The 72,089-nt window shown below is 38.5% G+C and overlaps 3 protein-coding genes and 3 pseudogenes across 3 annotated transcripts in view; all 6 read right to left on the bottom strand.

Moving 5' to 3' along the window:
- Positions 1-1,255, bottom strand: part of LOC122482619 (olfactory receptor 52E4-like) — a 10,349-nt gene extending 9,094 nt beyond the window's left edge. The window contains exon 1 of the mRNA XM_043578932.1: positions 307-1,255. Coding sequence (XP_043434867.1) covers positions 307-1,215 — 909 coding nt within the window. The 5' untranslated portion in view covers positions 1,216-1,255. The remainder of the gene's footprint in view (positions 1-306) is intronic.
- A 7,174-nt stretch (positions 1,256-8,429) lies between these two features.
- On the bottom strand, positions 8,430-9,303 carry LOC122484284 (annotated as a pseudogene).
- A 22,770-nt stretch (positions 9,304-32,073) lies between these two features.
- LOC122482618 (olfactory receptor 52N2) lies at positions 32,074-33,039 on the bottom strand. The gene has a single exon (XM_043578931.1). The coding sequence runs from the start codon at positions 33,037-33,039 to the stop codon at positions 32,074-32,076; it is 966 nt and encodes a 321-aa protein (XP_043434866.1).
- Positions 33,040-39,408: 6,369 nt separating this feature from the next.
- LOC122484282 lies at positions 39,409-40,392 on the bottom strand (annotated as a pseudogene).
- Positions 40,393-55,288: 14,896 nt separating this feature from the next.
- On the bottom strand, positions 55,289-56,251 carry LOC122482617 (olfactory receptor 52N2-like). The gene has a single exon (XM_043578930.1). The coding sequence runs from the start codon at positions 56,249-56,251 to the stop codon at positions 55,289-55,291; it is 963 nt and encodes a 320-aa protein (XP_043434865.1).
- A 6,369-nt stretch (positions 56,252-62,620) lies between these two features.
- Positions 62,621-63,604, bottom strand: LOC122484281 (annotated as a pseudogene).
- Between the last annotated feature and the right edge of the window lie 8,485 nt (positions 63,605-72,089).

Below are 72,089 nucleotides of genomic sequence, written 5' to 3'. Positions count from 1 at the left end.
CCACATAGTCGTGTCCATAAGACCTGCTCTGTAGAGGTTATACAGGAAAGTAATAAAATTTTGTAACTAAGTTGTCCAAAGCTTTAGGTATTCCATAAATTTTCACAGTGATTGTTTGGACATTAATCCCATTATATGCTCTAGATGGGATATTTAGGGATATTATTAATGAAATAATACTAAGTTTAGAGTCTTTTTTTTCTGTTGCAAGATTCTGTAGTTGAGAAACACAATCTCTTTTACCTATATTAAAATGAATATCTGAGACAGTTTATGTCAGCCTCTTTTCAAAAAGATGCTTGAAACCCTTTCTCGAATTTGCTTGGTCCTCACTCCGTAGATGACAGGATTGAGGGCAGGTGGAACAACCACATATAGATTGGCAAGGAGAATATGAATGTATACGGGAACGTTCCTGCCAAACCGGTGAGTCATGAAGGAGAAAAAAGCTGGAGTGAAGAAGGCTAGGATAACACAGATATGGGAGCCACATGTATTAAGTGCTTTGAGTCTGGCATCCTGGGAAGGAAGGCAGAAGACAGCTCGGAGTATTCTCACATAGGAGATGACGATCAGAACCACGTCAACAAACACCAGTGATATAAGAATTAATCCAAATATCATGTTGACCTTTATATTGGCACAGGCTAGGCGAGCAATTCCCATGTGCTCACAGTATGTGTGGGGGATTACATGGTGTCCACAAAAGGGAAGTCTCAAGATGAGAAACACCAGAGGGATAACCAAAATGAAATTGACACCAAACACAACAACAAGGATGAGACCAATCGTTCTGTTAGTGAGAATCAGGCTGTATCGCAGAGGGTTGCAGACAGCAACATGGCGATCAAAGGCCATGGCCACCAACACGACAGTCTCCATGGCAGTGAATATATGAATAAAGAACATCTGGGCAACACAGCCCTCAAAGCTAATCTCCTTTAAATTAAACCAGAATATGCCTAACATTTTGGGGATAGTGGATGTGGACAGGCCCAGATCAATGGAGGCTAACATAGCCAAGAAGTAAAACATAGGCTGATGAAGGCTGCGTTCAGTCTTGATCACAAACAGGATAGTGATGTTCCCCACAAGGGCAATCAAATACACAGAACAAAAAGGAAACCCAATCCAGATGTGCATCTGTTCAAGACCTGGAACTCCCAGCAGGAGGAAATAGGAGGGGTGGAGCTTGGTATCATTTGAGGGGGACATCTTCTCTCTGTTCTTTTGGAATCACAGAGAAAACAAATTATCAAACATTTAAAAAGTCATACTATATCCCATAAAAGAATACAATAAATTTGGAGTGGTGATCAGCGGGAAATTGTGAAAGAGATTTCATGCTAGCCTTGAAAGTATAGATTCATTCAGACATTAAAAAATACTAACAATTCTGCTAAGTGTAGCAAACAAATCAAAGAAAATCTGATTTTATAATATTATTATTCTGGGAATGAGACAGACAGTGTTCAAATAAGCAAAAAATAAGTGTGTGTGGGTATACATAATATGTATAGTTGTCATATATGTATATATTCACATATATATCAGGTAGATATTAAGAGATATAAGTGACTTAAAGAAAAACAAAACATGATGGTTGGATAATAATAAAGCTGGTGTCACTTTAAATTTATCATGAAGGAAGTTCGCTTTAAGCAGATAAATGAATGCAATATGGGGATAATTTAGTGTAAAGTTAATAATGATCATTGAATAGTTTTTGTTTTTTGAGTATAGTTGACAAACAATGTTACATTAAAGTGCACAACTTCTATATTCACAAGTGTAGCTACCATCTGCCCCCATTTCACCCCTACTACAATATCATTAGCCAAATTCCTTTTGTTGTGTCTTTTATTCCTGTGACTTATTTATTCCATAATTGGAAGCCTGTATCTCCCACTCTCCTTCACCCATTTTGTCCATCCTCCTCCCACACTCCTCCCTTAAATATGTTTAAGATATGGAATGACCCTTGGATTTGAATTCTGGAAAGGATACTCTTTTGGGCTTGTGGTACATGAACTGGAAGGAATAATAATTGCTTTTCTTTGATAAGGCTGTATATGTAATAAGGCCTCTAGGAAAGCTGGTGACTCTCTCTAGGGGATCAGGTAGCAAGTTTGTGAAGAGTAAAGAAGGAAATTGAACTCTTCCTTCTTATTTTCTTCTTTTTCTCTGGTATTTAGTTGGTGTGGTAAGCTGGAGTGAGGTACTGCTGCTTGGAAGGTTTCCCCAAGCCCCTCAGCTCAGTGAAACTCAGGTAAGATAGATCAAGGAAGTATTTATTTCCAAGAGCTTTCTCAAGTTTTCTATTGCAATTTCTATAGAAATTTACTCTAAAAATTCTGGATAGCAGAAACAAAAACAAAAACAAAATACACTTAAAAAATACCTTGGTTGATCTATACTTAAAAAAAAACTGAAATTAAGAAGAACCACGTGGGGCGCCTGGGTGGCGCAGTCGGTTAAGCGTCTGACTTCAGCCAGGTCACGATCTCGTGGTCCGTGAGTTCGAGCCCCGCGTCGGGCTCTGGGCTGATGGCTCAGAGCCTGGAGCCTGTTTCTGATTCTGTGTCTCCCTCTCTCTCTGACCCTCCCCCATTCATGCTCTGTCTCTCTCTGTCCCAAAAATAAATAAACGTTGAAAAAAAAATTAAAAAAAAAAAAAAAAAAAAAGAAGAACCACGTAAGAGACTTTACTCCTACCAAAAATATTTAAACAATACTTACCTTATGCTCTTATGTTCCTCAGCCCTAACCCTATTTTAGGGGTTTCTTGTTTGCAACTAGTTCTCAGACTGCTATCCCTTATTTACAGTGTCTGGATCCCAGAACACAGCCTTGAGCAGCACCACCTGTCTTAGCCATGACCATGGTTCTTTTAGGATCAGCCTACAGCAATATCTCCCTTTCTGACTTCATTGCATTTGTCATGCCTACAAAAGAACGTTTATACTTGCGCTGCAACAGACTTCCAAACCCCAGCCCATCTCCCACAGAGCCCTTAATCCCTAGGGTCTGGAAGGTTCCTCTTCCTGAAAAAAAGATAGTAATCCCCCAGTGGCTCTATTTCTGAACTATGGGATCTATGGTTGTTACCTTCCATTATTAGTCTCTACTCTGACCATTGCCACAGACTCTATCCCCCAGTTTCACCTGTGGCCTAATAGCATTAAACTTTTAAAAGGTGTTGACTTTGACTTACAATAACAGAATAAGGGTAATATAATTGGAAATGTATCACACAGCCTGGAGAAACAATGAATATAAAAATAATGCTAATGTCATGGCGTCAAAGTTGTAATGAATAGCAGTGAGGAGGAGGAGGCCCCAAGGCCTTCTGAGTTATTCCTACTCTGGTTTAAATTAAGGAAGGTGGCTAGACAATGTTTATGCCAAATCTTTTAGAATTGTGTAATCCAATGACAGAAATTGGAGCAGTAGTGGGTTTTTAGGTCCTCTGTTACATATTGTATTTTGGATTCATACACAGAGATCCAGTATCCCTCCCATGGGATCCAACATCACTGTGATGTGAAAGAAACAGCCCTATTTTGCCAAGTCAGAATTCAGAGTTAAGACATTCCTTCTCATGCTGTCTAAGCTTTATGTCCTTTTTGTTCAAATCTAACCACTTATTCCAAGGAGTGGCTTCTATTTGTCCTATCCAATTCCATCAGAAACCCAGGCCATTTAAATCCATAATACTGAGAGTCTCCTCACTGACACATTGAAGATGACACTGGTGGATGGTGACAAATATACTCATGAACACCACCAAGGTTCAGTTTATAAGGAATGAGTTTATTCAATGTATTTATGTCATGATGAATAACATTCATTTAATTCTTCAGGGGAAGCAGGCACTAGGCAAATACAATTTGTCTTTGTATCAGCCTTTCCAGTGGTCTCTTGCTCCCAGACCTGTTGAAGATATAAAGCATGGTATAAAAATTAGATAAGGTTTTGATATTCTAATGCTAGTGAATTATCTTTGCAGTGCTTAAACTAGTATGCAGTAGAGTCTATAGTTGGAAGTCAGTGTCTCTGATTTGTCATTCAAATCATCAGGTAACTCCAGGGTCCCAGGAGGAAATTTGGCATGTGATTCTCCCAGGGTCACATCTGTGGAATAACTGTTTGACAATTCTAATCTCTTTGGGGTGAAGTACAATTTTGTAATTCTTATTACCCTTATCTTCCAGATGCTGTGAGTTTAGTGATCACTGAGTACATGAGCTTTGACAATCATGAAGAGACCCCTTAAAACCCAGTGATTTTGCCATAAAACAGAGTTGCGAATATAATAAATCTCAATTGCCACTTTAATCAGGGAAAGTCACCTGTTAGCTCAATGAACTCACTTGGTTTCGCCTTGCAAATTATCAAGTACACAATGAGGGGAAGAAGAAGGGAAATCATAGTACCATACATGTACCATACACAGTAAACCTCTCTTCTTGTTCCCATTTAATGAGGACAAATAGCAGCCCAGCTATGGTGTGCTATCTGAGTGATGCTCTCAGTCTCAGGATGAGACTCAGGGAATTCACTTGTCTCTTTCACTTTGTTATGACCTATAGATTCAAGTGAATTTCATCACCAGTCTCTTCTACATTTGGATTTCTAAATTGTATTTTCTTCTGCACACTGGAGTTCATCTCCTTCCTCCACATCTAGACGCTAGCTTACTTTGTCCTTCAATAAATCTATGACATCTTGGTTAAGGCCCTTCTGAGCCATTAAAAAAAACAACTTTAGAATATTGTTTCTGTTTATGAGATATTCACCACTGCAAAATTGCACATATGGGAAAACCAGTCACCATAAATATTTGATGACCTTCCTCCCCATTCCGTTCCTTAACTTTGTTACTGTCACTTTGACTGTTCCTACCTCTAAAGTGGCTCTTTGATTTATTCTGGAGTAGTATGCAGATACTTTGTGGGGCCAGATGTCAGACTCTAGGAAAAGAACACTGACCCTTGGGCTGTGGGTTCTTAAATTATATTAAATTATCAATCCCTTGCCTGGGATAAGCAGATACCAGGATCCAAGATAATAAGATGGGCTAGAAAATTGGTTTCTACGTTTATTCTACCAGCTCACATTCATTAAATGGGGGAATAATAACTAGAGTGATTAGGGAGCTTGCAGGGGGTGGAGGTGGGGATGGGTCCAAATAATGCTGATTAAACAGTATGTCACTTGGGAGACTTGACCACTCACCACTTTCTGCCACTCAGTATCAGGGGAGGAGAATCAAACCCTTCAGGATCACCCAACGGCTTGCAGCCAAGCCTTGTGGTAACTGATTATAACATGGCTGACAAGTGCCCTGATCTGCACCTTAGGATACTACCAATATTAACAAGCTTGAACAGTGACTGTTTTCCATGGGACGTTTTAGGAGCCAACTATATTTCTGGAGGGCATCCATGGAGAGAATCCTTCAATTAAACCTAACTTGTAACTCCATTTGATTGTAGATCTCAAACGTCCTTAGTATCCCACTCTATCCGTATTATCTATGATACAAATTCTTCTAGAACTTCTTTCAATATCTATTTGACTTTCCAGCTGGTCAAAGAACTCCCATTTTATAGACTAGCAGTTGTCCATCCAACTCTCCATTGTTCCAACCAATATTTATTTAGCACTTGATATGTTCCAAGAATTGTTCTGGTGAACAAAATCATGTTATTATCATGATTTCCTTTCTCTTTAGTTATTTCTATACTTTCTTGTACTGTGCTAAAGTGTCTGTGCTCAAAAGATTTTTATTTTTCTGTGTTTTTTTTGATAAGAAGCTAACCTCTTGAACATTAATGTATTCATATTTTTAATTTTTACTGTAAAGATTAGAAACAATATAGATGATTACCAACAAAGAACTATTTACATTTAATTACTGTACATCAATATAATGTGATGCTATGTAGCTTTCAAAAGAAATGAGGAGACATGCATAAATTGGCTCTGGAAGGAATCACAAGAAACTGGTATCAGATATTTTTTCTGGGAAGAGATCTGGAGAATGGAAATCAGTGATAGGAAGTTACTTTATAAACTCCTCTGTGAGGATTTCTTTTTAATTAGTTTATGTTTCCTTGGTTTAGTGGGATATTAAAGTCCCCTGAAATTACCACATTCTTCTCAATAAGGTTGCTTATGTTTGTGATGAATTGTTTTATGTATTTGGGGGCTCCCGTATTCAGCACATAGACATTTATATTGTTAGTTCTTCTTGATGGAGAGACCCTGTAAGTATTATATAATGCCCTTCTTTATCTCTTGTTACAGCCTTTAATTTAAATTCTAGTTTGTCTGATATAAGTATGGCTACTCCCGCTTTCTTTTGACTTCCAGTGGCATGATAAATAGTTCTCCATCCACTCACTTTCAATCTGAAAGTGTCCTCAGGTCTAAAATGAGTCTCTTGTAGACAGAAAATAGATGGGTCTTGTTTTTTTATCCATTCTGGTATCCTATGTCTTTTGGTTTGCTCATTTAGTCCATTTACATTCAGTGCTATTATAGAAAGACATGGGTTTAGAGTCATTGTGATGTCTGTAGGTTTCATGCTTGTAGCGATGTCTCTGGTACTTTGTCTCACAGGATCCCCTTTAGGATCTCTTGTAGGGCTGGTTTAGTGGTGACAAATTCCTTCAGTTTTTGTTTGTTTGGGAAGACCTTTATTTCTCCTTCTATTCTAAATGACAGATTTGGTGGATAGAGGATTCTCGGCTGCATATTTTTTTTGTTCATCACATTGAAGATTTCCTGCCATTCCTTTCTGGCCTGCCAAGTTTCACTAGAGAGATTGGTCACGAGACTTATAGGTCTCCCTTTATATGTTAGAGCATGTTTATTCCTAGCTGCTTTCAGAATTTTCTCTTTATCCTTTTATTTTGCCAGTTTCACTATGATATGTCATGCAGAAGATCGATTCAAATTACGTGTGAAGGGAGTTCTCCATGCCTCTTGGTATTCAATGCCTTTTTCCTTCCCCAGATCAGGGAAGTTCTCAGCTATGATTTCTTCAAGTACCCCTTCAGCACCTTTCCCTCTCTCTTCCTCCTCTGGAATACCAATTATGCATAGATTATTTCTCTTTAGTGCATCACTTAGTCTCTAATTTTCCCCTCATACTCCTGGATTTTTTAATCTTTTTCTCAGCTTCTTCTTTTTCCATAATTTTATCTTCTAGTTCACCTATTCTCTCCTCTGCCTCTTCACTCTGAGCTGTGGTCATCTCCATTTTATTTTGCAGCTCATTAATAGCGTTTTTTAGCTCCTCGTGACTGTTCCTTAGTCCCTTGATCTCTGTAGCAATAGATTCTCTGCTGTCCTTTATACTGTTTTCAAGCCTAGTGATTAATTTTATGACTATTATTCTAAATTCACTTTCTGTTATATTGTTTAAATCGTTTTTGATCAGTTTGTTAGCTGTCATTATTTCCTGGAGGTTTTTTTGAGGGGAGTTCTTCCGTTTCGTCATTTTGGATAGTTCCTGGAGTGGTGTGGGACTGCGGGGCACTTCCCCTGTGCTGTCTTGAATACCTTGCATTGGTGGGCGGGGCCGCAGTCAGACCTGATGTCTGCCCCCAGCCCACCGCTGGGGCCACAGTCAGACTAGTGTGTATCTTCTCTTCCCCTCTCCTAGGGGCAGGATTCACTGTGGGGTGGCGTGGCCCATCTGGGCTACTTGCACACTTCCAGGCTTGTGGTGCTGGGGATCTGGCGTATTAGCTGGGGTGGATCGGCAAGGTGAACAGGGTGGGAGGGGCAGGTTCAGCTCACTTTTCTTTCGGAGATCTACTTCAGGTGGGGCCCTGCAGCACCTGGAGGGAGTCAGACCCACTGGAGGGGTGGATCTGCAGAAGCACAGCGTTTGGTGTTTGCACAGTGCACGTAAACTCCCTGACAGGAACTGGTTCCCTTTGTGGTTTCGGCTGGGGGATGGGCGAGGGACATGGCACTGGCAAGCGCCTTTGTTCCCTGCCAAGCTGAGCTCTGTCATCTGGGGCTCAAAAACTCTCCCTCCCGTTGTCCTCCAGCCCTCCCGCTCTCTGAGCAGATCTGTTGACTTATAACCTTCCAGGTGTTAAGTCCTGCTTGCTGTCAGAACACACTCCGTCTGGCCCCTCTATTTTTACAAGCCAGACTCGGGGGCTCCGCTTTGCCAGCGGGCTGCCCCTCCACCCCAGCTCTCTCCTGCCAGTCCATGTAGCGTGCACTGCCTCTCCACCCTTCCTACCCTTTTCTGTGGACCTCTTGTCTACTCTTGGCTCCAGAGAATCCGTTCTGCTAGTCTTCTGGTGGTTTTCTGGGTTATTTAGGCAGGTGTGGGTGGTATCTAAGTGACCCGCAGGACGCAGTGAGCCCAGCGTCCTCCTACGCCACCATCTTCCAGCTTCTTGTATTTTTTTAGTCTTTATCCCCTAGACAATAGGATTCAGTGTGGGCAGCAGGAGCAGGCATGAGTTAGCCTATAAATGTGAACGCTGTGGGGGATTGTATAACTGCAAGAACAGTGGGTGAAAAAGGTGAAGAAGGGTCAGACATAGGTGATGTCCTATGTGGACAGATGTGGACAGTTCAGGTGCTGAAGGCCTTCAGACTTTGCTAAGAAGAAACTGACCACTGCCTGGAGGATCATTGTCTAGGAGACTGTGATGCACAGGATGTTGAAGCCCCCAATCAGAAGGGCAACCATCAGACCATAGATTGCATTGACCTTGATATTGCCACAGGACAACTTGACCATAGTCATGTGGTCAAAGTAGGTGTAGGAAATTATACTGCCCTTACAATATAATAGGCATTTGGTGAGTAACATAAAGGGAATGATGAGTATCACACCTCAAAAAAAATGTGGGAAACCCAGCCTTGGCAATCATAGAATTGGTGATGATAGTGGCATAGCACAGAGGATAATAGATGATCACATAGTGGTTCAGGGCCATGAATATGAGCACCCCAGAGTCCATCCCTGTGAAGGTATGGAGAAAGCACATCTGGGTCAGGTGAGCATTGAAGCTAATATCTTTGAGATCAAACCAGAAGATACATAGCATTTTGGGTACAGAACTAGTACACTGAACAATGTCAATGAAGAAGAATAAGGCCAAGAAATACATGGGCCAGTGTAGGGACTCCTCCAGATGAATGAGATAGAGGAGCCCATAATTCCCCAGTGCAGTAACAAGGCACATGCACACTTTATAGGCCAGGCAATCCATTCAATCGGAATGATGCTAGTGTCAGTGTAGTACAGTTGTAATCATCCATGGCGACCAGTTAAAGGGTATGTTACATTCTTCAACTTTGACGTTAACTTTGATGTCTCTCTGAAAAGGAACAGTTTAGGCAAATGTGTATTGATTGCTTACAATGAATTAATTAGTATTATAAAATTTTTTGCATAAATCATCTCAATTATCTTAATTACCTCATGAGAGATATTTATTATATTAAATAAGGGTAATTATTATGGTATTATAGATGAATAACTGATATTAGTGTAGTATCATTGACTATAAATCTTGAATCCAGGATTCTTGGCTCTTTACCATGAAGATAATCTATCTACTGATAGGTAGATAGGTAAATAGATGATTGATTGATTGATAGATAAATAGATGGATAATAGATAAAATTTTTTTCTATACTAAATCTCTTAAGCTCTCGTACTCTGTTCCTAATTAAGCATTATTACATTCTTAGACCAATGAGAATGTATCAAATAGTGAACATTAGGATGGTTGGAAGTCTTTTTATTAGTGAACTTCCAAGTGAGTTATAAGGATTTTTCTATTTCTGTGTATGGATATGGGTAAGGAAATCTGTTTATCATCATGGGTACTAACTATTCTTCAGGTTATGAAATAGGAGATATCAAAGCACAGTAATATTCTTTTATTATTATTATTTTAGAGAGAGAGAGAGTGCAAGCAGGGAAGAGGGGCAGAGGGTGAGAGAGAGAAAGAGAGAGAGGGAGAGAATCTCAAGCAGGTTCCATGCTCAGCACAGAGCCTGACACAGGGCTCAATTCCATGGCCTTGGGATCATGACCTGAGCCAAAATCAAGAGTCGGATGCCCAACTGACTAGGTCACCCAGGCACCATATATTCTTGGTTATTCTCCCTATAATGTAGATAATTTTATCAGTAGTGAATAATGAAACTGAACTCATTAATTAAGGAGACTTATTAATGTTTTTACATGGCTAATACATGGAACTAACCCATCAGAACAAATTTACTGACACCACATCAGGTGCTCTCAAATCACTACATCCACATTGCTCCTTCAGGATGTTATTTGTTTCCTTACCTTTCTCTTCAGCTTCATGTTGGGCTCTCAGTCTTGTTAAAAAACCTAAATGTGGGGCGCCTGGGTGGCTCAGTCGGTTAAGCGTCTGACTTCAGCTCAGGTCACGATCTCGCGGTCTGCAGGTTCAAGCCCCGCGTCGGGTTCTGGGCTGATGGCTCAGAGCCTGGAGCCTGCTTCCGGTTCTGTGTCTCCCTCTCTCTCTGCCCCTCTCCCGTTCATGCTGTGTCTCTCTCTGTCTCAAAAATAAATACATGTTAAAAAAATTCAAAATAAAAAAAACCCTAAATGTGATTGAGCGCTTTAGATCTGCCTAAGACTTATTACTGAGTGTAGCAACATGTTGCTCACTATACCTTTGAATGAATTGAAAATTTTAACACTCCTTCTGTTTTCAGTCCCCAGTCCTTCTCTGTCTGCATCTATATTTCTTTCTTTCTTTCTTTCTTTCTTTCTTTCTTTCTTTCTTTCTTTCTTTCTTTCTTTCTTTTGGATGGTGTAACAATGTATGACATTGAAGAAAGCATCTCCAACTGGAAAATTTGTTTCATAGATATCATATATTTATTTGTGCACCACTAGTGTAAAGAAAGAATACTGGCCTAGGAATCCAGTGACACTGATGAATATGCCTTCCAAAAATTGCTCATCAGTTTTCTCCTTCCTCTGTCTTCCTCATGCCACCTCAATTAGTCACACTGATTTTTGTGTCTCAGGCTACACTGCCTCCTAGAATCTTTAGTAAAGTACCAAGGATACTGGCCATATATTTTTCTGTTATAACCTCAGAAGTGTTCTATTTCTCCCATCAGCTACAAACAGTATAAAACTCAAGGTAGAAATAGAGTAGGGGATTTTATCTTAGAATGATTCATGGAGGAACTAATCAAATAGCCACCTGTTTCCTTTTTTTAAGGCCCTGCTATGTTTCCAACAGTTTTCTCCCTTGTTTTCTCAGTCTACCCAGGAAATTACTTACCAGTTCCCAGCTTCTTTCTCCAAAAAGAACTCTAATTCCCCAACCCATGTATGATGGCCACATGCATCTGTTTTTATCCTCCACAGGGCCAATGCCTCTATTCTTGTTCTTCAAAGGAAAATCCTTAGGGCCAATAGCATTTCTGTATTTCAGACTCTGAGTTTTAACTCTAAGGACCTCAACTCCCCCTGATTACACCATTTCCACACAGGAATCCAGGTTATAGGACTCTATGGAATTCCTGGAGATTGTGTAATCTTCAATTCAGTGAAAGTCAATGAGTTCTAGGTTTCAGAACACTGACTTTGTGTAAAAGCCATAATGCATGAATGCTAGCATCACTGGGTAAAGATAGCTTGATATGTATAGAGGTGGCTGATTAGTCTGAGGTGTAACAAAAAAGTTACTTATTTTTAAAATTCATATCTCTGCACAGGGGAAATGAGTTATAATAGGGAACTAAAATCCTAAATCTTGTCACAGCAAAATCACACTTTGTGACCCTGAAGAACATGAATATACATGACAAAGTTTGGGAAATGTATGTACTTCAATCATGGTATGGCAGAATTAACATCCTCACCCATACTTAGGTATGGGTGATACCTATCACTGTGTTAGGTAGGAGTGACAAGGCATAGCACTTTTTTTAAATTTTTTTTTAACGTTTATTTATTTTTGAGACAGAGAGAGACAGAGCACGGACGGGGGAGGGTCAGAGAGAGGGAGACACAGAATCTGAAACAGACTCCAGGCTCTGAGCTGTCAGCACAGAGCCCGACGCGGGGCTCAAACTCACAGACCGCGAGATCATGACCTGAGCCAAAGTCGGCCGCTTAACACTGAGCCAACCAGGCGCCCCGGCATAGCACTTTTTATATATGGTTATAATTATTCTACTATGAACAATATGTATTCTTAATATTTCAATTGAGAGATATAAAATGCTGCCATAATCAGTAATTTCCCCTCCCACATATATTTTCTCTTCCATTATAGAACCCCAAACTCCTCACTACCTTCCTCCACCTACAAGTAGAAATGAGATGAGGAACAGACGGACTTTAAAAACAGCTGTACCTAAAAAAAGTTTTGCAATATATGTAGAGTGCAGGGATTTGCTGATTTTTGAGAATATGAAAACTTTTTATGAAAATGGGGCAAGGAGTTAAGTATAAAGAAATATAACATCTGACCTTCATTTGGAAATGATTGATCTCTCTAGGGCAGGAAAAATTTTCCCTTAACCCCTCTTTGTTCTTTGATTGGTCTAATAATTAAATTAACATGGAACAGATTAAGAGGAGAAAAATAAATTTAATTTCCTAAGTATGGGGGGTTCCAAATATATGAGACCCACTGATAAGCAATTGAGGCTTACATGCAGTCCCGAGGTAAGGAGAAGCAGGTATGGGTTTGGGACTTCAAAGGAGATGAAGACAATTCACAGGAGATGATAAGTCAATGTTTGGTAAACAAAATTTTGCCATGCCATGCAAAATCTTCCCTGTGTAAAAAAAAGTTGTCTTTGGCAATAGCTCTCTTTCTGGTGCTGGTCCCCTATCTAAACTCTTTTAGGCAGTTAAGGGGAGGCCAAAAGCTCTTCTTAAGTCTATTAGGTCTTGATTGTCTTCAGGACCATAACAGGCATGTGAAAGAGGCACTCCTGGGGTCCCCTGTCCAGAACCCATCATCTCCAATATAATAAAATGCAAAAGGCAAATGTCAAGATGAAAGTCTGATAGGATTCTATAAGTGCCTTCTAAGAGATGAATGTGCTCAATTAAAATTGTATGCTGAAGAATTAATATCAGTATTTGAGAGTTCTTATCTTCATGAAAAGGAATTTTTTAAAGTTTTAATTTAAATTCCAATTAGTTAACATACAGTGTAGTATTAGTTTCAGATATACAATTTAGTGATTCAATACTTACATAATCATTAATCTCCATCATGTGTTTAACCCATCTTCCTACCAACCTTCCTTCTGGTAACCATCAATTTGTTCTCCATAGTTAAGAATCTGTTTCTTGGTTTTCCCCCTCTCTTTTTTTCACCCTATGATTATTTTATAGATCAGTATTAACATATGAACATCTGCAATCAATTCTGATGGTAGGGAACAGTAACTTTGAATCCCACTTATACTTAAGTGAAATGTTATCACAGACAAAAAAGGATTCTCTTCTTACTAGTAGACCTGTGTGACCAACAAAAGGTACTAAATAATTATTATTATGTTTTTAATTTTTGTCAATAAAAATATAGAAATTTGTTTTCTTTTTTGTATAATTATATAATATCCTTAGTTTTGCCTCTTGGCTTGCAAAATTTAAAACATTTATTATTTTGGCATTGAGCAACACCCAATTTGGAGAACTATGTGGAAAAAAAGTTTCCTTCTAATTTCGGAAGCTTTATTCTTCATTTTCTCTCTCCAGATGTCAATCTAGTATCAGCTTTAATTTTGTCCTTTCAAAAATAATCTATACTTATTTCTTTATTTTTTTACTGCTTTATACTTTTGAACTTTATTTATGTGTGAAATCTTTTTTTTTTTCAACGTTTATTTATTTTTGGGACAGAGAGAGACAGAGCATGAACGGGGGAGGGGCAGAGAGAGAGGGAGACACAGAATCGGAAACAGGCTCCAGGCTCTGAGCCATCAGCCCAGAGCCCTATGGGGGGCTCGAACTCACGGACCGCGAGATCGTGACCTGGCTGAAGTCGGACGCTTAACCGACTGCGCCACCCAGGTGCCCCTATGTGTGAAATCTTTTTAAATAGTCTTCAGTTAATAGTTATCTATGTTATGTCCAGTCTTTACTAATACAAAACTCAGGCAATGAGTAGAGTAAAAATTTATCCAAATTCAAGAAGGAAAGGTCTTGGCTATTAGAGAGAAAAATGAAAAGTCCCTGAGCTCAAAGCCTTACCATAAGAAAGAATAGTAAGCCTGCAGTAAACAGTGTACATGAGGAAGACTGTTTTATTCAGTAATATATCTTGCTTCCTGTAACAGTATCTGGCATCCAGCAGGTACTCAACATGTATTTGTGGGGTGGATGAACAAATGAATGAATGAATAAATGAATGGGTGAATAAATTCAAGTTCACAAAATATGTATAGACTTAATCAATCATAAAGTAAGAGAAGCGTGAAAATAATAAGAAGATAAAGAGTTAGAATGTGGGGCACCTGGGTGGCTCAGTCAGTTAAATGACTGACTCTTGGTTTCAGCTCAGGTCATGATCTCACGGTTTTGTGAGTTCGAGCCCCACATCCGGCTCCACACTAGTAGTGCAGAGCCTGCTTGGGATTGTCTCTCTCTCTCTCTCTCTTTCTCTGTCCCCCTCCCCGCCTTGTGTTGTCTCTGTCTCCCTCAAAACATATTAATAAACTTAAAAAAAAACAAGAAAAAAAGTTAGAATGCATCATTGCATAATTGGTGAGGGAGATAAAATGGGCACTTAGGAAATCTTGAGAAATATATTCATACTTATTTGGTACTCTATTAGAAGACCTTAGTAGCTCTCTTACTCTTATTGTTTCTTCAGTCATAAAATTTTAGTATGAGTTTAGTATGAGTTTGACTTATAATCTAATACATCCTCCATTTTCAGTATAGCAAGACTGCTATGTACACATTTCTATGAAACTCTGTCTTTGTGATAAGTATTCAAACCCAATGTCTTTTAAGAGGTTAATTCTAGTGAGGTGTAATTTAAGCTAACAGTAAGTATCTGTGGAGAAAAAAGGGAGGAAAGTAGTAATGAATAATGGTAGTTCTTTGGTTCAGACAGGCCGTGGTGGGTGCAGATGGATTGAACATCTATGCTTTCAGCGTTAGGGACTTTCTAGATTCTAGGATTCTAGGCTTCATGTGATCATTACCTTCTGTTAACCTGAAAATAAAGAGCCATAATGAGAGGCAAATGAGCGATTACTTGGGATCAAAGATTTGCAATTCGGGGAGAATAGATTCAGGTAGAAACCCAAATAGCGTCTCACTAATAGGGCAAAAGCAAGGAATTTTTATAAGGAAAAGAAAGGGGCAATTACGTGAGGTAAAGAAAAAGGAAACAAGTTGCCATGAGTGTTTTAACAGGGTAAACTACTCTGGGCTATACAGTGACAGACTGCTGGTTTTACCTTCAGAAAGTCCACAACTGTTACTGTTGTGATCAGGATGTCTGTTCTCTCGCTGACTTCTCAAGCACTTGCTTAAAACAATTGCCATTTTGCCCAGTCCAGAGGTTTTGGCCCAATGCAAACCAAGGCAGGTAAGGTACTTTCTGTGCAGTACCTGCTCTGGCTTTTTTTTTTTTTTTTAAGTTTATTTATTTATTCTGAGATAAAGAGAGAGAGAGAGAAAGGGAGGGAGAGCAAGCATGAATGGGGTAGGGGCAGAGAGGGGGGAGAGAGAATCCCAAGTATGCTCTGCACTGTCAGAGCAGAACCTGATGCAGGGCTCAAACTCATGAACTGTGAAATCATGACCTGGGCTGAAACCAAGAGTCGGATGCTTAACTGACTGAAACCAAGGTGCCCCTTGGGTTTTATTTTAAAATGACTCTGGTCGTGCCATTTTCTCCTAGAAGGCAGTTTGAAGGGAAGTTGCAGCACAGGTATAAATGACCTATGGAGATTTCAAACAGACAGACTCAAAAGGAGAGAGTCTGGCAGCAGTGTGTTCCTGAGAGATGCCATGGGCCATGGCTAAGGCAGGTGCTATTGTTCATGGAAGTCCCTAAACTCAGGTAGCCAAGAGCTAAATCTCTAACCTTCAAACTCTCATTGGAATAAGTTGAAGCTTTTGAGGCAAAAATGGAAGAATTCTGCCTCTGTAGCAAAAGTACAATGAGAGGTGTCATTTAAATTTCCTCCATGAAAGGCATAATTTTTAGAAGCTACTCTAGTTACATATGCAGTTGCCCTCCATCCTGTCCCCCACCAATAACTAGGAACTAAACTCATAATGAAACTTCTACTTTGTTAAATGAGATAACAACATTTTTGAAAGTTTATTTATTTATTTTGAGAGAGACAAAGACAGTGCGAGCAGGAGAGGGGCAGAGAGAGAGAATCCCCAGCAGACTCCATGCTGCCTACACAGAGCCAGATGCAGGGCTCGAACTCACAAAACTGTGAGATCATGACCTGAGCCAAAACCAAGAGTCAGGTGCTCAACTGACTGAGCTATCCAGGTGCCCCACTACTCCGTTTGTTTAAAAGGCCATCTTCCCCAATGTTTAAAGCGGAACCACTGCTAAGCAAGATGTTTTCTAATTCTTTCCCACTGCCACCCTATCTGTAGGGTCTCATTTTACTTGTAAGGCCCAGAGCAGCTTCAAAATACACGAAATGCTCTAGCCTCACGTTATTACACCATAAACTTGGGCAGCAGGACAAATTACCAGGAAGAGAAAGAGATCAAAATGATCTTGTCCACTATACCTCCCACTAAAGGCTACTTTTTTCCCAGTCTGATGTCTGAATTCTGCCTCCAATTTTTCTTTTATTTTTCATTCAATCTGTTCTTCCTAAGAAAATGGTAGAAAATATCCTCAACATGACAAACAATTGAAACTGAGGAGTCATTGCTGTAAGAGTGATTTTGTCCAAAGTTTCCTGGCAGGCTAATAGACTAGACTGGCTTATTGTATTCCGTGGAATCCAGAAGAAAGTTTACACAACTGTGTTGAAGTCCTTCAAGCATCCCAGGGCAAGGAATCTGTTATCTTGTTAACTAGTGAGCAAAGTCATGCAAAATAAGTCCCCATTCATTTTGTCCCTCAAGGCATGGATAGCCAGTGAATTACTTCCATTTGAGTGATGGGATTTGGGATGTGGGAGGAGGCATTACGAAATAAAACTTTAATTTGTATTACCCACTTAAAGGCCAAGTATTGAAGATGAAAGAGTGGAATTTTAAGTGAACAAAAAGGTAAGCCAAAGGAAGGACGAGGCTGAGTTTTCATTTTGGAAGAAAAAATTGACAAAATTAAACATTTACATTCTGGAAGTACTAGAATTATATTGCAGATATGACATCCTACACATTCAAATAAAAAAGAAGTAATATTGATTTTAACGTTTAAAAATGCTTTCTTATGACCTATCTTTTCTTTTTCCATGTTTTAGGCCCCCCAAATCTCTTTCCTGGACCCCGGAATATTAGAAACTTCAAATTGTCTTCATTTCTTGTTTTGTCCCGTTGGTTTGTAGGGATTATTATTTCAACAATTATTTAACAATTTCAACAATTATTCAACAAAAATATTATTATTCAACAATTATTTGTTGAAATTGAAAAATACAAACTACATAGCTTGACATATGATATCCTTAAATATTTAGTTGATTCTGAACTTCTTTTAAAATTTGTTTGTTTACTTATTTATCTATTTATTTATGTATGTATGTATTTATTTTGAGAGATAGGGAGAATGCAAGCAGGGGAGGGGCAGAGAAAGAGGAAGAATCCCAAGCAGGATGCACACTATTAGCATAGAGCCTAATGTGCGGCTCAAACTCACAAACTGTGAGATCATGACCTGAGCCGAAATTGAGTCCGTTGCTTAACTGACTGAGCCACCAGGCGCCCCTACCTGATTCCTAACTCCCAACTGCTCTTGTGTTTGATCATTTATCTTTGTCATTGTTCCCACTCACCACCCCACCCCACCCCCCAATTCCAAAAGAAGAAAGGTTAAGATATCTCTTTCGAATGGCACTCAGATTCACAGCTCCTGTCTTACTAGTGGGAGTTCTATGGTTGCAAGCAATGTACACCTGAATTGGTTTTCGTTTCTGTTCATGGTAGCCACTGTTGACTTCATTCACATGTACTATCCTCAAGATGAGGGAGATCGGTTTTGAGGATTGCCGTATACAGATGATCTTCATTCATTCGTTCGCTGGAATGTAAATTGTTACATTGGTCATCGTGGTTTTAGATCATTATGTTGCCATCTGCAGTCTACTTTAGGAAAACCAGATCCTCACAGACAGAATTATGAATTTCATTAGGATGTATCCCTGAGGTGAATTACTGGGTCGTGGGGTATGTTTAACTTAACTTGGTAAGTTCAAAATACTGTCCAAAGTGGAGTGTACCAACTTATACTTTGGACTTCACAGTATAGAAGCTTCCGTTGCTCTATTTTCTGATTAACCATGCTTATTGAAAAATGTTTCCATGTAGCAAATTGCTAAATATGTCAAAACGTGTCATTGTGGTTTAATTTGCATTTCCCTGTTACTAATGAGGTTTAAAATCTTGGTATTTATTTCTCGGTCATTTAAATTTCTACTTTTAATAAGTGTCTGTTAATCAGTGAGGTCTTTTCCAAACTGACCTTGGGGTCTCCAGGGAAAATTCAGACTTTAAATGACACATTATAAACCTTACTGCCCTTATCTTGTCCCGAAATTAAAAACTATACATCCAGTATCTCCAGAGATAAATATGCGATGCTTCTAGCCAAGCCATAAATTAATTTCATCTTTCAAACCCTGTGTAAAAGCAGCACAATTTCTTCTTGATAGTCGAGATTAACCATCCCAGCTAGGAAAATGCCATGACATATCCATAATTATGGGGGGGGGGTAATCTTGCATTTTAATTAAATAGAATCATGGCTGTATTTTCTAGTAGAAGTTTATCTCTCTTGGAAACTCGGACCTCTAAGCTGCCAAATCCATAGTTACAGCGATACAAAAATATATTCTGTATATGCTAAAAATTTTTTCCATGTAAATTAATGGTAATTTCTTCTTTTGCTTTATGCCATTTCAGCTTACAAAAGATGTTATAGAAATGTTTTATTTTTGGTAAGTGAGGGACACCTATATACCATCCTGAGCTAAGCAGAAGGGGAGAGGGAAATGAGGTCTCAAGGGGGAGGAAGGCAATTCACAGGAAGCTGAGAAGAATACATCTTTAGTAAGCAAAGGTTTGCCACACCATGCAGATACATCTTTCCCATATAAAAAGTTATTTTTGGTCAGAGCTGTCTTCCTGGTACAGTCCCCCCTATCTAAATTCTTTTAGGAAGGCAAGGGGGAGGTAAAAAGTTCTTCCTGTGTCTTCTGGGCCTAGATTGTCTTTCAGCTCTAAATAATCCACATGCCAAAGAGGCACATTCTGAGGTAGCCTTCCCTGAACCCCCTCAGTTATGACATGTAATAGTAAGAAAGTTTACTCCTACCCCCATCCCTTGGTTACTGGATTTAGAAATATGGCTAGAGAGGATATGACACCATAAATTGTCCTTATTCAAGCATATACCATATGCTGTAGGGAATAGCACTTCTCATTTGAAGAATTTTTCCCAGCTGTCAGCTTTCCTTATGATGTATAATCTATCCTTTTATTTTCTCAGCCCATCTGCTTTGGGTAATAAAGTACATAGTAAATTTCATGAATCCTATTGGTGTGATTACAGTGTTAGAACTCTATTTGAAAAATGAGTTATTTGGCCTCAGGATAGTATAATATGAACTCTAGGTACAGGCAGTGGTTCTGTGAGTAGTATTGCAGACAGTAAAGACATATTTGTATTTGACATTCATATCTCCTCACATAAGGAAATGATACCACTGCTATTACTCTTATCATCATGGAATCCACCAACAATTGGCTGGCCGTTCTCCCATGGAAATGGTCTTGTATCAGAAGTTCAAACATTGGTCTCTGCTTTGGGATGGTTGGGCATTCAGAAGTATCCATTAACAGATCAACCTGGATCAGGGGAATGCCATGCATATGAATGAGTATGAAGAAATGTGTGAAAATATTATTCATAATGGCCCAAACTTGAAAGTAACTTAAATGCCTATTAATGGTAGAATGGATTAAAGGAATTGTGCTATATTCACATAATGAATTGCTATGCAGCAATAGACATGCCTGAATCACAGGTATGTGCAACAACATGCATTATTCTTATGTTGAGCAATAGAAGCCAGGCACACAAAAGAACATATACTATATGGTTCCATTTATATAAGATAGATAACAGAATATATCAAGCTAAACATTTAGGGATGCATGCTAAATGATGTAAGTACACAGAGAAAACCATTAATATATTGGCAAAAAAAGTTAAGATAGTGGTTACTATTTGAATGTATGTGGAAGAAAAGGTAGTAAGTAGAAAAGTTGTGACAGTGGCTTCCGGGGTCTGGCAGTGTTTTACTTCTTGATCTATGCTGTAGTTGCATGAGTGTTGACAATTTATTAAGCTTAGTGCACTGTTTTGAATATGTATTACATTTCACTTATTTTAAGTAGTGAGGGTTAAAATAAAAGAACAATATAGAAGAACATATGGGATAATATTTTTTTAAGTTTATTTATTTATGTATTTGGGAGAGAGGGAATGCAAGTGGGAGAGGGTCAGAGAGCAACAGGGAGAGAAAGGTAGAATCCCAAGCAGGCTCTGCACTGCCAGAGCAGAGCCTGACGTGGGGTTCGAAATCACTATCTGTGAGATCATGACCCAAGCCAAAGTCAGATGCTTAACCAACTGAGCCATCCAGGCACCCCAGAGAATATTTTTATTTTAATAACCTCAGATGACCAAAAACTATCCTAAACTTACAATAAAACTGAGTAGCCATTAAAAGAAAGATCAATACATTTCACTCTAAAAAATTCCCAGTGTGCCTGGATGGCTCAGTCGATTAAGTGCCCGACTTCAGCTCAGGTCACGATCTCACAGTCTGTGAGTTTGAGCCCTGCATCGGGCTCTGTGCTGACAGCTCAGAGCCTGAAGCCTGCTTCAGAATCTGTGTCTCCCTCTCTCTCTTTCTGCCCCTCCCCTGCTCATGCTCTATCTCTCTTTGTCTCAAATATAAATAAAAACATTTAAATGTTTTTTTTTAATTCCCTGTGACAAATAGCCACAAACAACATCCAGAGAGAGACCCAAGGGCACAGAAGGATGTGTTTCATATCACAGGAAAAGGAATGAATACCTAAGTAAACAGCTGTAGAAAATCACTTTCAAATTCTTAATAAAACAGCAAGTGAAGGTAAGGATAGATAGTGCATATAAAAATCAATCAATTATAAATATAAGGATGTATGGTCAATTTCATTCAAAAGAAGAAAACATGTAAATTACAAAGATACATTGTTTTACCTCTCTAAATGGCTAAAATATTTGAAAACTTGCTAAAACACTTTTAAGTGGATGTAGGAAAAAAGTTGATCTTGTCCTATGCTCATGGGGGTGTGAATTGGTATCACCTTCTGAAGAAAGAGAAGATAACCTATGATCTGAAATTTCTCCCAGAAATAATTTTTAAGCTTCATTTAAGCTAAAATGGATAAAATGAGATTTGTACAGTTTCCCCCCCAACATTGTCAAGATATACTCCAAATGTAAAAGAGGAAAATTATCATACAAAGATAAAAGAAGTTGTGTATAAAGAGATATGGCATATAGGAATAAAAAAATATATTATAAAATGAAAAGGAGTGAAGCACTGAGTATACTACCATTTAGATTTTAAAAAGTCTACGCACATGGAAGAATCTGGAAAAACATGTAGGATCTGATGATGGTGGTTGCCTCCAGAGAGGAGTTTTGGGTTGTGAGATATCTTATTTCACTATACAGTGTTTGGTAATTTTGAATATTCAATTTCATTCCTGTATAAAACTGAAAGACCAGAATCTATAAACTCACAATATGCCTCTTTGGCATAAAAATTACTTTGAGCTAAAAGCAATTAAGAAGTAAGTGCAGAATAAGTTTCCCCTTTTCTTGAGGCAAGAAATAAATTCTTTTAGTGGAGACACACTTCCCAGCCCAGCAATGGCATCATAGGAACCTATAAACAAACCTTGTTACACTGTTACCTTTTTATTTACTTCTTCACCTTTTACTTCCCAGAGCCCAAACCTCTGTGTCAATTCTCCCCAAACCTATTGTTTCTTTGTCTATAAAGTATAAAAGCTTCCTGCTCTGGTCATTTCTTCATTCTCTTGTGAAGGCTCCCATGTACATGTAAAAATTCAATAAAATGTGCATGCTTTTTTTCTTCTATACTCTCTATCAGTTTAATTTTCAGACCAGCCTAAAAAGAAACTTTTCCGTCCCTACAAAACAAAATATATGATCACTATCTAGAACAAAAATTATAAGTTGGGGGTATACTTATTGGCATGAAAATGTTCATACTATGTTATAAAATAAAATGAGAGTTTCATAATTTTCAGGATAACTATATGATAAGACATGTCATATATGGATCATTTTTTTTTGTCTAGTGGGCTCTTTGTCTACTTTCAGGTGGCAAATGAAATGTCCCTTTCTCAACTCTGAGTCTCCTACTCACCTTGTCTAGATTAAGTCCCTGATGAAATGCTTTCATTGCATCTATCATGTGACAGACTATCACCCTGGAGTTTGAAACACATCAGTAAACAAATAAGGTAAAGGTCTGTGTTCATGATACTAAAATCCTAAAGAGCAGAGTTGGGAAGGGCGTCCAAGAAACAGTAACATAATGAATAGGTAAGATGTATCATAAAATAGAGGTGCCTGGGTGGCTCAGCCGGTTGAGTGTCTGATGTTGAATCAGGTCATAATCTCGCAGTTGATGAGTTTGAGCCGTGTGTCGGGCTGTGTGCTGACAGCTCAGAGCCTGAATCCTGCTTAGATTCTGTGTCTCTTGCTCTCTGCCCCTCCCCTGCTCATGCTCTGTCTCTCTCTGCCTCAAAAATAAAATAAACATTAAAAAAAAGATGCATCGATATATTATCAAGATTGCAGTGGAGACGATGGTGGTTTAGGAGGACTCTGGGCTCACCTCATCCTGTTGATCACTTAGATTCCAACAACATCTGCCTAAATAACCCAGAAAACCACCAGAAGACTAGCAGAACGGACTCCGGAGCCAAGCATAGACAAGAGGCCCATGAAAGAGGGTAGGAAGGGTGGAGAGGCAGTGCATGCTACATACACTGGCGGGAGGGAGCCAGGCGGTGGAGAGGCAGCGCGCCCGGCAAGGCAGAGCCCCCGAGTCTGGCTTGCAAAAGCAGAAGGGCCAGACTCCGTGAGTTCTGACAGCCAGCAGTACTTAACATCAGGAGTGTTATAAGTCAACAGCTCTGCTTGGAGAGCAGGAGGGCAAGAGGACAATGGGAGGGAGAGCTGTTGAGCCCTGGAAGACAGAGCTCAGCTCCGTGGGGAACAAAGGCGCTGACCAGTGCCATCTCCCTCTCCCATCTCCCAGCCGAAATCCGAAAGGGAACCATTTCCCATCACCAAACTTGCTTGCACCATGCAAACACCCAATGCTGTGCTTCTGTGGATCCCTCCCTCCCACGGGTCGGCCTCCCTCCCAGTGCTTCAGGGCCCCTCCAACAGGAGACCACCTAGGGCAAAGTGAGCTAAGCCTGGCCCTCCCACCCCTGTGCACCTTGTGGATCCACCCTGGCTAATAAGCCAGATCACATCAAAGCAGCACCACAAGCCTGACAGTGTGCAAGTAACCCGGACAGGGGCCACACCACTCCACAGTGAGTCCTGCTCCTGGGAGAGGGGAAGATAAGGTACACACCAGTCTGTGGCCCCAGCAGTGGGCTGGGGACAGACACGGGGTCTGACTGCGGCCCCACCCACCAACACAAGTTACTCCAGACAGCACAGGGGAAGTGCTCTGCAGTTCGGCGTCACCCCAGGGACTACCCAAAATGACAAAATGGAAGAAGTCTCCTCAAAAAAAAATTCCAGGAAGTAGTGACAGCTAACAAATTGATCAAAAATGATTTAAACAATATAATGGAATAAGAATTTAGAATAATAGTCATAAAATTAATCACTGGGCTTAAAAAAAGCATAGAGACAGCAGAGAATCTATTGCTACAGAGATCAAGGGACTAAGAATTAGTCATGAGAAGCTAAAAAATGCTATAAATGAGGTGCAAAATAAAATGGAGGCAGACATAGCACAGATTGAAGAGGCAGAGGAGAGAATAGGTGAATTAGAAGATAAAATTATGGAAAAAGGGGAAGCTGAGAAAAAGAGAGATAAAAAAAATCCAGGAGTATGAGGGGAGAATTAGAGAACTAAGTGATGCAATCAAATGGAACAATGTCCGTACAATAAGAATTTCAGAAGAGGAAGAGAGAGAGAAAGGGGCTGAAGGTGTACTTGAACAAATCATAGCTGAGAACTTCACTGATCTGGGGAAGAAAACAGGCATTGAAATCCAAGAGGCATAGAGAACTCCCTTCAGACGTAACTTGAATTGATCTTCTGCACTACATATCATAGTGAAACTGGCAAAATACAAGGATAAAGAGAAAATTCTGAAAGAAGCTAGGGATAAGCAGGCTCTAACTTATAAAGGGAGACCCATAAGACTAGTGGCAGACCTATCTACTGAAACTCGGCAGGCCAGAAAGGAATAGCAGGAAATCTTCAGTGTGATTAACAGAAAAATATGCAGCCAAGAATCCTTTATCCAGCAAGTCTGTCATGCAGAAAAGGAGAGATAAAGGTCTTCCCAAACAAAAACTGAAGGAATTCATCACCACTAAACCAGCCGTGCAAGAGATACTAAGGGGGACTCTGTGAGCGAAATGTTGCAAGGACCAGAAAGTACCAGAGACATCATTACAAGCATGAAACCTACAGACATCACAATGACTCTAAACCCATATCTTTCAATAACAACACTGAGTGGAATGGACTAAATGCTCCAACCAAAAGACATAGGGTATCAGAATGGATAAAAAAACAAGACCCATCTATTTTCTGTCTTCAAGAGACTCAATTTAGACCTGAGGACACCTTCAGATTGAAAGTGAGGGGATGGAGAACTATCTATCATGCTACTGGAAGTCAAAAGAAAGCTGAAGTAGCCATACTTATATCAGACAAACTAGAATTTAAATTAAAGGCTGTAACAAGAGATGAAGAAGGGCATTACATAATAATTACAGGGTCTATCCATCAGGAAGAGCTAACAATTATAAATGTCTATGCGCCGAATACAGGAGCCCCAAAATATGTAAAACAATTAACCACAAACATAAACAACCTTATTAATAAGAGTGTGGTAGTTTCAGGGGACTTTGATACTCAATTTACAACAATGGATAGACATCTAGACACAGGATCAATAAAGAAACAAGGGCCCTGAATGATACATTGGATCAGATGGACTTGACAGATATATTTATAAGTCTGCATCCCAAAGCGACAAAATATACTTTCTTCTCGAGTGCACATGGAACATTCTCCAGCATAGACCACATACTGGGTCACAAAACAGCCCTTAATAAATATAAAGTAATTGAGATCATGCCATGCTCACAATGCCATGAAATTTGAAATGAACCATAGGAAAAAGTCTGGAAAACCTTCAAAAGCATGGAGGTTAAAGAATGAAAGAATGAATGAGCCAATGGGGGCAATTAGAGAAGAAATTAAAAAATATATGGAAACAAATGAAAATGAAAATACAACAATCCAAACGTTTTGGGATGCAGCGAAGGCAGTCCTGAGAGGAAAATACATTGCAATCCAGGCCTATCTCAAGAAACAAGAAAAATCCCAAATACAAAATCTAACAGCACACCTAAAGGAAATAGAAGCAGAACAGCAAAGACACCCCAAACCCAGCAGAAGAAGAGAAATAATAAAGATCAGAGCAAAAATAAACAATAGAGAATCTAAAAAAAAAAAAACCTGTAGAGCAGATCAATGAAACCAGAGTTGGTTTTTTGAAAAACATAAACAAAATTGATAAACCTCTAGCCAGGCTTCTCACAAAGACAAGGGAGATGACCCAAATAGATAAAATCATGAATGAAAATGGAATGATTACAACCAATCCCTCAGAAATACAAGCAATTATCAGGGAATACTATGAAAAATTATATGCCAACAAACTGGACAACCTGGAAGAAATGGACAAATTCCTAAGCACCCACATACTTCCAAAACTCAAACAGGAAGAAATAGAAAATTTGAACAGACCCATAACCAGTGAAGAAATTGAATCAGTTATCAAAAATCTCCCAACAAATAAGAGTCCAGGACCAGATGGCTTCTCAGGGGAATTCTACAAGACATGTAAAGCCTATCCTTCTCAAGCTATCCTTGAGATAATACCTATCCTTCTCAAGCTGTTCCAAAAAATAGAAAGGGAAGGAAAACTTCCAGACTCATTCTATGAAGCCAGCATTACTTAGATTCCTAAACCAGACAGAGACCCAGCAAAAAAAGAGAACTACAGGCCAATATCCCTGATGAATATGGATGCAAAAATTCTCAACAAGATACTAGCAAATCAAAATTCAACAGCATATAAAAGAATTATTCACCATGATCAAGTGGGATTCATTCCTGGGCTGCAGGGCTGGTTCAACATTTGCAAATCAATCAATGTGATACATCACATTAATAACAGAAAAGAAAAGAACCATATGATCCTGTCAATCGATGCAGAAAAAGCATTTGACAAAATTCAGCATCCTTTCTTAATAAAAACCCTCAAGAAAGTCTGGATAGAAGGAACATACTTAAACATCATAAAAGCCATTTATGAAAAGCCCACAGCTAATATCATCCTCAATGGGGAAAAACTGAGAGCTTTCCCCTGAGATCAGGAACACGACAGGGATGTCCACTCTCACTGCTGTTGTTTAACATAGTGCTGGAAGTGCTAGCATCAGCAGACAACAAAAGGAAATCAAGGGCATCAAAATTGGCAAAGATGAAGTCAAGCTTTCACTTTTTGCAGATGACATGATATTATACATGGAAAACCAGAAAAGTCTGCTAGAACTGATACATGAATTCAGCAAAGTCGCAGGATACAAAATTAATGTACAGAAATCAGTTGCGTTTATTCTTATACACTAATAATGAAGCAACAGAAAGACAAATAAAGAAACGGATCCCATTCACAATTGCACCAAGAATCATAAAATACCTAGGAATAAACCTAACCAAAGATGTACAAGATCTGTATGCTGAAAACTATAGAAAGCTTATGAAGGAAATTGAAGAAGATACAAAGAAATGGAAAAACATTCCATGCTCATGGATTGGAAGATAAATATGGTTAAAATGTCAATACTACCCAAAGCAATCTACACATTCAATGCAATCCCAATCAAAATTGCACCAGCATTCTTCTCGAAGCTAGAACAAGCAATCCTAAAATTCGTATGGAACCACAAAAGGCCCCGAATAGCCACAGTAATCTTGAAGAAGAAGACCAAAGTGTGAGGCATCACAATCCCAGACTTTAGCCTCTACTACAAAGCTGTAATCATCAAGACAGCATGGTATTGGCACAAAAACAGACACATAGACCAATGGAATAGAATAGAAACCCCAGAACTAGACCCACAAAAGTATGGCCAACTAATCTTTGACAAAGCAGGAAAGAATATCCAATGGAAAAAAGACAGTCTCTTGAACAAATGGTGCTGGGAGAACTGGACAGCAACATGCACAAGGATGAAACTAGACCACTTTCTTACACCATTCACAAAAATAAACTCAAAATGGATAAAGGACCTGAATGTGAGACAGGAAACCATCAAAACCCTAGAGGAGAAAGCAGGAAAAAAACCTCTCTGATCTCAGCCGCAGTAATTTCTTATTTGACACATCCTCAAAGGCAAGGGAATTAAAAGCAAAAATGAACTATTGGGACTCATCAAGATAAAAAGTTTCTGCACAGCAAAGGAAACAATCAAGAAAACTAAAGGGTAACCGACAGAATGGGAAAAGATATTTGCAAATGACATATCAGACAAAGGGCTAGTATCCAAAATCTATAGAGAACTCACCAAACTCCACACCCGAAAAACAAATAATCGAGTGAAGTAATGAGCAGAAGACATGAATAGACACTTCTCTAAAGAAGACAACCAGATGGCCAATAGGCACATGAAAAGATGTTCAACATCACTCCTTATCAGGGAAATACAAATCAAAACCACGCTGAGATATCACCTCATGCCAGTCAGAGTGGCTAAAATGAACAAATCAGGAGACTATAGATGCTGGCAAGGATGTGGAGAAACAGGAACCCTCTTGCACTGTTGGTGGGAATGCACACTGATGCAGCCGCTCTGGAAAACAGTGTGGAGGTTCCTCAAAAAATTAAAAATAGATCTACCCTATGACCCAGCTGTAGCACTGCTAGGAATTTACCCAAGGGATACAGGAGTACTGATGCATAGGGGCACTTGTACCCCAATGTTTATAGCTGCACTTTCAACAATAGCCAAATTATGGAAAGAGCCTAAATGTCCATCAAATGATGAATACATGAAGAAATTGTGGTTTATATACACAATGGAATAGTACGTGGCAATGAGAATGAAATATGGCCTTTTGTAGCAACGTGGATGGAACTGGAGAGTGTTATGCTAAGTGAAATAAGTCATACAGAAAAAGACAGATACCATATGTTTTCACTCTTATGTGGATCCTGAGAAACTTAACAGAAGACCATGGGGGAGGGAATGGAAGAAATAAAAAGTTAGAGAGGGAGGGAGTCAAAACATAAGAGACTCTTAAAAACTGAGAACAAACTGAGGGTTGATGGGGAGTGGGAGGGATGGGAGGATGGGTGATGGGTATTGAGGAGGGCACATTTGGGATGAGCCCTGGGTGTTGTATGGAAACCAATTTGACAATAAATTTCATATTTAAAAATAAATAAATAAATAATTTTAAAAAATGTATCTTAAAATAGAACTACCACTATAAAAAATGAGAGCAAGGTAAAGAAAATCAGGAGTACTAAGCAACACTTGCAAATATGGTCTTCGGGTCATCTTTGATTTGGTCCCATTGGAACAAGGAATTGATATTTACATTCATGGTGGGAGCAAATCCAGAAGTTTCAATGTGAAGTATTTACTTGCAAAAATTTGTCCTCAGGCTCTTTGTAGCAGTCATCTGTCAGAGTGAACCAGAAAAGAGGCAATAATAATGTTTGCTCATGACACTGTCCTGTGAGGCACCTTGAAGAATCTGATGTCGGGCCTCTGTATTTTAGTATGTCATTTTGTCCAAAAAAGTATAAAATAAATCATTTGAGGTAGTGCAGGGTCATCACGGGACTTTTCACCATCCCAGTCATAAAGAGTGAGCCACAAACCCTTAAGTTTTTGATCTCTTGGAGAAACCACACAGTACATTATAGACATTACAATCAAAGACTCTGGAACCAAATGGCCTGAGTTTAAATCCATGCTCTGTCTCTTACTGGGTATGTGGCTTTCATTTAGTCATTTAACCTCTCTGTGCCTCAGATTGTTTATCTGTAAACTGGGCATAAAACAGCATCATTCTGATAGTTGTTTTTAGGATCAAATACGTATACAATTCTTGGAAAAGTACGTGGAAAATAAATGCTGGGTATGTTTCTTGCTGTTCTTACTATTTTCTTGAAAGCCATTTTTCTGTGGGGTCAAGCTGTTAACCCTTTGACAGAAAGTAACTCAGGAGGAATACATAAGGAATCTTCCCTTGGCTGGAATGACTCAAATGCTGGGAAGCTCTTGTGGGGTGCTGAAGAAGTGAGTAGAAATTGAGAAATGGACTTTCTAGGAATGAGAGAAGAACTTTGGAGAAGGAAGAAAGAGAGCAAGACAGGCTTAAGAGGCAGAGGTTATGTTGGAGATCTGAGGAGTCCAGGCAAGTGACAAATGAGGCTGTAACTGCTTTCAGGTCAAGGGCAATTCTAAGAACTTAGTATCTCTCAAAGTTGAAGAGCAGCGGCCGGCCTACTGAGATCATGCTGAAACTCATAGGGCACTTCCGGGTGGTGCCTCCATCTGCCTTTCCAACCCAGTCTTTTGCTCCTCCTTCTTTCTTGTTTATCTCCCGTCACCGTGAAACATCTCTAGGCTCAGAATGGCGATGATTGTTTAGCCTCACTATTTTGCATTTTTAAAAATAATAATCCCCATCCACTCTTTCTTTTAAAATACACACATATCAAGACTCAGCTCATCTAGTGCCTTCTCTGTAAAATCTTTACCTACCATCCCTAATGGCCGTTGATAAGCATTTATTTTCATGAATTTTGTAATAATGTTTTTGTACAATGACCTTGTTACCATTTTAAAATAATGATTCAACTGCATTTTATGTCTTCTACTAGACTAGAAATGCATTAGTGTTCTTGTATTCATTTATATTTTTCGGTGCATAACATGGAGTCAGTCACATAGAAGGTATCCAGAAAACCTTGTTGGCTGATTTTGATGACATGTTTGAGAGATAAAATAAAATTGATTTTCTACTGCCTATATAATTGGGAAGATTTCTTCTCAAACTACGATATCCAGAAGGAATCAGAGTTGAAACACATAGGTTATAATAATAACAACAATCTCAGTATAACTTATTAAGTAGTTAGTATATATTAGAAATTATACTAAAGTTTTGTTTTTGTTTTTTGTTTTTTGTTTTTTACATTAGAGCATTTAACCAGACAGATAAATCTTTGTGGTATGTTTTTCCCCCAATCAATAAAAAGTATAGAAGCTGAAATTTAGAGAGATTAAAATAATGACTAGAAATTAAGACACAAGATTTAAATTTTGGGACTATCTGAATACAAAATTCATGTTTCCCCCAACTCTTCCCTACCAACTTTTCTTCTTTCCATACTGCATAAATTTTTATCACACCTCTTCTTTCTTTCACTTACGATTCCTCTTGTGTATCCTTGGCCAGAGCCTAGCTTCTGAGCACCCTGAGGCAAGGGGTGGTCTCATCTTCATGAAAACTAAGGTATGACAAATAATATGACCTAAATAAGTTTCCAAAAAAATTAATCAATTAGTGAATGAATTATAACACATACTAGCAATTAATTCATTGCTTTTGTCTGTTTCGCTGAAAGATCAAAATTATATATCATAAGCACATCCTAAATGGAGGTTGAACTGTTGAAATGGGGGAAAAATAACTCCTAGACATGTCTTGAATAAAATATAGGGTATTTTAAAAAAATCATTTATCCAAGGGTGCCTGGGATTCAGTCGGTTAAGTGTCCGGCTTTGGCTCAGGTCATGATCTCACAGTCTGTGAGTTCGAGCCCCGCGTCGGGCTCTGTGCTGACAGCTCAGAGCCTGGAGCCTGTTTCAGATCCTGTGTTTCCCTCTCTCTCTGACCCTCCCCTGTTTGTGCTCTGTCTCTCTATGTCTCAAAAATAGATAAACGTTAAAAAAATTTTAAATCATTTATCCAATAATTAAAATTGGATTTACCCAATTTTAGATGAGAGAAAACATCTAAATCCAGCTTGTCTTTAAAATACTGGAGGATATTGCAACACTGGGTCTATTACCCATGGCAATAACATGCTTGATTTGTGTAAATTTTTTCTTTACAGAGAGCACATCCTTGCTCCCCATCACTCCCCATAGCCTCCGCTTCTCTCACACAATAGAACTTTGACACCAGATCTGCATCAGTCATCTTACTACCTGCCAGTTCTCACTAGACATATGAGTCTGTAAACCCTATGTAAAACATAAAACTTGTAAAGAATGGGTATATAATTTTTTATTCTGCATTCTCTTCCTTGACAGATCTTTACAGGAGAAATATTTCATAGTATATATTTGCAAAGCCTTCAGAGAACCTACATATTAGAGGGACTCATGTGTTTAATACCATTTTAGTCACTTTTTTTATCCCCCCCCCCCCACCGACTAAACAATATGTCTATTTTTCAATTCATTTGTCTTGAGTAAAGACAACCTTGTCTCCAAGTAAAAACTTGAACACACCTTCTCGGATCTGCTTGGTCTTGACTCCATAAACAATAGGGTTCATTGTAGGAGGTAGGAGCAGGTAAAGGTTGGCTACAATGATGTGAATGTGGTGGGGGATATTGTGTCCTCCAAAACGGTGGGCAAAGAAAGTGAAAAAAGCTGGAACATAAGTGATCACAATGGCACATATGTGGGATGTACAGGTGCTAAAGGCTTTGTGACGAGCATCTGCAGATGACAGGCTCACTACCGCTCTCAATATCATAGTGTAAGACACAGAAATACAGCAGATGTCAAACACACCAATAAGGAGAGCAACCATCAGACCATAGACAGCATTGACCTTGAAATTGCCACAGGACACCTTAGCCACAGACATATGATCACAGTAGGTATGGGGAATGAAGTTGCCCCGGCAATAGGGAAGACGCTTGGTGAGGAAAGTGAATGGGATAATGAGCAGCACACCCCTCAGGAAGGTGGCAAGACCGGTCTTGGCGATGACAGGGTTGGTGAGGATGATGGAATAACGTAAGGGGTAGCAGATGGCCACATAGCGGTCCAGGGCCATGAGCATGAGCACCCCAGACTCCATCCCAGTCAGCATGTGGACGAAAAACATCTGAGCCAGGCAGGCATCAAAGTCAATCTCCTTGAGGTTGAACCAGAATATGCACAGCATATTGGGTACAGTGGTGGTGCACAGGGTGACATCTGTGAAGGAGAGCAGGGCCAGGAAGTAGTACATGGGCCGGTGCAGGGCATCCTCATGACTGATTAGGTAGATGAGCCCACAGTTCCCCACGACAGCGATGATGTACATGAAGCAGAATGGCAGGGAGGTCCAGGTGTGTGCAGCTTCCAGCCCAGGAATCCCATTCAAGATAAAGAATCCTGGGGTCAGGCTGGAGCTGTTTTCCCCACACATGACTGTGGAGAAGAGGAGAGCATTTTATGCTCTTTATCAGCATTTGCTTTCTGCATAGGAGAGAGAGGTGGGCTTAGAAACCACATAAGAGGGAGTAGTTCAGGTAATAATACTCACAAATGCCATGAACCTTGTCATGGTACCAGCTTGTTATTTTTTTCCTCTACTCTAGCAAGACAGTCTTTGAACGGTGGTGTCTAAAAATAACTAAACAGTACTACTTGGAGTCTCATTGAATATTTTGTCTAAGTATCTACCCTCACTTTTCAAAGTTCCAGCACACCTCTTATATTCCTCCACATTCTGTGAGCTGGGCCATAATTGTCTTCCAATATGCCACTTTTATTCTCTCCTCTCAGATTCTTTCTGAGTCTTGTCACTATGATCATGGGAGTATGTTTCGAGGATCACCCTAATCTGACTAGTTCTTATCAACAGGACTTTTGTCCTGCCTTGAAGATTATGAAGAAAGCTAATAATCCAGGTAAAGTCTTCCCATAATGTTCCCTATAACGTGCTTAAGGGAACACATTTTAGATACTCAATAAAAATATATATGAACAAATGATTGTTTGAATTAGTAAGAACTTAGTATCTGATATCAATATCATGCTTTTTTACACAATGAAATTTCAAAGGAAGTTCTTGAGAAGAAACAAAGTGCTTCTGCTTCTAAATCATTAGCAAGTTTTATGGAATTTTTGTAAAAATTTTACTAAAAGGATGAATTCAATCAGATACCCCCAACTTCATAAATGGCTTCTCTGCTTTTCCACATTTTCTTAAATTAGTTTCCAAGCCATTTTTAATTCAAGCTTTATATTTAGGAAGCCCTTGAAATTCTAAGGATTACTAGTTGTCTATAATGCTTAGTGTAAATAATATTTCTTTTATTATAACTGGACAATTTATCAGTAAAAAAGATAATACCATATTTTTGGATTGCTAATACTTGTAAAGAAAATAGACCTGAGGGATGGATCAAGGAATTTACAGATTCAGGGATGTTTGAGGAAAGTTGTAGTTACCAAATGGTCAACTATTTCTCTCCATTGAAAAAAATAAAATGGTCCTTAAGCTCTGGGTGGGCACCTTTCCATGCAGCAAATCAATGCCGAACAATCCCCCATCCAGCAGGGCTGTGTAGAAACTTGCAATACGATGACATGTAGCGCATGGCTCTAAAGACACAAGGCATAGATTCCTGTTACCTAAATCATCTGGAAATCACTCTTGTGTCCACTCCTATTGGCCAGGGTACATAGAAGTCACCACGGAAAGAGTATACAAAAGAATACAAGGTTCACTGGCTCATGGTCTTTGGCTCCTAAGGTGATTGCTTCTCATGTAAATAAACTCTTCTTGTGAGAGAGTTCTCCCAGACCTCTCCAGAAATGTCCCGCCATGGAGGAACCAGCATTTCATTGCCCTAGACCAGAGAAATGTAAAGACTGCAATCTCCCGTGTCCGCTGTCTTTTATGTGAACACCACAATAAAATGAGTGGGTGACTGGAAAGTAAGAGTCCAGCAGAAGCCACACAGGAAGAAAGAGACTCATTACCCCTGCAGAAGTGAAAGGGAAAGAGGAATTCACTGCCCCTTGCTAATGTCTATTTTTTAAACTGTCTGCATATTCTAGGACATTGTGTTCTTAGCCATCAATGTGGTTACCTTTCCTAAAATAACCATTTGTGAAAATTTCCCAAACTCACCTCAGTGTTAGGCACAATTCTATTCATGGCTGAGAATACTTAGGAGTTCTTCAAAATCTGGGATGACATCTTCTTACATAGGATTTTTGTTTCCCTAGAGAATCTCCAGTGAGATATCCAAGGTAGACTGAGGCTCCAGAATTAGATGTCTCAGAGGGATTCTCATTGAAAGAGAATAAACTTCTGGCCTCGTGGTAACAGATGTATATTTAGAAGCTTCTGAGTAGAAAAGGGAACAACAAAAACAAAACACATTAAAGTTAACGCCTTTTCCCAAGTGAGAAATGTGACCACCAAATGTGGTGATGAACATCAATAACTTTTTTTTTCCCCTCAGGGCACTTGTGTGGTGCAGTGGATTAAATGTCAGCCTCTTGATTTCTGCTGAGGTCATGATCTCCTGGTCCATGAGTTGGAGCCCCACATCGGGCCACACTGACAAAATGGAGCCGGCTTGGGATTCTCCCCCTCTCTTTCTACCCCTCTCCTGCTCAAGTTTGCTTTCTCTCTCTCTCTCTCTCTCTCTCTCTCTCTCTCTCTCAAAAGACATAAATAAACTTAAAACCTGTTTTTCTCTTATTACTAAAGAAATACGTCCTTTATGTAGAAACTCTGGAAAACAAAGAAAAGTATTAAAAAGTTAGAAAATCACTTGTAAATCCAAATACAGAGGAATAACCACCCTAAAAAGTTTTCTATACCTCAGGAGTGCCTGGCTGGCTCGATTGGTAGATCATGCTACTCTGGATCTCGGGGTTGTGAGTTTGAACCCCACCTTGGGTATAGAGATTACTCAAAAATAAAATCTTACAAAAATAAAAAGTTTTGTGTACTTCATTCACTCATTTTATAGTTATTATGTGTAATATTCAATAACTATATACTTGTAATATAACAATTAATATAGATGTTAGTCTAAATGAAGTGCCTATACTTGTAGGAATAAGACGTGGAGAATATTGCACCCCTCCTCCAAATCAGTCCTTTTCCTTTCCTTAAAATCATCGCTGCTTGTTCTTTTGCATTTTCCATGTCTTCCTGTATAATATTCAGAGTGTGATCAGCTCTCCTCCTTTCCCTTCTATTCCGCCCCTTCTCTCTCTCTCCTTTGTTCCTCTGGACTGTCCTCTTTTATGACTCCCAAACTCCTGGCTTTAACTGCAACCAGAGTTCTTATCACTACAGCAGGTTGCAGTACTTCACTTTTGAAAACTATACTTAGGCAAATGCCCCCCTCCACATCTACAATTTTTCCTCCCTGCACAATCAGCACCACTTAGTGCACATTAGCCTACTGCCCTCTATGCCCTATTGCGATTTAGAAGTTTATGGTATGTTGCAGTACGTGAAGATGGCATTGGGCTGGATAAAAATATCTTTGCGTTGATAATTTAACATAAAGGTACCCAACTGGTAGATAGACGTGGATAATTATCTAGTTTCTACACATATTTATTGCTTCATAGGAACCAGGGGGAAACCCCCGGCCAATATCAAACCTCTTTTCTGTTGACTGGAATGCCTCTGACTCCTTATCTAAAATGTAGAAATGTTGAATTCAAAATTATCACGTATAATCATCTCACAAAGTAATTGAGTCAGTCTTGTGCAGGCTTGTTCATTTTTCAGATTTTCTGTAAAACTTCTTTGAAAAAAGGTTTTTTTTTTAATGTTTATTTATTTTTGAGAGAATGTGAGAGACAGAGGGCAAGCAGCGGAGGGACAGACAGAGGGAGACACAGAATCTGAAGTGGGCTCCAGGCTCTGAGCTGTCAGCCCAGAGCCTGAATAGGGGCTCGAATTCACAAATCATGAGATCATGACCTGAGCCAAAGTCGGACGCTTAATTGAATGAGCCATTCAGGTGCCCTGAAAATAGTTTAAGTTATTTGAAAATACAAGCAGTGTCTTTGATATTTTTCTTTTCAAGGAAAAGCAAATTTGTTATTCATTGATACTAAGAGACAGAACTCAGGGAAAGGATGAGATAAGATTCCAAGCATTTTTTGGCTTAATTTTGCCAGTTCAATAAAAGAGAAACACAACTTATGCTTAGTAGACACTTGTGGAGGGGTCATGTGGAATGCTCGCTGTTTGGGTCCTCCATCTTTAAGGTTTGTTTTGTTGTTCCATTGTCTCAATCTCTGTACACCTGCATATATGAGCAGTCTGAATGGTGGGCCAAATGGTTCTGGAGATGCTTCAGGAACAGGATAATTTCACTATGCAAGGTGACATATCACCTTGTCATTTCTTTCCATTTCCTTCCTTTTGGGAATATTACTATCTCTTAGTTTGAAAAGAATTTTGATTGAATTAAATTGAAGTCTAAGTGTGAGTACTCTATACCTGATACCTTGTTTCTGGAGCTAATCAAACTATGTGAGGTTGATGTGGGGGTGTGGGGCCTCTCCAGGCACATTGAGCTGTGCTCACAACTTGGACCTGGGCAGGACCTTGGGCAGGAGATGGAATTTGAAATGAAGTGTCTTCCACAATTTTTTGCTGTCTTTTCCTCTCCTGTACTTTAATCCTCTCTCTCTCTCTCTCTCTCTCTCTCTCTTTCTCTCTCTCTCTCTCTCTCTCTCTCTCTCTCCCTCCTTGCCTCCCTCCCTTCCTCCCATGAATACTGTACAGAACTTCCTTCCATCATGATCTACCTTATAATTTAAAAACCTCAACTATTCTGGACTGCTGGTTCTAGTTCAGTTGTGATTCTTTGTTTTCAGAGTTATACTGCTGTTGTTGTTTTCCTTAACCCCATTTTTGAGTTTGTAATGGGGAAGATGGCATAAAATTAATTGGGGATTGTTACTCAGGTGCCTCAGATAAATGTTATTTTTTACCTTTTATTTCTCCACATTTGTAACTTTGTGTTCAAGTTTTGCTTTGCTGCTATTGCAACAAATAGCACCCCCACACTCTCACCCCAAAACATAGGCCTAGTAACATGATTGCATTTAAATTTTAGTCTTCATCTTCTGAGATTCATCCAGTCCTGCTGTTTGTGTGGCTCATATTCCTCTTCTATATGAGGACAATTATAGCTATCCCATGGTTTTGACTTAAAGTTCAATGAAATACTATACATGAAGCATTATTATAGTACCTGACCCAATATATAATTTAAAAAAATTAATGTTTATTTATTTTTTGAGAAAGAGAGACAGAGTGTGAGCAGGGGAGGGGCAGAGAGAGAAGGAGACACAGAATCCGAAGCAGACTCCAAGCTGTCAGCACCAAGCCCGGGGCTCGAACTCACGAACCGCGAGATCATGACCTGAGCCAAAGTCAGATGCTTAACTGACTGAGCCACCCAGGCGACCCCAATATATAATTTTTTAAATAGCAGTTTAGGAAAAGTATTTTATTTTAGTTGCTTAAATAAAATTCCCCAATGAGTAAAATTTACAAAATCCGAACACATAATTCCAAGATACAGCAACTCTACTGATTTTAAGTCCACAAGTTACATTACATAGAGGCACTGTTATGTTAGTATTAAACAAAACAAAACAAAACAAAATGGGTTTTTCTTACAAATGTGAAATTACATTGCAAAATACATGATGTGAATAATACATTTTACAATCATTTGACTATATATAGTGTAATAAAATGTATTCAACATATTTGCAGGTAATATGAGTATAATATTTATCAATATAATTAATATTTCCACCTAATTATCTATTTGTGTCCATTCCCTGATCACATTCTATTACTCCAATTGCTTCTTGGTTTATGCTCTCATTCTTTTTCACTTTTCACTGAGTCTCACTCTTTCTGAATACTACACTTATCATTCCCTTCTGTTACTTTTTTCTCTGGTATTTCCAGAAATCTAAATAAAAGACTCCTTTCTTCAATGTCCCTGATCACTATTTCTCCCCCAGTATTAAAGTCAAATAAAGCAGTCAAGCCCAGACACCCTTGACTGGAAAATCATATAGATTTTCTTTAAGTCTCCTTTCTTCTACTCATGAAGCCTTTACTCAATACCTGCCACATATGTCCATTGTGTTTCTCAAAATTCTACTTGATATCAACTCCAAAGGGTACTTCCCAGATTACAATGAATTCCAATAATCATATTTACTCCGGCTTCATTTGTATGTACATGAATACATAAATAGAAATGCAAATAATTACCCAGGCAGCAGAACATCAGTAATAAATGAGCAGACAAGGAGGAATTTGTTCTCTAAGCTATACAAGTTTCACCTAAATATGGCTTAAAAGGGATGGCAGTACCCTTGGAATTCAGCACAAACATTGTGGGCGAGTGTTTCTGGCTTCCCTGCACCTATGTAAACTGTCCATTCTTCTGGAGTCTCTCAGCTATCTGACCGTCTTTGTTCTTTTCTATACACTCCCACAGAGTGCCTTAGACGAAGAGCATTAATCGTCAAAAGTTTACTTCAAATTCTAGATTTCCCATTCTCTGAATTCATTCACCAGGACTAACTAAAGTTTACCTGTGTGGAAAATAATATTTTTTCCTATCGATTTTATTTTTCTTTCAAATTAAAAGTCTCAGATTAAAAGTTTTGTGACTATTATCATAAATATTATAGCAGAATACTGACAGGTAGTTTCTCCTGACATCATGGTTGTGAATTCTGCATCTATTCATTTCCTCCAGAATGTTTTTCTTTACCCTAATACTAAATGCAGAATTTTATAACATAGACTTAGCTCATACTCATAATATCTTTCTCTGAGCACTCCTTCACGAATCTGCTTGGTCTTCATTTCAGAAACAATTGGATTCAAAGTGGGAGGCAGCAACAAGTAGAGGTTGGCTATGAAAATGTGAACATGGTGAGGTGGGAGCGTCCCCCAAAGCGGTGAGTGAAGAAGTTAAAGAAGGCTGGGACATAGGTGATAACAACAGCACCTATGTGTGATGTGCAGGTGCTAAAGGCTTTGTGGCAAGCATCTGCAGATGACAGATTTACTACAGCACAGATAATCAGAGTGTAAGACATGCAGGTACAGAAAATATCAAATCCTGCAATCAATATGACAGCTACTAGACCATAGATAGCATCAATCTTGATGTTGCCACAGGATAATTTAGCCAATGACATGTGGTCACAGTAGGTGTGGTGGATGAGGTTTCCCCTGCAGAAGGGGAGATGTGTGATCAGGAAAGTAAATGGGATTGTGAGCAACACACTTCTACTGCAGGTGGCAAACCCAACCTTGGTAATCGCAGTGTTGGTGAGGATGGTAGAATAGTGCAGAGGATAGCAAATAGCCACATAGCAGTCCAAGGCCATAAGCATGAGCACACCACACTCCATACTGGTCAGCATGTGGATGAAAAACACGTGCACAAGGCAGGCATTAAAGTCGATCCCTTTGAGATTGAACCAAAAGATACATAACATTAGGGACACGCAAAGTACATGCATTAGCATCTGTAAGGGACAGCAAGGACAGGAAGTACTACATGGGCCGATGCAGGACCTCCTTGTGGCTAATGAGGTGGATGAGCCCACAGTTCCCAAGGACAGCAATGATGTACATGATGCAGAATGTCAGGGAGATCCAGGTGTGTGCAGCTTCCAGTTTAGGAATCCCATTGAGAATGAAGTATCTTGGTGTCAGCCTGGAGCTGTTGACTCCATACATGATAGTCAACTGCAAAGCATGTTACTTTCTATACCAATAAAAATGTCCTATACAATAAGATGGTAGGACATTAAATTTATTCTGAAATAAAAGATGAACAACAATCATAATTATTTTAGTTACTTTTGGTATATTATGTTTAGTCCCAAATAACTATGAAAATTATACTGGATAGGGAAGCATTCTTAATTTGTTTGTTTTTTGAAAACAGTTCCATCTACCTTTCTTCTATGTCCTGGTATGTGGATTTAACCTGAAATATTTTTGCTTGAAATTATGACTTCAGGATCTCTTTCTTTTCTGTTTTGTTTCTGAGAAAAATCCTCTTATGTTTAAAAAGGCTTTCCTTATCTATTGTTTGCAACTTGACTTATTCATTTTCACACAGCAACATATTTTATATTTTATTGCATTTATAAAAATTAATTTATATTCCTTTGTTATATTTCAGTCTACTCCATTAAACAGTCTTTTCAAAAGTTCTAATTTTGATTGTTTCAATTTTATCTCTCCATTGTGTGTGTGTGTGTGTGTGAAAGAGAGAGAGACAGACAGACAGAGAAAGAGACTGAGAGGGAGAGAGAGAGAGAGAAAGAGAAAGAGAAAGAGAAAGAGCAATTTAGCCTCAGGTAGTTGTTTGTGTGATTTTACCCATTACTTTTAACAAGTGAAAACTTTCAAGTGATGCCATACAAAAATATGTCAACATATAAAAATGATAAAAAGCAATTTTCCTTCTAGAAAGTATGAAAAGATTAGAACAGATGGCTTGTTAAAGCAAATTGCCCAACTGTAAAATGAGCAAACCATGGAAACATTAAGTATACCATGGAAATTTTCACCACAACTTGGAACATAATAAGCAAAATATATAGTGCATTCATAATTATTGTTAGTATTATTACATTATTTTGCTTCACAAAATAAATGAGACAAATATAGGTGTTCCATAAACCTTTAGGCTCCTTACATCTCACTCAGAGCAAAAGTGACATCCCTGTATTTATTTACAACATCCTGTACAATTAGAACTCTTTGGCATCTCTAGGATTGCCTCCCACTGCTCTAACCCTGATCCCCTCAGCCTCTCCGTGCCTACTGGATTCTTCTCAAATTCAGCAAGCGTGTGTACAATCCATGGCATTTCCACTTGCCACTTTCACTGCCTGCTTTGTTATTTGCCAGAAAATACCATGCTAAATACCTTCACCAGTTCCAGGTCTGATCTCAGTGTCAGACCCAAGGTAAGGCTTTTCCTTACCCTAATTCAAAACCGCAAACCCTAGACCTCTGCCAAACTTGGCATAATCTCTTCCTCGCCACATTTTCTGTACTCCACAGCAATTACCATGTTCCTTGGTCGCTCACCAGAATTTTAAAAATCTATATGCACAGGAATTGCTGTCTATTTTGTTCACTGCTGTGTCTCTTGCACTTAACATAGTAACTGGCACAAGAAAAGAGTTGTAGAATGAATGGATGGATGGATGGATTTCAAAATGTCCTTTTTGGTTGATCTTCTTGCTTGTATATAAATACCTTAACAAATTAGTGTGTGTATGGAAATATCAGAGTATCTGGAGTATGGGAAATTACTTGCAGTAAAGGCAAGTAATTGCCTTTTGTATTATTTTGCACACTTGAAGGTCATACATATGATGAACAAGAAAAGTTATAGGAAAGTAGATTGGGGTTGTCAGATTGTTATTCAATCATGCAGATAGAAATCCCTAGTAAGACAAAAAGATTCCTGTCATCAGATGTATTGAAGCAAAGGGAGAATGACATATGTCACGAATGTTGTCATGGGGAAGTTGGGGTCCACTATCACTGGAATTCCTTCCAACTCTTGCACTAATTCATTTTCACTGGTAGAGATTTTACCACTTCCCAAGGAAGACTGTTCCATCCACAGGGAGAAGACATTATTGTGCAGTCTTTTCCAAAGTTCTGATTTTGATTGCTTTTCTATTATCGTGCAGACATTTGCTTGCCTATAATATTACCTCTTTGGTCCTTATCACATGAGTACTACTGTGCCTAAACCACACTTAATCTTTCCCCCACTTCTCCTCCCTCATAAAGGCAGTTTGTGAATCCCTTTGGTTTCAGAAGTCTAAAGAATGAGGTAACTAGTCCTCCACATTCAGCCAGCCTCTAAATCCAATCCCTGCTATCTAGTTGCAGATTTTCTATACATCTTTATACATATTTTTCCCTCTGGATCACCCACACCCACCCTGGTGTTTTAAAATCTCCATTTGTAACTGGTATTGCTTAGGAAATTGTACAGCATTGGTTAGGAACGCTATATAACAACTCTTAGTGGTTTCTCTGGGGGCTTTTCCAAGAAAAAGGGGAAAATGTTTCTGATGCTATACAGATAGATGTCCCATAGGTCATCTCTGATGGGGGAGGAGTTAAATTTAGCTTTGTTGAAACTAGATCTACACAGACGTCTCCTGTTATCTGAATATAGAGTGTTCCTATGAAATGGTATGAAGCAAAGAAGCAATTATGATATATTTAAGTGGAAAATTTTGTGAGCATTTCTGGACCTGTTTTGGGCTTTTCTGATACGTTAGGGCACACCTTGTTAATGGATGCACAAAATAAATGGAGATAAAGCACAGATGCTCACAGACACACTTCAAAGCTGTGAGAGCTTGATGCTGACATGCTGAGTGTGGTTCCCAGGGAAGGAGCTTGGCAGGGCCACTCTGTCTGCTCAAGTGTTCATTGCCTCTGCAACAGGTCACTGTAAAAAGAAACACTGACTGCTAGTATTGCTTTGAGCCTTTTTTTATACAAGTGAAAATCTTTGATTTCTTTTGTTTATCAAAAAGAGTACCAATGTGGGTCTTTTGTAAAAGTGAGGTGGCATAACACAAACTTTCAAAAAGTGGGGAATACCTATAATTAGAATATATTTGATCCAGGATGAAAAGTCTCAACAGTTAGCCTTAAATTTTATCAACTTTTCTCTAATGGAACATGTGAACTCTCTGGTATCCATTGCAATATAAACGTCGAACTATAACTGCCTTCCCAGTGTTTCTCAACTGTAGCCTCAAAACTGAATCGTGCACCTGCTCTATATACATAAGAAACCTGAAAATATATGTCTATACAAAGACTTGCCCATGAATGTCTGGAGCAGGTTTATTCATAATAGCCCCCAATCGGGAAATATATGAATATCTAATAATGCAAGTGAGTTAATAAAGGAATTTTAGTAAATCTATACATAGATATACAAGAAGTAAATTAAGGAGAATATGCCACCAATACTCACGAAGCTGGAAGCATCATCCTCCCTGATTTCAAATTATGTCACGGATCATAGTAATCAAACCGTATGGTACTGGCATACAAGCAGAATAGACCAATGGAACAGAATCAAAAGCCCTAGACTCCTATCTTATGTCACTCACAAAAGTTAACTCAAAATGGATTAAAAACTTAAATGGAAGATGTGAAACTTTAAAACTTCTAGAAGAAAACATAGGGGGAAGTCTTGACTTCAGTCTTGGCAATGAATTTTTGGGTATGACACCAAAGACACTGGAATAAAAAAGCAAAAATCAGCTGGGACCGGGGTGCCTGGGTGGCTCGGTCGGTTAAGCGTCTGACTTTGGCTCAGGTCATGATCTCCTGGGTCGTGAGTTCAAGCCCTGCATCGGGCTCTGTGCTGACAGCTCGGAGCCTGGAGCCTGTTTCTGATTCTGTGTCTACCTCCCCCATTCATGCTCTGTCTCTCTCTGTCTCAAAAATAAATAAACATTTAAAAAATTTTTTAAAAAATCAACTGGGACTGCATCAAACTAAAAACTTTTGTGCAGCAAAATGGGTTATGAACATTAAGAAGGGCACTTCTTGGGATGAGCACTGGGTGTTATATGTAAGTGACCAATCACTGGAATCTACTTCTGAAACCAGTACAACACTGTATGTTAACTAACTTGAATTTAAGGAAACAAATTACAAGAAAAAAAATCTACACAGCAAAGAAACAATGAAATGAAAAGGCATCCTGCAGATGGGAAAAATATATTTGCAAACCATACATCTGGTAAGGGGTTAATATCCAAAATATGTAAGCAATTTATATAATTTATTAGCAAAAACACCCCTAATGATTATATTAAAAATGTACATAGGACTTAAATAGATATTTTTCAAAAGAAGACATACAAATGGCCAATTAGTACACAGAAAGGTGCTTAACATCCCTAATCATCAAGGAAATGTAAATCAAAACCACATGGAGATCACCTTAAATCTGTTACATTGGCTACTATTAAAACCAAACAAACAATATATAACAAATGCTGGTGAGGATGTGGAGAAAAAGGAGCACTTGTGTACTGTTGGTGGGAATATAAACTGGTGCAGCCACTGTGGAAAACAGTATGGCGTGCCCTCAAAAAATTGAAAATAGAAATACTATATGATCCAGCAATCTCATTTTTCATGAGATAAAATCTCTGAAAGAGATTGAATCATTATCTCAGAGAAATATCTGCACTCCTATGTTCATTGTAGTATTATCACAACAGGGCAGGACAAGGAAACAACTAAGGTATCTATAGATGGATGAATGGATAAAGAAAAAAATATATATATATATATATTCGATGGAATATTATTCACCCATATAAAAGAGGGAAATCTTGCCATTTGTGACAACAGGATGGGCCTTGAGGGATTATGCTGAGTGAAGTAAGTCAAGCAGAGAAAAACAGTATGATCTTATATTTGGAATCTAAAAACATCAAACTCATATAAACCATAAAATGGTGGATGCCAGAGAGAGAAGGGTTGGGAAAATTAGGAGATGTTGATCAAAGGTTACAAAATTGTTGTTTTAAAAATAATAGGTTCTACAGACTCCAATGTGCAGAATGATGACTATAGTTAACAATATTGTGTTGTATTCTTGAAAGGTGCTATGAGAGTAGAGTTCTGATATTCTCAACATAATGACAATAATAAAGTGGTAACTGTGTGAGGTGAAGAATGTTAAGTAACAGTGCTGAGGTTAACATTTTGCAATACATACCTGTATCAAATCATTGCATTGTATACCTTAAAATTACGTAATATTTTATATCAGTTATATCTCAGTACAGCTGAAGAAAGGTACCTATAAAAATCTATAGCAAATATCATACACAATGGTGAATTCTTTGAGGTTAATCCAGAGTTACTGTCTCAGGAATGGATTACACTTTGCTAAACATCCCAAACACTTTTTTCAGGGTGTGTGATAAAATTCTAAGCGAATTTTATCAACCAGCAAGCACAGGGATGTTATTAGAAATTGCATATGTTATTATAAGCACTTAGTCAAATAAGATTTTTTCTGAACTTCACTGTGCCTAATCATGTCCCTGATCACTCCTCCTGTTAAACATTGCACAAGAGGCATATTGTAGCTAGTGCCATGAGGCAAGCAATAAATGCAAAAACAACAACAACAATAACAACAACAACACGCACACACACACAAGAAAAGGAAAACAAAATGTTCTTCATTCACAAAGGGATGCTATATGGGGGAGGGGCCGAGATGGCTGAGCAGCATGGAAGTTCTCTGCTTCTCTCCTCCCTGAAATGCAGCTAGATCAGCACCAAACTATTTTGCACAACAAGAAAATTGATCTGAGGACTAACACAACAATCTGCATGATTTGTGCCACAGAACTCAGTGGGTATGTGGCGTAGAGAGGTGAACTGAGAGAGAGAGAAGCCGCAGAGGGCAGGGAGCTGTTTTTATGGAGAGAGGACAGAAAAAGGGGGGAGAGTACAGGAAAAACACTCCCCCCAAAAGTACCTGGGAGAAAGAGAAAGGGTGGAAATACGCACAAGTGACTGAACAAGAAAGGGAGACAGGAGAAAGGAGAGGGTTTAAATACCATTAGGATTCTAGAAACAGGGGAGACCAGAGTCAAAAATTCCACAGCTCCATACATGGTGGTGCTCTGGTGGGAAGGGCGAATCCCCAGGAGCAGGCAGTGAGGTCTGAGGGGTCTGTGGGCCACATGGGGAGAAGCAGTTCCCCTGCTAGGAGGGTATTTGTTAGAGGCCCTATGGCCTCCCACAGGCAAAGCTCCAGCAGACCTGAGAACAGATGATTCTTGGTATTGGAACAAAGACACCAGGGTGTGGAGAAACCTGGCACCAGCTGTGTGTTGTGATTTACCATAATCCCTTAACCACTGCCACTACTGGATCACATGAACTCTTTCTGGGGCAACCCGGCAACTGGCCACAGTCTCTGAGTCTCTGTGCAATGCAATCGCACAAATGCTTCTGCGGGCAAGCTGATACCTGGACATGGCCTGGTCAGACCTTCCTCCTGAGGGTCGGAGCAGATCCAAGTCACAGGGCCCTCAGAAGTGAGGGGTTTGGAAACACAGCCGCATCTGGGATAAAACTTGGGAGGGAGGTGCCTCCTGGCAGGCTAATGGCTTGGATGCAGACAGTGTAGAAGCAGGGAGTGGACGGAAGCTGGAGACAAAGGGAGTGGTGCTTGAATGCCAGTGGGTGAGAGCTCTGGCTAGAGCTGGTGCTAGAGACAGGGAAGTTGGGTGACACCATTTTCACCTCTCCTGTGCATGAGCATACCCATGCACATGTGCTACACCAATCCACCACAGTAATCTAAGAAACGACACCTAGTGGAGAATGAAGACTTTACATCAAGCCTCATCCAACTGCATCAACCAAGCCCTAGAGGACCACCACAAGTCTCTCAGCCTGCTTTGAATACAGAATATAAACTGCTTCATACATTGACTTCTAGGGGAAATTGGATGTGATGTCATGCAGATTTCATTGTGTTCACTGGTCATCTATTCAGTTTTTTTTCTTTTTCTTATCTTAATCTTGGATTACAGAAAGAGAAAGAAATTATTTTTATTTTCTGTTATTATAAAACCTTTTTTTTCTATTGTTTTACTATATTTTTTATTTTTTTGTAAATTTTTTATTCTATTTTACTTTCTTCATTTCGTTTTATTCTATTTTATTGTATATATTTTTTTAATTTTTTAACATTTTCCTACTTTTTTTCTTTTTCATTCTCTCCTTTTCTCTATTCTATCAAACTTCTTTCTTTTTTTATTGAATTCTTTAAATGTTTGTTTATTTTTGAGACAGAGACAGAGTGTGAGCAGAGGAGGGACAGAAAAAGAGGGAGACACAGAATCCAAAGAAGCCTCCATGCTCCAATCTGTCAGCACAGAGCCCGATGTGGGCTCTAACCCACAAACCGTGATATCATGACCTGAGCCAAAGTCGGACATTTACCTGACTGAGACACCCAGTCATCCCTCAACCTTCTTTTTCTTAAAAATTAATGTAATTAGTTAATTTGTTTGTTTGTTTGTTTATTTATTTATTTATTTATTATTGTTTTAAATTTACATTCAAGTTAGTTAGCATATAGTGCAGTAATGATGTCAGGAATAGATTCCAGTGATTCATCCCCTATGTATACTACTCAGTGGTCATCCCAGTGCCCCTTGCCCATTTAGCCCATCCCCTCACCCACAACCCTTCCAGCAACACTCAGTTTGTTCTCTGCATTTAAGAGTCTCTTATATTTTGTTGCCCTCCTTGTTTTTATATTATTTTTGCTTCCCTTCCCTTATGTTCACCTGTTTTGTATCATAAATTCTACATATATTTGTCTTTCACTGACTGACTAATTTCACTTAGCATAATACCATCTAGTTCCATCCACATAGTTGCAAATGGCAAGATTTCATTCTTTTTGATTGCCGAGTAACACTCCATTGTATATGTATACCACCTCTTCTTTATCCATTCATCCGCCAATGGACATTTGGGGTCTTTCCATACTTTGTGTATTATCGAGAGTGCTGCTATAGACATTGAGGTGCATGTACCCCTTTGAAACAGAACACCTGTATCCCTTGGATAATATACCCAGTGGTGCAATTGCTGGGTAATAAGGTAGTTCTATTTTTAATTTTTTGAAGAGCCTCCAAGCTATTTTCCAGTTTGCATTCCCACCAGCAGTGCAAAAGAGATCCTCTTTCTCCACATCCTTTGCCAATATCTTTTGTTGCCCGAGTTGTTAATTTTAGCTATTCTGACAGGTGTGAGGTGGTATTTCATTGTGGTTTTAATTTGTATTTCCCTGATGATGAGTGATGTTGAGCACTTTTTCATCTGAATGTCTTTTTGGAAAAGTGTCTATTCATGTCTTTTGCCCATTCCCTCACTAGATTGTCTTTTGGGTGTTGAGTGTGATAAGTTCTTTATACATTTTGGATACTAACCCTTTCTCTGTTGTTATTCACAAATATCTTCTCCCATTCTGTTCATTGCTTTTTAGTTTTGCTGATTGTTTCCTTTGCTGTGCAGAAGATTTTTATCTTGATGAGGTCCCAATTGTTCATTTTTGGTTTTGTCTCTGGAGACATGTTGAGTAAGAAGTTGCTGCAGCCAAGGTCAAAGAGGTTTTTGTCTGCTTTCTCCTCTCGGATTTTGATGGTTTCCTGTTATGTTTAGGTCTTTCATCCATTTTGAGTTTATTTTGTGTATGGTGTAAGAAAGTGGTCCAATTTCATTTTTTTCTGCATGTTGCTGCCCAGTTTTCCCAGCACCACTTGCCAAAGAGACTGTCTTTATTCCATTGGATATTCTTTCCTGCTTTGTCAAAGATTAGTTGGCCATATGTTAGTGGGTCTATTGCTGAGTTCTCTATTCTGTTCCATTGATCCGAGTGTCTGTTTTTGTGTCAGTACCATACTGTCTTGATGATTACAGTTTTGTAATACATCTTCAAGTCCAGGATTGTGATGCCTCCAGCTTTGGTTTTCTTGTTCAGAATTGCTTTGGCTATTCGGGATCTTTTCTGGCTCCATACAAATTTTAGGATTGTTTTTCTAGCTCCATGAAAATGCTGGTGTTATTTTTATAGGCATTGAATTGAATATGCAGATTACTTTGGGTAGTATCAACATTTTAACAATATTTGTTTTTCCAATCATTGAGCATGGAATGTTTTTCCATTCTTTTGTGTCTTCTTCAATTTCTTTCATAAGCTTTTTATAGTTTTCAGTGTATGATTTTTCACCTCTTTGGTTAGTTTTATTAGGTATTTTATGGGTTTTGGTGCAATTGTAAATGGAATCGATTCCTTAATTTCTTTCTTTTGCTTCATTACTGGTGTATAGAAATGCAACCAATTTCTATGCATTGAGTTTATATTCTGTGATTTTGCTGAATTCCTAGAGCAGTTCTACCAGTTTGTTGGTGGAATATTTTGAGTTTTCCATTTAGAGTATCATGTCATCTGCAAAGAGTGAAGGCTTGACTTCCTTCTTGCTGATTTGGATGCTTTTTATTTCTTTGTGTTATCTGATTGCTGAGGCCAGGACTTCCAATAGTTTGTTGAATAACAGTGATGAGAGTGGACATCCCTGTCACATTACTGACCTTGGGGGAAAAGCTCTGTTTTTTTTTCTCATTGGGGATGATATTAGTGGTAGGTCTTTCATATATGGCTTTAAGATCTTTCTTTCTAAGTTTTTTTTAATGTTTGTTCATTTTTGAGAGATAGAAAGAGACAGTGTGAGTAGGGGAGGGGCAGAGAGAGAGAGAGAGAGAGAGAGAGTGAGAGGATCTGAAGCAGGCTCCAGGCTGTGAGGTGTCAGCTCAGAGCCCGATGTGGGGCTTGAAGCCACTAACTGCAAGATCACAACCTGAGCTGAAGTCAGACACTTAACCAACTGAGCCACCCAGGTGCCCCTGGCTTTGCTTTTAAAATCTTGAGGTATGATCCTTCTATCCCCACTTTCTTGACAGTTTTTATCAAGAAAGGATGCTGTATTTTGTCAAATACTTTTTCTACATCTCTTGAGAGGATCATGTGTTTCTCATCCTTTCTTTTGTTGATGTGATGAATCACGTTAATTGTTCTGCAGATATTGAACCAGCCCTGCATCCCAGGTATAAATCTCACTTGGTCGAGGTGAATAATTCTTTTAATGTATCGTTGGATCCAGTTGGTTATTATCTTGTTGAGGATTCTTGCATCCATGTTCTTCAGGGAAATTGGCCTATAGTTCTCCTTTTTAGTAGGGTCTCTGTGTGGTTTTGGAATAAAGGTAATGCTGGCCTCATAGAATGAGTTTGGGAGTTTTCCTTCCATTTCTATTTTTTGGAACAGCTTCAAAAGACGTGTTAATTCTTCTTTATATGTTTGGTAGAATTCCCCTGAAAAGCCATCTGGCCCTAGACTCTTGTTTTTTGGGAGGTTTTTTATTACTAACTCGATTTCTTTACCAGTTATGGATCTGTTCAAATTTTTTACTTCTTCCTGTTTCAGTTTTGGTAGTTTATATGTTTCTAGGAATTTGTCCATTTCATCCAGATTGACCAATATATGGACGTATAATTGCTCATATTATTCTCTTATTATTCTTTGTATCTCTGCAGTGTTGGTTGTGATCTCTCCTTTTTCATTTGTGATTCAATTTTGGGTCCTTTCTTTTTTCTTTTTGATCAAACTGACTAGTGGTTTATCAATTTTGTTAATTCTTTCAAAGAACAAGAGCCTGGTTTATTGATCTGTTTTACTGTTTTGGTTTTGGTTTTGGTTTTGGTTTTGAGAGCATTGAATTCTACTCTAATCTTTATTATTTCCTATCTTCTGCTCATTTTAGGTTTTATGGTCTTTTTCCAGCTCTTTCAGGTGTAAGGTCAGGTTGTGTATCTGAGACCTTTCTGACTTCTTTAGGAAGGCCTGGATTTCTATATACTTCACTCTTATGACTGCCCTTGCTGTGTTCTAGAGGTTTTGGTCCATAGTGTTATCATTTTCATTGGCTTCGATGTACTTTTTAATTTCCTCTTTAACTTCTTGGTTAACCCATTCGTTATTTAGTAGGATGTTCTTTGATCTCCAAGTATTTGTTGTCTTTCCAAATTTTTTCTTGTGGTTGATTTCAAGTTTCATAGTGTTGTGGTCTGAAAATATGCACAGTATGATCTCGATCTTTTTGTACTTGTTGAGGGCTGATTTTGTTACAGTATGTGATGTATTCTGGAGAATGTTCCATGTGCCCTCAAGAAGAATGTGTATTCTGCTGCTTTAGGATGAACTGTTCTGAATATATCTGTTAAGTCCACCGGGTCCAGTGTGTCATTCAAAGCCATTTTCTTGTTGATTTTCTGTTTAGATGACCTCTCCATTGTTGTAATGGAGTATTGAAGTCCCCTACTAGTATGGTGTTATTATCAATGGGTTTCTGTATGTTTGTGATTAATTGATTTATATATGTGGGTGCTCTGATGTTGGGGGCATAAATGTTTACAATTGTTAGATCTTCTTGGTGGGTAGACCCCTTAATTATGATACAGTGACCTTCTTCATCTCTTTGTTTTAAAATATAGCTTGTCTGATATAAGTATCGCTACTACAGCTTTCTTTTGGTGACCATTAGTATGATAGATGGTTTTCCATCCCCTTACTTTCAATCCAAAGGTGTCTTTAGGTCTAAAATGGGTTTCTTGTAAACTGCATATAGATGGATCTTGTTTTCTTATCCATTCTGTTACCCTGTGTCTTTTGGTTGGAGCATTTAGTCCATTGACATTTAGAGTGAGTATTGAAAAATATGAATTTAATGCCATTGTGTTGCCTGTAGAGTTGGAATTTCTGGTGTTGTTCTCTGGTCCTTTCTAGTCTTTGCTGCTTTTGGTCTTTTTTGTTTGTTTGTTTCTTCTTTTCTCCCTTCAGAGAATCCCCCTTAACATTCCTTGCAGGGCTGGTTGAGTAGTCACAAACTCCTTAGTTTTTGTTTGTCTGGGAAACTTTTTATCTCTCCTTCTATTTTGAATGACAGCCTTGCTGGATAAAAAATTCTTGGCTACAAATTTTTCTGATTCAGCACATTGAATATATTTTGCCACTTCTTTCTGGCCTGACAAGTTTCTATGGATACTTTTCCTGCACATGTGGTCTGTCTTTCCTTGTAGGTTAACGTCTTTTTTTCCCTTGCTGCTTCATGATTCTTTCTTTGTCTGTATATTTCATGAATTTGACTATGATATGCCTTGTTGATGGTCGGTTCTATTGAGTTCTCTGTGCTTCCTGGATTTTGATGTCTGTGTCTTTCCCCAGGTTAGGATAGTGTTCTGCTATGATTTGCTCACATAAACCTTCTATCACTTTTTCTCTCTCTTCATCTTCTGGGATTCCTATGTTCCTTTTTAATGCGTCACTGAGTTCTCTATTCCTTATATCATGGTCTTTTGCCTTAGTTTCCCTCTTTTTTTCTGCTTCATTATTCTCTGTAAGTTTGTCCTCGCTATTTCTGATTTGCTGCTCTGTTTCATCCATCTTTGCCACCATGGAACTCATTTGAGTGTGCAACTCATTTAAATTTTTACTTTCATCCTGACTAGATGTTACTTCTTCTATCTTCACAGAAAGGGATCCTATGCTTTTTTTCAACCCCAGCTAGTATTTTTATTATTGTGATTCTAAATTCTAGTTCAGACATCTTGCTTGTATCTGTGTTAAGTCCCTGTCTGGAATTTCTTCCTGTTCTTTATTTTGGGGTGAATTCCTTTGTTTTGTCATTTTGCAAGAAGATATAGAATTAATATAATAATAAATAAATAAAAATTTAAAAATGAAAAACAACACAGAAAAAAATGACATAAAAGACGCTACATCCTAGGTGTGTTTTGGTCTAGTTGTTGAAAGAAGCTTAATAGAATAGAGGGAAAAGGGAAGGAAAAGAAAAGAAAAAAAGGAAAACATTTGAAAATTTTTAAAAATAAATACAATAAAATAGAATAAAATGAAATGATGGAAGTAAAATATAATTTAAAATATTTACAAAGAAGTAAAAAATTAACTAGAGAAAAATTAAGGAAAAACTTTTCTATAAAAACATAAAATTTTTTTCTCTCTCTATATTTGAGAATAAGAAAAGAAAAAGAAAAAAGTGAATAGATGGACTAGTGAACAGAATGAAATATGATTGAAGTTACATGCAGCTTCCCCTGGAAGACAAAATATGAAGTCTGTAAACTAAGCAGGCAGAGACGTGTGGTGTTCCTCTAGAGTGTGGTTTTGCAGTTGGATGGGGCTTGGTGTAACTGCTCCATTCTCCACTAGATGCTGCTGCTTAGTTTATAGGGGTGGATAGTTGTGGAGTGTGTACACATGTACACATGCAGAGGAGTGGTGAAAATGGTATCTCCCAGCTACCCAGTCTCTGGTATCAAAATTCTGTGCTCTCGCATACTGGAAGTCTAGCACCCTTCCTTAGTCTCTGGCTTCCATCTATTCCCCACTAATACACTGTATGCAACCAAGCCATCAGCCTTCCAGGTGGCACCTTCCTCCTGAGTTTTATCTTAGATGGGCTGTGTTTCCAAACCCCTCACTTCTGAAGGCCTGTGGCTTTGACCTACTCAGACCCTCTTAGGGAGGATCTCACTGAGCAATGGCCAGGTAAGTGTAATTAAGTGTAATTAATTCAGTGTTTCCATATGTTTGGAGCTTTGGGGGAATTGTATGCTCCTGTTTATACTCAAACTGTCACCCTAGCTAGAAACCCTCAAAATACAGACATAGTATCATCTAATAACAAACTAGCATTTGTATTGCAATATAATTTCAGAAAACTCCATGTTATGTACTGCAGTCTTCAAAATTCCAGTGGAAGAATAGCATAATTTTCTGCCAACTTTCAATGATGCACTTAAGTGTTAATAAACATGCATTTTACATCTACCAGTGGTGGTATAGGTTTGGATTGGCAATGAAATTACAAAACTCAGAAAGTTTTCATCCAGAACTAGATTTCCTTAGTGTATAGATGGGTATAGGGAATGGAAATCAGTATGCAAGGTATATTCAGGCCTGTTAAGTCCCCACAGTGATGTGAATGCAGGTTCTTAGTTCTCCATATTTTGCTGTGTGGGAACAGGGCCAGGTTACTAGACACAGGGCCGATGTTTGCAAATGACTTGATTGCTATGTAAGCTTTCTTTAAGCTATCAACTTCACTTTAGAGTCAAATTATAGAAGATTTTCAGCTATGGTGACTAAGGCTGGAAAAAAATTCTATAAAGTCAGCCAAACCCAAATGCTTATCAGTTTTGCTGGTGAATCACCTCTGTTTTCTGCTACCACTTCATAGCCATTTATAAGACTTATTCTATATCTGCTTCAAAAATCTCTCAGAATTATCTTCAAAAAATTGATTTAAGATTTTATGGTTTTATTCCCTTGCTTATTTTCCCATCTTTTAAACACATTATATTGATAGAAATACATGAATATTATTCTCCTTGGTAGTGGAAATTCAATACAGCTTAGACAGACATGAGATCATTTATACAACTGAACCAAGTTAGACAAAATTAACAATGAAAGGAATAAAGGGTTAATGCAGTCACTAAACCATGTTTGAAGGGCTTTGAGAAACAGACATTGAGATTTCTTTTTTAATGGGTTTCTACCAAGAACAGATAAATCCCCAACATAAGATCAGGATTTTTTTTTTCCAATGTGCATCCCATTTGCACTTTGTTCTACATGCAAAGCACATTAGGAATCTAAGCAAGTCCAGTGATTTCCAAAAAGGCTTGATATTACATTCATGTGAATTCCTTTTTAAAAATATGTCCTCAAGTTCAAGAAACATTTCCTTAATTATGTAATTAATTTTTATCATTGATGAGTTTTACCCAAAACAAAGGAAAAATTCAGTTATCATTATAGTGGATATTTAATGAACATTGCTTTCTGCAGTGAACCAATTGGTTTTAAACTGACACTCAAGAATCTCCTCTGAAACATTTGTTTTTCTTTGATTTTGCATATTAACTCATGAATCTATTTCATAACTAAGATAGCTTTCTCTTTAAAAAATAACTTGATCACTCCTTCCTGGATCTGCTTGGTCTTGGCTCCATAAACAATGGGGTTCAGAGTAGGAGGCAACATCAAATAAAGATTAGCAATAAGGATATGAACGTGGTGGGGAATGTTTTGTCCCCCAAAACGATGAGTAAGAATGGTGAACAGGGCTGGAACATATGTGATCACAATGGCACATATGTGGGATGTACAGGTACCGAAGGCTTTCTTCCGAGCATCTGCAGATGACAGACTCACCACTGCCCGCAAGATCATAGTGTAAGACACAGAAATACAGAACATATCAAAGCCCCCAATTAGGAGGGCTGCCAAGAGACCATAGATGGCATTGACCTTGAAATTGCCACAGGACACCTTGGCCACAGACATATGATCACAGTAGGTATGGGGAATGAAGTTGCCCCGGCAATAGGGCAGACGCTTGGTGAGGAAAGTGACAGGGATAACGAGCAGCACACCCCTCAGGAAGGTGGCAAGACCGGTCTTGGCGATGACAGGGTTGGTAAGGATGATGGAATAATGTAAGGGGTAGCAGATGGCCACATAGCGGTCCAGGGCCATGAGCATGAGCACCCCAGACTCCATCCCAGTCAGCATGTGGACGAAAAACATCTGAGCCAGGCAGGCATCAAAGTCAATCTCCTTGAGGTTGAACCAGAATATGCACAGCATATTGGGTACAGTGGTGGTGCACAGGGTGACATCTGTGAAGGAGAGCAGGGCCAGGAAGTAGTACATGGGCCGGTGCAGGGCATCCTCATGGCTGATTAGGTAGATGAGCCCACAGTTCCCCATGACAGCGATGATGTACATGAAGCAGAATGGCAGGGAGATCCAGGTGTGTGCAGCTTCCAGCCCAGGAATCCCACTCAAGATAAAGAATCCCGGGGTCAGGCTGGAGCTGTTTTCCCCACACATGACTGTGGAGAAGAGGAGAGCATTTTATGCTCTTTATCAGCATTTGCTTTCTGCATAGGAGAGAGAGAGGTGGGCTTAGAAACCACATAAGAGGGAGTAGTTCAGGTAATAATACTCACAAATGCCATGAACCTTGTCATGGTAGCAGCTTGTTATTTTTTTCCTCTACTCTAGCAAGACAGTCTTTGAACGGTGGTGTCTAAAAATAACTAAACAGTACTACTTGGAGTCTCATTGAATATTTTGTCTAAGTATCTACCCTCACTTTTCAAAGTTCCAGCACACCTCTTATATTCCTCCACATTCTGTGAGCTGGGCCATAATTGTCTTCCAATATGCCACTTTTATTCTCTCCTCTCAGATTCTTTCTGAGTCTTGTCACTATGATCATGGGAGTATGTTTCGAGGATCACCCTAATCTGACTAGTTCTTATCAACAGGACTTTTGTCCTGCCTTGAAGATTATGAAGAAAGCTAATAATCCAGGTAAAGTCTTCCCATAATGTTCCCTATAACGTGCTTAAGGGAACACATTTTAGATACTCAATAAAAATATATATGAACAAATGATTGTTTGAATTAGTAAGAACTTAGTATCTGATATCAATATCATGCTTTTTTACACAATGAAATTTCAAAGGAAGTTCTTGAGAAGAAACAAAGTGCTTCTGCTTCTAAATCATTAGCAAGTTTTATGGAATTTTTGTAAAAATTTTACTAAAAGGATGAATTCAATCAGATACCCCCAACTTCATAAATGGCTTCTCTGCTTTTCCACATTTTCTTAAATTAGTTTCCAAGCCATTTTTAATTCAAGCTTTATATTTAGGAAGCCCTTGAAATTCTAAGGATTACTAGTTGTCTATAATGCTTAGTGTAAATAATATTTCTTTTATTATAACTGGACAATTTATCAGTAAAAAAGATAATACCATATTTTTGGATTGCTAATACTTGTAAAGAAAATAGACCTGAGGGATGGATCAAGGAATTTACAGATTCAGGGATGTTTGAGGAAAGTTGTAGTTACCAAATGGTCAACTATTTCTCTCCATTGAAAAAAATAAAATGGTCCTTAAGCTCTGGGTGGGCACCTTTCCATGCAGCAAATCAATGCCGAACAATCCCCCATCCAGCAGGGCTGTGTAGAAACTTGCAATACGATGACATGTAGCGCATGGCTCTAAAGACACAAGGCATAGATTCCTGTTACCTAAATCATCTGGAAATCACTCTTGTGTCCACTCCTATTGGCCAGGGTACATAGAAGTCACCACGGAAAGAGTATACAAAAGAATACAAGGTTCACTGGCTCATGGTCTTTGGCTCCTAAGGTGATTGCTTCTCATGTAAATAAACTCTTCTTGTGAGAGAGTTCTCCCAGACCTCTCCAGAAATGTCCCGCCATGGAGGAACCAGCATTTCATTGCCCTAGACCAGAGAAATGTAAAGACTGCAATCTCCCGTGTCCGCTGTCTTTTATGTGAACACCACAATAAAATGAGTGGGTGACTGGAAAGTAAGAGTCCAGCAGAAGCCACACAGGAAGAAAGAGACTCATTACCCCTGCAGAAGTGAAAGGGAAAGAGGAATTCACTGCCCCTTGCTAATGTCTATTTTTTAAACTGTCTGCATATTCTAGGACATTGTGTTCTTAGCCATCAATGTGGTTACCTTTCCTAAAATAACCATTTGTGAAAATTTCCCAAACTCACCTCAGTGTTAGGCACAATTCTATTCATGGCTGAGAATACTTAGGAGTTCTTCAAAATCTGGGATGACATCTTCTTACATAGGATTTTTGTTTCCCTAGAGAATCTCCAGTGAGATATCCAAGGTAGACTGAGGCTCCAGAATTAGATGTCTCAGAGGGATTCTCATTGAAAGAGAATAAACTTCTGGCCTCGTGGTAACAGATGTATATTTAGAAGCTTCTGAGTAGAAAAGGGAACAACAAAAACAAAACACATTAAAGTTAACGCCTTTTCCCAAGTGAGAAATGTGACCACCAAATGTGGTGATGAACATCAATAACTTTTTTTTTCCCCTCAGGGCACTTGTGTGGTGCAGTGGATTAAATGTCAGCCTCTTGATTTCTGCTGAGGTCATGATCTCCTGGTCCATGAGTTGGAGCCCCACATCGGGCCACACTGACAAAATGGAGCCGGCTTGGGATTCTCCCCCTCTCTTTCTACCCCTCTCCTGCTCAAGTTTGCTTTCTCTCTCTCTCTCTCTCTCTCTCTCTCTCTCTCTCAAAAGACATAAATAAACTTAAAACCTGTTTTTCTCTTATTACTAAAGAAATACGTCCTTTATGTAGAAACTCTGGAAAACAAAGAAAAGTATTAAAAAGTTAGAAAATCACTTGTAAATCCAAATACAGAGGAATAACCACCCTAAAAAGTTTTCTATACCTCAGGAGTGCCTGGCTGGCTCGATTGGTAGATCATGCTACTCTGGATCTCGGGGTTGTGAGTTTGAACCCCACCTTGGGTATAGAGATTACTCAAAAATAAAATCTTACAAAAATAAAAAGTTTTGTGTACTTCATTCACTCATTTTATAGTTATTATGTGTAATATTCAATAACTATATACTTGTAATATAACAATTAATATAGATGTTAGTCTAAATGAAGTGCCTATACTTGTAGGAATAAGACGTGGAGAATATTGCACCCCTCCTCCAAATCAGTCCTTTTCCTTTCCTTAAAATCATCGCTGCTTGTTCTTTTGCATTTTCCATGTCTTCCTGTATAATATTCAGAGTGTGATCAGCTCTCCTCCTTTCCCTTCTATTCCGCCCCTTCTCTCTCTCTCCTTTGTTCCTCTGGACTGTCCTCTTTTATGACTCCCAAACTCCTGGCTTTAACTGCAACCAGAGTTCTTATCACTACAGCAGGTTGCAGTACTTCACTTTTGAAAACTATACTTAGGCAAATGCCCCCCTCCACATCTACAATTTTTCCTCCCTGCACAATCAGCACCACTTAGTGCACATTAGCCTACTGCCCTCTATGCCCTATTGCGATTTAGAAGTTTATGGTATGTTGCAGTACGTGAAGATGGCATTGGGCTGGATAAAAATATCTTTGCGTTGATAATTTAACATAAAGGTACCCAACTGGTAGATAGACGTGGATAATTATCTAGTTTCTACACATATTTATTGCTTCATAGGAACCAGGGGGAAACCCCCGGCCAATATCAAACCTCTTTTCTGTTGACTGGAATGCCTCTGACTCCTTATCTAAAATGTAGAAATGTTGAATTCAAAATTATCACGTATAATCATCTCACAAAGTAATTGAGTCAGTCTTGTGCAGGCTTGTTCATTTTTCAGATTTTCTGTAAAACTTCTTTGAAAAAAGGTTTTTTTTTTAATGTTTATTTATTTTTGAGAGAATGTGAGAGACAGAGGGCAAGCAGCGGAGGGACAGACAGAGGGAGACACAGAATCTGAAGTGGGCTCCAGGCTCTGAGCTGTCAGCCCAGAGCCTGAATAGGGGCTCGAATTCACAAATCATGAGATCATGACCTGAGCCAAAGTCGGACGCTTAATTGAATGAGCCATTCAGGTGCCCTGAAAATAGTTTAAGTTATTTGAAAATACAAGCAGTGTCTTTGATATTTTTCTTTTCAAGGAAAAGCAAATTTGTTATTCATTGATACTAAGAGACAGAACTCAGGGAAAGGATGAGATAAGATTCCAAGCATTTTTTGGCTTAATTTTGCCAGTTCAATAAAAGAGAAACACAACTTATGCTTAGTAGACACTTGTGGAGGGGTCATGTGGAATGCTCGCTGTTTGGGTCCTCCATCTTTAAGGTTTGTTTTGTTGTTCCATTGTCTCAATCTCTGTACACCTGCATATATGAGCAGTCTGAATGGTGGGCCAAATGGTTCTGGAGATGCTTCAGGAACAGGATAATTTCACTATGCAAGGTGACATATCACCTTGTCATTTCTTTCCATTTCCTTCCTTTTGGGAATATTACTATCTCTTAGTTTGAAAAGAATTTTGATTGAATTAAATTGAAGTCTAAGTGTGAGTACTCTATACCTGATACCTTGTTTCTGGAGCTAATCAAACTATGTGAGGTTGATGTGGGGGTGTGGGGCCTCTCCAGGCACATTGAGCTGTGCTCACAACTTGGACCTGGGCAGGACCTTGGGCAGGAGATGGAATTTGAAATGAAGTGTCTTCCACAATTTTTTGCTGTCTTTTCCTCTCCTGTACTTTAATCCTCTCTCTCTCTCTCTCTCTCTCTCTCTCTTTCTCTCTCTCTCTCTCTCTCTCTCTCTCTCTCCCTCCTTGCCTCCCTCCCTTCCTCCCATGAATACTGTACAGAACTTCCTTCCATCATGATCTACCTTATAATTTAAAAACCTCAACTATTCTGGACTGCTGGTTCTAGTTCAGTTGTGATTCTTTGTTTTCAGAGTTATACTGCTGTTGTTGTTTTCCTTAACCCCATTTTTGAGTTTGTAATGGGGAAGATGGCATAAAATTAATTGGGGATTGTTACTCAGGTGCCTCAGATAAATGTTATTTTTTACCTTTTATTTCTCCACATTTGTAACTTTGTGTTCAAGTTTTGCTTTGCTGCTATTGCAACAAATAGCACCCCCACACTCTCACCCCAAAACATAGGCCTAGTAACATGATTGCATTTAAATTTTAGTCTTCATCTTCTGAGATTCATCCAGTCCTGCTGTTTGTGTGGCTCATATTCCTCTTCTATATGAGGACAATTATAGCTATCCCATGGTTTTGACTTAAAGTTCAATGAAATACTATACATGAAGCATTATTATAGTACCTGACCCAATATATAATTTAAAAAAATTAATGTTTATTTATTTTTTGAGAAAGAGAGACAGAGTGTGAGCAGGGGAGGGGCAGAGAGAGAAGGAGACACAGAATCCGAAGCAGACTCCAAGCTGTCAGCACCAAGCCCGGGGCTCGAACTCACGAACCGCGAGATCATGACCTGAGCCAAAGTCAGATGCTTAACTGACTGAGCCACCCAGGCGACCCCAATATATAATTTTTTAAATAGCAGTTTAGGAAAAGTATTTTATTTTAGTTGCTTAAATAAAATTCCCCAATGAGTAAAATTTACAAAATCCGAACACATAATTCCAAGATACAGCAACTCTACTGATTTTAAGTCCACAAGTTACATTACATAGAGGCACTGTTATGTTAGTATTAAACAAAACAAAACAAAACAAAATGGGTTTTTCTTACAAATGTGAAATTACATTGCAAAATACATGATGTGAATAATACATTTTACAATCATTTGACTATATATAGTGTAATAAAATGTATTCAACATATTTGCAGGTAATATGAGTATAATATTTATCAATATAATTAATATTTCCACCTAATTATCTATTTGTGTCCATTCCCTGATCACATTCTATTACTCCAATTGCTTCTTGGTTTATGCTCTCATTCTTTTTCACTTTTCACTGAGTCTCACTCTTTCTGAATACTACACTTATCATTCCCTTCTGTTACTTTTTTCTCTGGTATTTCCAGAAATCTAAATAAAAGACTCCTTTCTTCAATGTCCCTGATCACTATTTCTCCCCCAGTATTAAAGTCAAATAAAGCAGTCAAGCCCAGACACCCTTGACTGGAAAATCATATAGATTTTCTTTAAGTCTCCTTTCTTCTACTCATGAAGCCTTTACTCAATACCTGCCACATATGTCCATTGTGTTTCTCAAAATTCTACTTGATATCAACTCCAAAGGGTACTTCCCAGATTACAATGAATTCCAATAATCATATTTACTCCGGCTTCATTTGTATGTACATGAATACATAAATAGAAATGCAAATAATTACCCAGGCAGCAGAACATCAGTAATAAATGAGCAGACAAGGAGGAATTTGTTCTCTAAGCTATACAAGTTTCACCTAAATATGGCTTAAAAGGGATGGCAGTACCCTTGGAATTCAGCACAAACATTGTGGGCGAGTGTTTCTGGCTTCCCTGCACCTATGTAAACTGTCCATTCTTCTGGAGTCTCTCAGCTATCTGACCGTCTTTGTTCTTTTCTATACACTCCCACAGAGTGCCTTAGACGAAGAGCATTAATCGTCAAAAGTTTACTTCAAATTCTAGATTTCCCATTCTCTGAATTCATTCACCAGGACTAACTAAAGTTTACCTGTGTGGAAAATAATATTTTTTCCTATCGATTTTATTTTTCTTTCAAATTAAAAGTCTCAGATTAAAAGTTTTGTGACTATTATCATAAATATTATAGCAGAATACTGACAGGTAGTTTCTCCTGACATCATGGTTGTGAATTCTGCATCTATTCATTTCCTCCAGAATGTTTTTCTTTACCCTAATACTAAATGCAGAATTTTATAACATAGACTTAGCTCATACTCATAATATCTTTCTCTGAGCACTCCTTCACGAATCTGCTTGGTCTTCATTTCAGAAACAATTGGATTCAAAGTGGGAGGCAGCAACAAGTAGAGGTTGGCTATGAAAATGTGAACATGGTGAGGTGGGAGCGTCCCCCAAAGCGGTGAGTGAAGAAGTTAAAGAAGGCTGGGACATAGGTGATAACAACAGCACCTATGTGTGATGTGCAGGTGCTAAAGGCTTTGTGGCAAGCATCTGCAGATGACAGATTTACTACAGCACAGATAATCAGAGTGTAAGACATGCAGGTACAGAAAATATCAAATCCTGCAATCAATATGACAGCTACTAGACCATAGATAGCATCAATCTTGATGTTGCCACAGGATAATTTAGCCAATGACATGTGGTCACAGTAGGTGTGGTGGATGAGGTTTCCCCTGCAGAAGGGGAGATGTGTGATCAGGAAAGTAAATGGGATTGTGAGCAACACACTTCTACTGCAGGTGGCAAACCCAACCTTGGTAATCGCAGTGTTGGTGAGGATGGTAGAATAGTGCAGAGGATAGCAAATAGCCACATAGCAGTCCAAGGCCATAAGCATGAGCACACCACACTCCATACTGGTCAGCATGTGGATGAAAAACACGTGCACAAGGCAGGCATTAAAGTCGATCCCTTTGAGATTGAACCAAAAGATACATAACATTAGGGACACGCAAAGTACATGCATTAGCATCTGTAAGGGACAGCAAGGACAGGAAGTACTACATGGGCCGATGCAGGACCTCCTTGTGGCTAATGAGGTGGATGAGCCCACAGTTCCCAAGGACAGCAATGATGTACATGATGCAGAATGTCAGGGAGATCCAGGTGTGTGCAGCTTCCAGTTTAGGAATCCCATTGAGAATGAAGTATCTTGGTGTCAGCCTGGAGCTGTTGACTCCATACATGATAGTCAACTGCAAAGCATGTTACTTTCTATACCAATAAAAATGTCCTATACAATAAGATGGTAGGACATTAAATTTATTCTGAAATAAAAGATGAACAACAATCATAATTATTTTAGTTACTTTTGGTATATTATGTTTAGTCCCAAATAACTATGAAAATTATACTGGATAGGGAAGCATTCTTAATTTGTTTGTTTTTTGAAAACAGTTCCATCTACCTTTCTTCTATGTCCTGGTATGTGGATTTAACCTGAAATATTTTTGCTTGAAATTATGACTTCAGGATCTCTTTCTTTTCTGTTTTGTTTCTGAGAAAAATCCTCTTATGTTTAAAAAGGCTTTCCTTATCTATTGTTTGCAACTTGACTTATTCATTTTCACACAGCAACATATTTTATATTTTATTGCATTTATAAAAATTAATTTATATTCCTTTGTTATATTTCAGTCTACTCCATTAAACAGTCTTTTCAAAAGTTCTAATTTTGATTGTTTCAATTTTATCTCTCCATTGTGTGTGTGTGTGTGTGTGAAAGAGAGAGAGACAGACAGACAGAGAAAGAGACTGAGAGGGAGAGAGAGAGAGAGAAAGAGAAAGAGAAAGAGAAAGAGCAATTTAGCCTCAGGTAGTTGTTTGTGTGATTTTACCCATTACTTTTAACAAGTGAAAACTTTCAAGTGATGCCATACATAAATATGTCAACATATAAAAATGATAAAAAGCAATTTTCCTTCTAGAAAGTATGAAAAGATTAGAACAGATGGCTTGTTAAAGCAAATTGCCCAACTGTAAAATGAGCAAACCATGGAAACATTAAGTATACCATGGAAATTTTCACCACAACTTGGAACATAATAAGCAAAATATATAGTGCATTCATAATTATTGTTAGTATTATTACATTATTTTGCTTCACAAAATAAATGAGACAAATATAGGTGTTCCATAAACCTTTAGGCTCCTTACATCTCACTCAGAGCAAAAGTGACATCCCTGTATTTATTTACAACATCCTGTACAATTAGAACTCTTTGGCATCTCTAGGATTGCCTCCCACTGCTCTAACCCTGATCCCCTCAGCCTCTCCGTGCCTACTGGATTCTTCTCAAATTCAGCAAGCGTGTGTACAATCCATGGCATTTCCACTTGCCACTTTCACTGCCTGCTTTGTTATTTGCCAGAAAATACCATGCTAAATACCTTCACCAGTTCCAGGTCTGATCTCAGTGTCAGACCCAAGGTAAGGCTTTTCCTTACCCTAATTCAAAACCGCAAACCCTAGACCTCTGCCAAACTTGGCATAATCTCTTCCTCGCCACATTTTCTGTACTCCACAGCAATTACCATGTTCCTTGGTCGCTCACCAGAATTTTAAAAATCTATATGCACAGGAATTGCTGTCTATTTTGTTCACTGCTGTGTCTCTTGCACTTAACATAGTAACTGGCACAAGAAAAGAGTTGTAGAATGAATGGATGGATGGATGGATTTCAAAATGTCCTTTTTGGTTGATCTTCTTGCTTGTATATAAATACCTTAACAAATTAGTGTGTGTATGGAAATATCAGAGTATCTGGAGTATGGGAAATTACTTGCAGTAAAGGCAAGTAATTGCCTTTTGTATTATTTTGCACACTTGAAGGTCATACATATGATGAACAAGAAAAGTTATAGGAAAGTAGATTGGGGTTGTCAGATTGTTATTCAATCATGCAGATAGAAATCCCTAGTAAGACAAAAAGATTCCTGTCATCAGATGTATTGAAGCAAAGGGAGAATGACATATGTCACGAATGTTGTCATGGGGAAGTTGGGGTCCACTATCACTGGAATTCCTTCCAACTCTTGCACTAATTCATTTTCACTGGTAGAGATTTTACCACTTCCCAAGGAAGACTGTTCCATCCACAGGGAGAAGACATTATTGTGCAGTCTTTTCCAAAGTTCTGATTTTGATTGCTTTTCTATTATCGTGCAGACATTTGCTTGCCTATAATATTACCTCTTTGGTCCTTATCACATGAGTACTACTGTGCCTAAACCACACTTAATCTTTCCCCCACTTCTCCTCCCTCATAAAGGCAGTTTGTGAATCCCTTTGGTTTCAGAAGTCTAAAGAATGAGGTAACTAGTCCTCCACATTCAGCCAGCCTCTAAATCCAATCCCTGCTATCTAGTTGCAGATTTTCTGTACATCTTTATATATATTCTTTCCCCTGGATCACCCACACCCACCCTGGTGTTTCAAAATCTCCATTTGTAACTGGTATTGCTCAGGAAATTGTACGGCATTGGTTAGGAACGCTATATAACAACTCTTAGTGGTTTCTCTGGGGGCTTTTCCAAGAAAAAGGGGAAAATGTTTCTGATGCTATACAGATAGATGTCCCATAGGTCATCTGATGGGGGAGGAGGTAATTTAGCTTTGTTGAAACTAGATCTACACAGACGTCTCCTGTTATCTGAATATAGAGTGTTCCTATGAAATGGTATGAAGCAAAGAAGCAATTACGATGTATTTAAGTGGAAAATTTTGTGAGCATTTCTGGACCTGTCTTGGGCTTTTCTGATACGTTAGGGCACATCTTGTTAATGGACGCACAAAATAAATGGAGATAAAGCACAGATGCTCACACACTTCAAAGCTGTGAGAGCTTGATGCTGACATGCTGAGTGTGGTTCCCAGGGAAGGAGCTTGGCAGGGCCACTCTGTCTGCTCAGGTGTTCATTGCCTCTGCAACAGGTCACTGTAAAAAGAAACACTGACTGCTAGTATTGCTTTGAGCCTTTTTTTATACAAGTGAAAATCTTTGATTTCTTTTGTTTATCAAAAAGAGTACCAATATGGGTCTTTTGTAAAAGTGAGGTGGCATAACACAAACTTTCAAAAAGTGGGAAACCTGTTTTTAGAATATATTTGAGCCAGGAGGAAAAACATCAACAGCTACCCTCAAATTTTAACACTTTTTTTCTGAAGGAACATGTGAACTGTCTGGTATCCATTGCAATATAAACATCAAACTGTAGCTGCCTTCCATGAATTCCTCAATTCTAGCATCAAAACTGGAACATGCACCTGCTCTATAACTCAAAAATTCCACCCTGGGTATTTACATAAGAAATCTGAAACTATATGTCTATACAAAGACTTGCCCATGAATGTTTAGAGCAAGTTTATTCATAATAGCCCCAATTAGGAAACAAAGGAATATCCAATGATGCAAGTGAGTGAATAAACGAATTGTAGTAAATCCATACATAGATATACAAGAAATAAATTAAAGAGAATATATCACCAATACTCATGAAGTATCATGCTCCCTGATTTCAAATTATGTCGTAAAGCATAGTAATCAAAACCGTATGGTATTGACATACAAACAGAATAGACAAGTGGAACAGAGTCAAGAGCCATAGACCCCTATCTTACACCACTCACAGAAATTAACTCAAAATGGATTAAAAACTTACATGGAAGATGTGAAACCATAAAACTCCTAGAAGAAAATGCAGGGGACAATCTCCTTGACTTCAGTCTTGGCAATGATTTTTTTTAATATAACACTGAAAACAGTGGAACAAAAAAGCAAAAAATCAAGTGGGATTGCATCAAACTAAAAACTTCTGTGCAGCAAATGGGTGATGAGCATTAAAGAGGGCACTTCTTGAGATGAACACTGGATGTATATGTAAGTGATGAATCACTGGAGTCTATTTCTGAAACCAGTACAACACTGTATGTTAACTAACTTGAATATAAGTAAAAAAATTAAAAAAAAACCCCTCTGCACAGTGAAAGAAACAATGAACAAAACGAAAAGTCAACCTGCAGACTGGAAGAAGATATTTGCAAACTATATATCTGGTGAGAGGTTAATACCCAAAATATATAAGCAATACTTACTCTAAATGTCAGTGTCAATAAGCAAGCTTGTACAAGATGTATACAAAGAAATTTTTCAGGCTGGAAAGGAGTGGCAGAATATATTCAACATGGTGAATCAAAAAAAATATTCAGCCAAGAATTCTTTATCCAGCAAAGCTGTAATTCAAATAGAAGGAGAGATTAAAAAACAATTCCCAGACTAACAAAAACTAAAGGAGATCATGACCACTAAATCAGCCCTGCAAGAAATTTTAAGGGGGATTTCCTGAGGAGATGAAATATGAAACAAAACAAAAAAATACCAAAAGCATCAAAGACTAGAAAGGAATAGAGAACACCGCCAGAATCTCCAACTCTACAGGCAGCACAATGCAATAAATCCATATCTTTCAGTACTCACTCTAAATGTCAATGGACTAAATGCTCCAATCAAAAGACATAGGGTAACACAATTGATAAGAAAACAAGATCCATCTATGTACGGTTTACAAGAGACCCATTTTAGACCTAAAGACACCCTTGGATTGAAAGTAAGGGGATGGAAAACCATATATAATGCTAATTAATTAACATTCACCAAAAGAAAGCCAGAGTAGCCATATTTATATCAGATAAGCTAGATTGCAGAATAAAGACTTTAACATGAGATGAAGAAGTGCATTATGTCATACATAATTAAGTAGTTTATCCACCAAGTAGATTTAACAATTGTAAACATTTATGCCTCCAACATTAGAGAACCCAAATATATAAACCAACTAATGACAAACATACAGAAACTCATTGATAATAATACTGTAATAATAGGCGACCTAAGCACCCCACTTACAACAATGGACAGATCATCTAAGCAGAAAATCAATAAGGAAACAATGGCTTCGAATGACACACTGGATTGGATGGTCTTAACAGATACATTCAGAACATTTCATCCTAAAGCAGTGGAATATACATTCTTCTTGAGTGCATATGGAACTTTCTCCAGAATAGATCACATACTGGGACAAAAATCGCCATCAACACGTACAAAAAGATTGAGATCATATTGTGCATATTTTCAGACCACAACGTTATGAACCTCAAAATCAACCACAAAAAAATTTGGAAAGACAATGTATACTTTGAGTTTAAAGAACATCCTACCAAAAAATGAATGAGTTAACCAAAAAGTTAAAGAGGAAATTAAAAAGTACATTGAAGCCAATGAAAATGATAACACCATGGCCCAAAACATCTGGAATGTAGCAAAGGCAGTCTTAAGAAGGTAGTATATAGCAATCCAGGTCTTCCTAAAGAAGGGAGAAAGGTCTCAGATAGACAACCTAATCTTACACCTTAAACAGCTAAAAAAAGACCAGCAAATAAAATCTAAAAACACAGAAAGTTGGAGATAATAAAGATTAGAGCAAAAATCAATGATATCAAAAACAAAAACAAAAAAAACAAAATAAACAAACAAAAAAAAACAGTAGAACAGATCAATGAAACCAGTAGCTGGGTCTTTGAAAGAATTACCAAGATTGATAAACCCCTGTGCATTTTGATCAAAAAGAAAATGAAAAGGACCCAAATAAATAAAAAGAAGAATGAAAGAGGAGAGATCACAACCAACACTGCAGAAATACAAAGAATAATAAGATAATATTATGAGCAATTATATGCCAATAAATTGGGCAATCTGGAAGCAATGGACAAATTCCTAGAAACATACACTATCAAAACTAAAACCGGAAGAAATAGAAAATTTGAGCAAACCCATAACCAGTAAAGAAATTGAATAAGTAATCTAAAATCTCCCAAAAACCAGAGTCCATAGCTGGAAGGCTTTCCAGGGGAATTCTACTGAACATTTAAAGAAGACTTAACACCTATTCTTTTGAAGCTGTTAAAAAAAAATAGAAATGAAAGGAAAATTTCCAAACTCATTTTGTGAGGTCAGTGTTACCTTGAATCCAAAACCAGACAAAGTTCCCACTAAAAAGGAGAACAATACACCAATGCCCCTGATGAACGTGGGTGCAAAAATCCTCAACAAGATACTAACCAACTGGATCCAACAATACATTAAGAGAATTATTCACCACAATCAAGTGGGATTTATACCTGGGATGCAGGGTTGGTTCAATATCCACAAATCAATCAATGTGATACATCACATTAATAAAAGAAGGACAATAACCACATGATACTCTCAAGAGATGTAGAAAAAGCATTTGACAAAATACAGCATCCTTTCTTGATAATAACCCTCAAGAAAGTAGGGATAGAAGGATCATACCTCAAGATCATAAAAGCCATATGCAAAAGACCCACCACTAATATAATCCTCAATGGGAAAAAACTGAGAGCTTCCCCCTAAGGTCAGGAACATGATAGGATGTCCACTCTTGCCACTGTTATTCAACATAGTATTAGAAGTCCTAGCCTCAGCAATCAGACAACACAAAGAAATGAAAGGCATCCAAATTGGCAAGAGGATATCAAACTTTGGCTATTTGCAGACATCATGTTACTCTATATGGAAAACCCATAATATTCCACAAAAAAACTGCTAGAACTGATTAATGAATTCAACCAAGTCACAAGATATAAAATCAATGCACAGAAACCTGTTGCATTTCTACACTCCAATAATGAAGCAACAGAAAGAGAAATCAAGGAATCAATCCCATTTACAACTGCACCAAAACCATAAAATATGTAATAATAAAACTAACCAAAGAGGTGAAAAATCTATACACTGAAAAGTATAAAAAGCTTGTGAAAGAAATTGAAGAAGACACAAAAGAATGGAAAAAGATTCCATGCTCCTGGATAGGAAGAAAAAATATTGTTAAAATGTCGATAGTACCCAAAGCAGTCTACATATTCAATGCAATCCCTATCAAAATAACAGCAGCATTCTTCACAGAGCTAAAACAAATAATCCTAAAATTTGTATAGGGAACCAGAAAAGACCCCGAATAGCCAAAGTGATCTTGAAAAAGAAAACCAAAGCAGGAGGCATCACAATTCCAGACTTCAAGCCATACTACAAAGGTGTAATCATCAAGAGAGTATGGTACTGGTACAAGAACAGACACTCAGATCAATGGAACAGAATAGAGAACCCAGAAATGGGTCCACAAACGTATGGCCAACTAATCTTTGACAAAGCAAGAAAGAATATCCAATGGAATAAAGACAGTGTCTTCAGCAAGTGGTGCTGGGAAAACTGGACAGCGACATGCAGAAGAATGAACGTGGACCACTTTCTTACACCATACACAAAAATAAACTCAAAATGGATGAAAGACCTAAAGGTAAGACAGGAAGTCATCCAAACCCTCAAGGAGAAAGCAGGCAAAAACCTCTTTGATCTTTGCCACAGCAACTTCTTACTCAACACATCTCCAGAGGCAAGGGAAACAAAAGCAAAAATGAACTACTGGGATCTCATGAAAATAAAAAGCGTCTGCACAGTGAAGGAAACAATCACCAAAACTAAAAGTCAACTGACAGAATGGGAGAAGATATTTGCAAACGACACATCAGATAAAGGGTTAGTGTCCAAAATCTATAAAGAACTTATCAAACTCAACACCCAAAAAACAAAGAATCTAGTGAAGAAATGGGCAGTAGACATGAATAGACACTTCTCCAAAGAAGACATCCAGATGGCCAACCAACACATGGCAAAATTCTCAACATCACTCATCCTCAGGGAAATAACAAATCAAAACCACAATGAGATACCACCTTACACCTGTCAGAATGGCTAACATTAACAACTTAGGCAGCAACAGATGTTGGTGAAGATGCAGAAAACGAGGGTCTCTTTTGCATTATTGATGGGAATGCAAGCTGGTGCAGCCACTCTGGAAAACAGTATGGAGGTTCCTCAAAAAACTAAAAATAGAACTACCCTACGACCCAGCAATTGCACTGCTAGGTATTTATCCAAGGGATACAGGTGTTCTGTTTCGAAGGGACACATGCACCCCCATGTTTATAGCAGCACTATCAATAGCCAAAGTATGGAAAGAGCCCAAATGTCCATCGATGGATGAATGGATAAAGAAGATGTGGTGTATATATATATATATAACACAGTGGAGTATTACTCAGCAATCAAAAAGAATGAAATCTTGCCATTTGCAAATACGTGGATGGAACTAGAGGATATTATGGTAAGCGAAATTAGTCTGTCAGAGAAAGACAAGTATCATATGACTTCACTCATATGAGGACTTTCAGATACAAAACAGATGCACATAAGGGAAGGGAAAAAATAATATAAAAACAGGGAGGGGGACAAAACGTGAGGGACTCATAAATATGGAGAACAAACAGAGGGTTACTGGAGGGGGTATGGGAGGGGGGATGTGCTAAATGCATAAGGGGCACTAAGGAATCTACTCCTGAAACCATTGTTGCACTATATGCTAGCTAGTTTGGATGTAAATTAAAAAAAGAAAAAAAAAGAATTAGAAAGCCATAGGATGTACATGCCCATGTAAACTGGCCAAAGGCCACCAGTATAAGACAAACGGGGCAAAGGCTCCCAGTATAGAACAAACGGGGCAAAGACCCCAGTATAGAACAAACGGGGCAAA

The sequence above is a fragment of the Prionailurus bengalensis genome, chromosome D1, assembly GCF_016509475.1.
Source record: "Prionailurus bengalensis isolate Pbe53 chromosome D1, Fcat_Pben_1.1_paternal_pri, whole genome shotgun sequence".
Taxonomy (NCBI): domain Eukaryota; kingdom Metazoa; phylum Chordata; class Mammalia; order Carnivora; family Felidae; genus Prionailurus; species Prionailurus bengalensis.
The sequence above is the reverse complement of the archived record's forward strand: the minus strand, read 5'-3'. Positions and strand labels throughout refer to the sequence as shown.

Excerpts from the sequence above, each read along its gene's own strand:
- LOC122482618 (XM_043578931.1), bottom strand. The coding sequence starts at position 33,039 with ATGTGTGGGGAAAACAGCTCCAGCCTGACCCCAGGATTCTTTATCTTG.
- LOC122482617 (XM_043578930.1), bottom strand. The coding sequence starts at position 56,251 with ATGTGTGGGGAAAACAGCTCCAGCCTGACCCCGGGATTCTTTATCTTG.